The sequence below is a fragment of the Sceloporus occidentalis genome, unplaced genomic scaffold (assembly GCF_023333645.1).
Source record: "Sceloporus occidentalis isolate IW3139 unplaced genomic scaffold, rSceOcc1.0.p SCAF_2, whole genome shotgun sequence".
Classification (NCBI taxonomy): domain Eukaryota; kingdom Metazoa; phylum Chordata; class Lepidosauria; order Squamata; family Phrynosomatidae; genus Sceloporus; species Sceloporus occidentalis.
In genome coordinates this window covers 195,006,984-195,063,918 of record NW_028316982.1, presented here as the reverse complement: position 1 = coordinate 195,063,918, position 56,935 = coordinate 195,006,984, and the positions used below count along the sequence as shown (strand labels likewise).

Genomic DNA, 56,935 nt, shown 5'->3' with positions numbered 1-56,935 from the left:
CTGTTCTCAGAGAATACTGGAAACTGACTGGCAGAAGCTCTGAGGAGATGATGACATGATCTGCAGCATCTTTCATTGCTGCTGGGCAGACCAAACATGGCGCCCAGAGCAAGGGCTGAAGCGCAGAGTCCTCCAATGAGGAGCAGACCATAGAGTCGGCGGGAAAGAGAGCCTCCACGCAGACCCCGGAAGAGGTTTCTTTCCGGTCCGCCGCGCTCCTCGGTTCGCTTCCGGTGCGGTTTCCGCCCCCAGTAATGGCGGCTGCAGCTGCCTTAGCAGTGATGGCGGCTGCAGAGGGAAGGAGAAGCGCGTGCTGAGCGCAGACTCCGCTGCCACTCCCGCTGCGTCTTCCTCTCCTCCCTTCCCTCCGGAGTTCCTCCGCCAGAGAACGGGCTTCGGAGGCTCCTTGCAACTCCCCGGCTGCCTGTGACCCTCCTCGGCCATGGCGCCGGTGCAGCTGGAGACCCACCAGCTGTTGCCTACGGGGGGCGGCCCCGCCTCAGCCCCGGCTCCTCCGCCCCCCGGAGCGGCGCCCCCCGCAGCCAGCCCCGGCTACAGGCTCAGCACCCTCATCGACTTCCTCCTGCACCGGACCTACGCCGAGCTCACCGTCCTCGCAGACCTGTGAGCGGCCCATTGGGAAGCCTTGCCCAGGGGGAGATATTGGGAATGGTTGCCCATAGGGAGACATTTAGAATACATGCCCATGGGGAGACATTGGGGAATGCTTGCCCATAGGGAGACATTGGGGAATGCTTGCCCATAGGGAGACCTTGGGAATGCTTGCTCATAGGGAGACATTGGGAATGGTTGCCCATGGGGAGACATTGGGGAATGCTTGCCCATAGGGAGATATTGGGGAATGCTTGCCCATGGGGAGACATTGGGAATGCTTGCCCATAGGGAGACATTGGGGAATGCTTGCCCATAGGGAGACCTTGGGAATGCTTGCTCATAGGGAGACATTGGGAATGGTTGCCCATGGGGAGATATTGGGGAATGCTTGCCCATGGGGAGACATTGGGAATGCTTGCCCATAGGGAGACATTGGGGAATGCTTGCCCATAGGGACATATTGGGAATGGTTGCCTATAGGGAGACATTGGAGAACCCTTGCCCATAGGAAATCATTGGGGAATGCTTGCCCATAGGGAGACATTGCGAGTACATGCCCATAGGGAGACATTGGGGAATGCTTGCCCATAGGGAGACATTGGGAATGCTTGCCTATAGGGAGACATTAGGAATGCTTGCCCATAGGGAGACATTGGGAATGCTTGCCCATAGGGAGATATTGGGAATGCTTGCCCATGGGGAGACATTGGGAATGCTTGCCCATGGGGAGACATTGGGAATGGTTGCCCATAGGGAGACATTGGGAATGCTTGCCCATAGGGAGACATTGGGAATGGTTGCCCATAGGGAGACATTGGGGAATGCTTGCCCATATGGACATATTGGGAATGGTTGCCTATAGGGAGACATTGGAGAACCCTTGCCTATAGGGAGACATTGGGGAATGCTTGCCCATAGGGAGACATTGCGAGTACATGCCCATAGGGAGACATTGGGGAATGCTTGCCCATAGGGAGACATTGGGAATGCTTGCCTATAGGGAGACATTAGGAATGCTTGCCCATAGGGAGACATTGGGGAATGCTTGCCCATAGGGAGACATTAGGAATGCTTGCCCATAGGGAGACATTGGGAATGCTCGCCCATAGGGAGACCTTGGGAATGCTTGCTCATAGGGAGACATTGGGGAATGCTTGCCCATAGGGAGACATTGCGAGTACATGCCCATAGGGAGACATTGGGGAATGCTTGCCCATAGGGAGACATTGGGAATGGTTGCCTATAGGGAGACATTAGGAATGCTTGCCCATAGGGAGATATTGGGAATGGTTGCCCATAGTGAGACATTGGGAATGGTTGGCCATAGGGAGATATTGGGAATGGTTGCCCATAGGGAGACATTGGGAATGGTTGTCTATAGAGAGACATTAGGAATGCTTGCCCATAGGGAGACATTGGGGAATACAGGGGGGAAGAGAGGCCAGGCCTGGAAGACAAAGAGCCCTCCTCCAACCACCATCTTGAGGGGGAGAGAGGCCTGGCCTGGAAGACAAAGAGCCCTCCTCCAACCACCATCTTGAGGGGGAGAGAGGCCTTGCAATTTTTTTTTGTATTGTATTGCAATTTTACTGTACACCGCTATGATCATTGCGGAATAGTGGTCTATAAATAAAAATTATTATTATTATTATTATTAATTATTATTACTTGCCCATAGGGAGACATTGGGGAATGCTTGCCCATAGGGAGACATTGGGAATGGTTGCCCATAGGGAGATATTGGGGAATGCTTGCCCATGGGGAGACATTGGGAATGGTTGCCTATAGGGAGACATTTAGAATACATGCCCATGGGGAGACATTGGGGAATGCTTGCCCAGAGGGAGACCTTGGGAATGCTTGCCCAGAGGGAGACCTTGGGAATGCTTGCCTATAGGGAGACATTGGGGAATGCTTGCCTATAGGGAGACATTGGGGAATGCTTACCCATAGGTAGACCTGGGGAATGCTTGCTCATAGGGAGACCTTGGGGCATGCTTGCCCATGGGGAGACATTGGGGAATGGTTACTCAGAGGGAGACATTGGGGATTGCTTGCCCATAAGGAGACATTGGGGAATGCTTGCCCATAGGGAGACATTGAGGAATGCTTGCCCTTAGGGAAACATTGGGGAATGTATGCCCATAGGGGAACATTGAGGAATGCTTGCCCATAGGGAGACATTGGGGAATGCTTGCCCATAAAGAATCATTGCGGAATACATGCCCATAGGGAGACAGTTGAGAATGCTAACCCAAAGGGCTACATTGGAGAACGCTTCCCCATAGGGAAACATTGGGGAATACTTGCCCATAGAGAATCAGTAGGGAATACTTACCCTTAGGAATCCATTGGGAAATACGTGCCCTTAGGGAATCATTGCGGAATACATGACCATAGGGAAATATTGCAGAATGCTTTCCCATAGGGAATTACTGGGGAATGCATGCCTATAGAGAATCATAGAATCATGGGCAAGTACTGTCCTGCGTTTCCTTATGGGCAAGTATGGTTTCTCCACTGGCATGTATGGTTTCCCTATGGGCAAGTAGTGTCATTTGTTTTAGTATGTCCCTTCAGCATGACCAGATGTCCTAACCACAGAGGAGGACCAGGCATTTCAGAAAGTAGGACATTCATGATAAATGCAGGGCATGGCAAAGGAAAGCTAAAGACACATCTGTAAAAAGAAATGCATTCCCAAAATGGAGGAAGTTTTGAAATTCCTCTTGGACAGTCAGTTGAAATGTAGCGCAGGTCCTGGAAAAGGACGACCTACATATCCAGGAGTAGCGTGTTGGGCATGTTTGTTGTTGTGTGCCTTCAAGTCAATTCTGACTTATGGTGTTTCATGGCTCAGCAGGGAACTGAATCTGGTCTCCGGAGTCATAGTCCAGCACTCATACCACTACACCACATTTTCCCTTGTAGCAAAGTGCAAGTACATCTAAAATCCCTCAAACAATGGCCTGTTACAGACAGCCAAAATAAAGCTGCTTCGAGTCACAGTGGAGGTATGGTGTTTCACTGATACATGCGTCCTAAGAGTCCAGAAGCCACGCCAAAGCCATGCTCCAGTCCTTAGAAAGTTTACTTTCTAGTTTCAGCAGTAGTTGCCAAACAATGCCTCTAGTGCCATCATAATGTTTAAAATGAGACATGTGCAGTGTAGCTGCATTCCTTCCAAGCTCTGTAGCATTCCCAGAAGCATTATTAGCCTTGTGATTATGGTGTACATCTATCATGTGCCTGGATTCTAGTGAAAACGTTTTGAGGGGCAATTTCAAATGTTTGTAGTTTCACAAGTATATACATGCTATGTACATCTTATTTTAAAGTGTAATGGAGGGGCAAGGTTAGTTCTTGCTGCTGCCATAACAACTAATTTGATTATGGTGGCCAGGTGTAGCTTCAGGTGGATTTCATGCCTGCAATTTTGTTTCTAGATGTGAAGTTGCCCATCCCTACTTTAAAGTGTAAAATAGTATGCTCACAATAAAAATTGTGCTCCAGTGTGTTGTGGGTTTAGTTCACTGTATAGAACTGAAGCGTAGAAGAGTAGGGCGTCTTGTAGTTTTATTTTTCCAGTACTTCCCAAGATAACACTTTGTTTTGTTTTTCTCCTTTTAAAAATAGATTACCAAGGAAAACTGACATGGAAAGGTGAGTAAAGAAAAGTGAGATGAATTTACATTTGATTTCAATTAAATGTAAATATGGAATCGAATAGTATGCCAAATCAAATGTTTCTTCACTTGGGTTTACTTGTATTAAAGAAGATGAAATTATGAAATTATTATAAAATAATATTGCTTCACTTTTACTGAATGTATAGTATGAAACTCAATATATGCTGGGTTGTTTCACATTTAATCCTGAAAGACAGTTTGTGCTGTGAGAATGCATCTTGTGCCTAATAGGAGCATACTGTTCACTGTGTCCACATGCAGCCTATTCAGTTTCTTTGCTATGTAGTGGACATCATAGATTATTGTTACATACAAACCAGAAAATGACGGTGTGTTCCTATCTTGCATATCAGGATTATTAATCACAAAATACAAATGAAAACTGGCAATGCTGTAAGGGGGAGAGAGAATAATAAGGTCTAATTGCTGAAGATCTTCATAATAAAGCATCTTTCCTGTCAGGAAATTAGGAACCAGGTTTTCAAATCCAAAAATCCGTTCTCAAATTTCTACACTTCAGCTTCAGATAGTAAGTGATACAAAGCAGACATGGCTGAATATTTTGGTTAATATAACTCTCTGCTGACTTAGTTAAAAAATAATTTCAGAATACAGTGTGCCTGCACCATACACGGGCGTACTATATGTGGCTTTCAGCTTATGCTGAAAGCTGCATGACAGAACTGGCAATGGCACGCCTGCCCGCTGTGCCTCATGCACGAGTCCCATTATTTACAGTGGGGCTCAAGCATACACGTTATTTGCCTTATGCGGTGGTGGTGGGGGGTCCAGAATGGATCCCCCATGTAAGGCAAGGGAGCACTGTACTAAACCATGATAAAGCATTGGCTGCAGTGTGGGACAATGTTTTAACTGGATTTGTAAATGTGCTTGTCCTTTGATATGCACATCTGCTAGGGTAGAACTAATCTTGGGAAGCTAAGCAGTGGTCTCAAACACGCTGCAGAAATCATCCTATTTGAGACCACTTTAACTGGCCTGGCTCAGTGTGAGGGGATCCTGGGAATTGTAGTTTATTGTGGCACCATAAACTGTCTGACGGAGAAGGCTAAATGTCTCACAAAACTACAGTTCCCAGAATTTCGTATCATTTAACCAGGGCAGTTAAAGCGATCTCAAACTGGATGATTTCTGCAGTATGTTTTGGACCAATGTTTCACTTGTACTTCTGCGGTATTAGCTATATTAAGTCTCAGATAAGCATTGGCTTATAGTTCATTGTATCCATCTTCAGTTGTATTCTTTTGCTATTTGCTCAGAAATGGTGAGCTCCATAGTTAATATTATTAAAATCTTATGGCTTGGAGCATTTTTGAGGTTATAATTCTGTGTACATTTATTTGAATGCAAGTTCTATTAAAATCACATGGGTAATTGTGATGGTGAACCTTTTATGGGCAGAGTGCCCAAACTGCAACCCAAAACCCACTTATTTATTGCAAAGTGCCATGTCCCTCTGGCTTTTTAGTAACAAATTCTTGCAAACTCTGTGCTGGGGCAACAGCACATGTGACCACAGAGAGGGCTTTGAGTGCCACCTCTGGCACATGTGCCATAGGTTCGCCATCACTGATCTATAGGATTTTGTAATTTAATGTGAAATCTTTGTTCAACAAATCTAATCATTTATTTTGTACACATGGTGTATGTCAATGTTATTTTTCACGCTTTAAATGTTAATTTTTTTTAACAGAGAAGTAGACAACTTTGTGGGTACATGGGCAGCTTTAGCTTCCCTGTTGGGACCACTGTTGCTCCACTGCTAAAATATTTAATGGGGTTTTCTTGACTTATTGCCTCATTTTCAGCATTCAGTTTATGCTGGATTTGGGTAACATCTTTTCTGAGGGAACATATGACTGCAAAAACAGTTTTGGGAGAGGTATGCACCCTGTGGTCCACATGTTGTCCATCCCTGTCATAACAAATCAAATTATCTATGTTGTCCTAATATTGTAATGGAGTCATCTTGTTGACATCTAGTAAGTTGAAGCTGGTGATATGTCACAGTGAATTGTCATTAATTGTAATTGCCATTAACTAATTCAGTTTTGAAGTGGGTTTACTGCTTTAGGGGATGTTTTAATTAACTGGCATAGCTGCCCTCCATTCAGAATTTAAAGCTGTAGAAAAAATGACTAGCAGTTGGTTTTTCTGATAACCTAAAAGAAATCCATTGCTGTGTTCTAATGACATTTTATTTTCTGTCATTTAATTGTACTTTTGTGACACAAAAAATGAAAGTATCTATATTGCAGGATAACGTTAAAAATCTAAAATGTAAATAAAGTTAGCTGCTATATAGTGACTAAGTATTGTGAGATACTTTGAAAACTAGTTTACTAATCCATTTGTATTACATGGTCTTCAACAAACATGTACATGCAAGAGAAGGGCACTTTTAAGAGTTCCCCATATTCTTATGCTTACAAGTAGGAAGAGATTATCTGGCTACTCTTGTTTATATCAGTAAAAAGAATATTAACAGTTAGAGAATATTAAAATGTTTTTTAATTAATAGTTTACAATAAAGTCCTCAGACTAAATAAATCCAGCAGTACCTGTATTTCAGACAGCTTACCTTCACTGTTATTACCTCGCACTGATATATCTGATTGCAGCTTTGTTATTATATCACTTTTGGAGGTTGGAATTACTTTTGACAGGTTATTCTCATTCTCCTTGTGTGCATCTTCTTTCAAAATACTTGAACTATATTTGTTTCAAAATCTAACTCTTTTCTTTACAGAAAAATAGAAATAGTGCAATTTGCAAGTCGCACACGACAGTTGTTTGTTCGACTGTTAGCCTTGGTGAAATGGGCAAATAATGCTGGAAAGGTTGAAAAATGTGCGGTAGGTTCATGACTTCCAAACTAAAATTAATAAAAACAGGATGGTTGTTATTTTCCACACATAATTGAGAATCTGGCTATTGTCATTCAATTTGTTCATAAATCATGGCTATACATTGCAAAAGCATTTTAATAGGCATGCACATTTCTCCTCTTTGGTGTACAGTGAATAAAGTACAGTTGGCCCTCAGTATCAGCAGACTTTCTATCCGTGGATCTGAGCATCCGTGGACAGAAAACCTGCATTGTCTCCAATGGCAACACATGCCCATTGCCGTGGGGCCATTAGGGACAGCTGTTGTCCCATGGCAGCACATGCATGCAGCCATGCTGCCATTAGAGGCAGCTGCTGTTGTCCCGTGGCAGCACATACACGCACACTCCATTAAGTTCCAATGTCCACAGTGGCGGCGCAGCCACATGCACACACTGCCATTGGGAACAATGTGGACTTGAACATCCACAGATTTTGGTACTAATGGTGGGGAGGGGTCCAGAACAGATCCCTCATGGATTCCAAGGGCTGACTGTATCTTTTGAAAACTGGTCTGCTACAGCTAGGAGATTTTTTTAAAAGAAGTATCCAGGTCATGATTTTGTTCTTCAGTTTGCACACATTTTAGTTTGTAGACTGTGTAGTCCTGTAGTTAGTTACAAATTAACTATCATTTTCTATTTTACATACATGAAATGCAGTGTGCAACCATTTTTAAAATTTATGATTTAAGCTTGTATTAAATGACACGACTTGTATTTCTGGAGAATATTGACGTAGATAATAATAATGGTGTTGTTTCCAGACAGTTCTCTTAGTATCCAAGACTATTATGTATCTTAACACAAACCATGGAATGTATAGGCTAACTTGACTGTTTTTTGAAATTCTGGGAGAGATGTCATTTTTATGAACATGCATTAAGTAGCATGTGGGTCTCATGCAATAATTCTTATGCTGTTTTCTTTTTTTAGATTAATAATGTATTTCTTGTAAGAAATATTTTTTTAAAAAAATCTAAATTTCAGGTCAAAAAAGCAGATTCCAGAGCAATGTACAATGATTTTAAAAATGTGATCTTAAACTATGATTGTCCATAATGGCAATTTATTGTCATGTACCAGCTGAAATATGTATTTTAATCAAATACTTAGTTTTGAAATAGTGAGCATAATTGGGTATTTCAGAGGAGTTTCGAGATGATTTAGGGAATTAATTTATGCAAGAACTGGTTTATGTAGTCTGCATATAAATATGTATTTTACAGATGATATCAAGTTTTCTAGATCAACAGGCTATCCTGTTTGTTGACACTGCTGATCGCTTAGCATCATTAGCTAGAGATGCCTTGGTTCATGCTCGTCTACCTAGCTTTGCTATTCCTTATGCGATTGATGTATTGACAACTGGATCGTACCCACGGCTGCCAACATGTATACGGGTAAACCATTTCATAATGAGTTTTTTAAAATCATTATTTTATTATTTTGCGTATTTATACCCCATTCTTTAAGATGCCAGTTCTGAAGATCAGAGGATCAGAAAGCTGGCAGTTCGAGGCCTGAGTGCTGTATGATGGGGTGAGCTCCTGCCACTAGTCCCAGTTTTTGCCAATCTGGCAGTTTGAAAGCATGTAAATGCAAGTAGATAAATAGGTATCACTTCGGTGGGAAGGTAATAGCATTCAGTACAGTCATGCTGGCCACATGACCACCAGTGCAGTCCTTGGACAGAGCACTGGCTGTTTGGCTTAGCAACGGACATGAGCACTGCCCCCTACAATCAATTATAATGATATTCATGTCAAGGGACTACTTTTACCTTTAGCCACAAAGGCTCACAGAGCAGCTTACAATTGTAAACCTGAGGGCAAGTAACTGTGAAATTGACAGGCTAAAAAGACAGCACTCAAATCTATTCCTGCCAGCAGCTGCTTGGGACTGCACTGGTGGCATACTTTTGAAGTGGTCCCAGCACAATTGGGGATGGAGGGGCCTGGGGCTGCTCATTCTGGGTTGTGTGCTTCAGCCCCTTGACCCCATTGTTTACTCTTTGAAGACAACAACAAAAAAATCAGATTGGTTAGTACGGATGGTAGGTCCATTTAAAACACTAAATTAAATATGCAGTTGTTTATATTTGTATGGCTTACCTTTCTTACCAGGTTTGGGTGACAAATAAAGCAGTTACTGGCCACCAGTCTTCCAAAAACCAGTCTATTTCCTTTCTACCTTACTCATTTTGGATATGCTATATTAGTTTCTCTGTGATCAGTAGATGACTTCTGTTGTATCCAGTCCCTTCCTGTTAATGGATCAGCAAATTACCAGTCAATCATATATTCTAGCAACTATACAGTCAAGACTTAATGTCTTTGCATGTTCTGCCATCAAAATGTGACTTGGGCATCTAATACAGTTCCCACAAACTCTTAAGTGATTTGTGCAGGGTATGGGTCTTTTCCATTGAAATGTCTTCATTTCTAAAAGTTGTTGAAGGTACATCTAAACTGTAGAAATAATGCAGTTCGACACTACTTTAGTGCTTCAGCTCCATTCTATGGAATCGTGGAATTTGTAGTTTTTCAAGGTCTTTAGCCTTCTCTGCAAAAAGTACTGGTGCTTCACAAAACTACAACTCCTAGGATTCAGCAGGATGGAGCCATGGCAGTTAAACTGGTGTCAGACTTCATTATTTATACAGTGTAGATCACCCAGAAATGCCACAGGAATCCACTTTTCAAATAAAAAAAAATTAAAATGCACTTTTGTCTATTATATGAACCCAAGCAGCTTTTTGAATCCTGGGCAGTGTGGACCTGTTAGATTGACATTGAAACTGAATCTCTTGCTGCTGATGCCTGTTTACGGAGTTCTTAAATGCAGAATAACTTAAATTGAGTAAATGCATCTCATCTTTGTGTTAATAGGATAAAATAATTCCTCCTGATCCAATAACTAAAATTGAAAAGCAAACAACACTGCATCAGTTAAATCAGATTCTTCGCCACCGACTTGTGACAACAGATCTTCCACCACAGCTAGCAAATCTTACAGTTGGTAAGCATTTGAACCACTTTACTCCTTATGAATTAAAAAGCTGAATACAAGTTTAAAATAGTTTCCGAAGTGTTTATATTTAAATTCAAGGAAACAGAAAAATGGATTGATTCTCATTGCTACTGAGGCTAGACAGGAATCATGTAACCTTGAAGTTTCTTTCTTCTCTCCATCTCTAGAATCTGCTCCATTTCTTCAGTTTGCCTTAGCCCAGGTCAGATGTGCCTGACTCCTTCTCTGTGGTCTCTTCTAGTCATTAATGTTTGTTTTTTCTTTCTTATTAAACTTATTAGCCTTTTTGATATTTTTATATTTCATTCCCTCCGTTGCTTATTGTGCTTTCCCTTTCTGTCTTTAGTTGCAATCATCAGGAAACTTTATTTACTCTTTCACATTAAAAAAGGTGAACAATAGAGAAGGGAAAATCTGTATCGTTAGCAAACAATTGCATTCATTCTGGAAGTTTGGATTTTTTTCAGAATTGTGGTAAATGCATCTAGATAAATGAGTTTTGGCTTTATCCCTGTAATCTTGTCTAGGGACTAGGTTGTTGGGTTGTTTTTTTTTTAACAGTTTCCAGTCCTTGTTTAATTCTTTGATTTGTGGTGTGTTTGTTCTTATGGTTTCTTTTCTTAGCCAATGGTCGTGTAAAGTTTCGTGTTGAGGGTGAATTTGAGGCTACTTTAACAGTGATGGGAGATGATCCTGATGTCCCATGGCGTCTTCTGAAACTGGAAATTCTGGTTGAAGACAAAGAGACTGGAGGTAATGCCAGAAGATATTGTGATAGATCGAATGATCCTGATTCTGAGTGCTCCTTGAATTGTTACACTCCTTTAACTTTTCTGTTAAAATAAACTGTGTTTCTTCCGGCTATATTGTGGTGCAGTGGTTAAATGCAGGTACTGTAGCCAAAATGTTGTGAGTTCGATCCTGTAGGGCTCCATCCTTACATCCAAGTCAGTAAAAATGAGTACTCCTCTTGCTGGGGGCAACTGACTAACACATTGTAAACCACTTAGAGAGTGCTTAGCACTATAAAGTGGTATAGAAATGTACGTGCTATTACTATTGCTATATCAGATGATGATGATGATAGTATTGTTACCATTATTTCTTACCTGCCTCTCCCAATGTATCAAAGCGGGGACCAACAGCAGACCAATAAATACATAATATCTGTTAAAAACACAATATCAGTTAAAACATATCAATTAAAAGAACAGACCATCCACATTTAAAATTAATTTAAAATTTAAGATCATCTGGATAAGCCTGCCAGAAGACACTGGTCTTTAATATTGTCTTAAATTCAGACTGTGTCTTCAGCTGTCAAATCCCTTCCAGTAGGTTGTTCCATAGTCTGTTGGTGATGTGTTTCTCAGCTTTATTTATTTATTTATTTATTTATTTATTTTTATCCTGCCATTCTCCCAAGTTGGGACCCATAGAGAGGATTTACTCTATATTCCCAGGTCTGCGTTCTCAAAGTGTATGTTTCATCAATAGTGACTCTTCAAGCATTAATAAACCTTTGCTGCTTTCTGCTAATGTATGAAGCTTCAAACCAAAACCTTTTAAGTAGTGTTATGTAATCTTTTGAGATGCATTAAAACATAGATACCTCTTATTTTGTTTTAATGGAAGATGGTCGAGCCTTAGTTCATAGCATGCAGATCAACTTCATCCACCAGTTGGTCCAGTCTCGGCTGTTCGCAGATGAGAAGCCTCTGCAGGACATGTACAACTGTTTACGTATCCTTTTAAAAACTTGTTCTGAAGATTCAAGAGGAGGAAGAGAACAAGACTATGGGACTAGAAGGGCTTCTTTTCCATTTACTTCCAATTGCCATTTACTGATGCATCCATCCTCACCCATCAGCCACTTACACTGTAAGGTAAACAAAGAATTGATGAAGATAATTTTCCTGACACTTTCAACATGAGTGGAATTCTGTTAGCTTCAACTCTATATTCAACCCATTATGAATAGATGCTAGGTAATGTAGTTGCGTGTATACCTGGTGAGTATTCTCTGAAGCTGCAGGTATTCTTTAGTTGTGATCACTTGTTTCTGTATTAGCATACAGGTATAAGTCAGGCGGGGTACAGACCACTCAAAAAGGGTGGTCTGCCTGCACCTTGTTTTGCTGCATGAGGAAGCTGCAGTGGATAAACTGCACGGCTTCCTCGCGCAGCAAAAAGAACCAGCAAAAAGCGGGTTCTTTTTGCGGCGACATTGTGACGCCACAGTGCGCCAATGGCAACATCACAATTTTGCCACCATTTTGATGCCCTTGTCACGTGTGAGGGGCAAGGGGCATCTGGAAGTGCCACCCATTGCGCCCGTCTCTCCTGGGCCGACGTTAACAAAGTAGATATGTTCTTGGGCATTATTTCTTTAACAGAAAACTGGGTACCAGAGTCAGAAATAACAAAAGAACAGGGATAGTTCCTGTACTACAAAAAAGAAGAGCACTTTAACATATTTTGAAAAAAATTATCTCCAGAACTAACATATACATGTGGGGAAAAAAACCCAGATCAGGTGAGCCTTTTAAGCACAAATATACATAAATTTATACACAAATATTATGAAGCTTCTAGAGACCATTTTGAAACCTCCATTCAAAATGTATCCAGGGCCAAACTTCTAAATCTGTGCTTAATAATTTGGGAGATGGCTGGTGAGGCAGGTGTATCTGCTTTCCCCCTTTCTCTCTGCTTTGCTATTCACTACTGCTCAGTAAATAATTTTGAGGACATCAATTGTTTACCTTGCTTGCTTGATGTAGGCATACACAGATACAGCAGGATTGGTTGGAGTAGAATCCCATTCTTTCATAGCTCAAACTTTATTGGATTGTTTGCTGCAGATATTCTGCTGCAACCTGTCTTTGAAAGTCTGTTTCTCCAGCTCTCCTTCACCATTCTCCCAATGCAAATGCTACTAAAAATCATCCAGCAAGTCAGAGGAAAGGGGGACCTGGAAAGCATAAAAATACTTTGCAAATAGTTTATCAGAGGTTTTGTTAACTGAGGTATGCCTATATTCTCTCTTTTTGTCATACAGATCCGGAATTACATGTTCTAGATCAAAGACAAAAAACAGTTATGACAGGGTTTTGTTGGCAAGATTTGTTCAGAGGGGGTTTACCATTATCTTCATCTGAGGCTGAGAGAGTGTAACTTGCCCAAAATCACCCAGTGTGCTTCCATGTCTGAATGGGGATTCGAACCCTAATCTCCAGGGTCATAAGCCAGTTCTCAAAGCACTTTAACATGCTGGTTGTCAAAAACCAATTACAAAACACAAAGGCAGGGGACAAGTTGGTATAATTTTGATCACATCTCAAATAATTCTTTATTTTTCTTCAAGGAATATTTTCTCTGTGAATAAAGAGCAGCTTGAAATGTTTTGAAAGTCATACCAGTCTAGTCATCTATCTTAATGTTATGGATTTTTTCCCCTTTGCAATTGAGTTCATGTAAATTTACTTTTTCAGTCTAATCTATTAAAACCATTTTTCCCTTCCTGGATATTATGAAGGATAGCTCACATTCACACCCAGCCAATGTTGGAAACAGCTAGAACATTTTAAAATGTTTTACTAACAAAGAGCAAGTGGAAAATGACACAGATTACTGTATATACACATATATAAGTCTAGAAATTTTGGACAAAAATTGACCCAAAAAACCTGAGTCGACTTATCCACAGGTCAGTGTAAGTACTGTACTTTAACTCTTATAAAAAGGGAACCATCCCTTGGTGAAAAGCAAAAGTTTAATCTGTCCTGAATGACTACCACTCCCCCGACCCCGCTCTCTCATCCATCCAGCCTTCAGTGGGAGCCCAAACAGTTATGCCTGCTGGAATTTTGTTAAGTTATTTTATATCATTTTCCTTTGTTTCATCCTATAGATCCTTTGTTACATGCTCCTTGATATATCAAAATCCATAGTTTTAGCCTCAAAACCTGCCCTTGACTTATACATGAGGTCAACTTATAGTCGAATATACACGTTATGTCCTTTCCTTAGTTTTAATGAGAACCAATGTTCTGAGGTAAAATAGAAGCCACTTTCCTCTTTTCCTGCTTGCTTTCTTAACTCTTCTATTGTATTATGTTCTAAATCTAGAACATTTTACAGGTTACATTGTTCTGCATTTAGCACATTGCCCTGGTAGCTGCTAAGAGTTACAAATCAGATGGCACTGGCTACATTGCTGTTTCGGTAGTATACAATTGTGGTTTTGCTTTAGCACAACGTGCCTCCACTTGCTTAAAAAAGGACAGCTTTCATTGATTCCTCCTCCTCACACCTCTGTATTGAAACTTGTTCCAGAGAATCCTCCAATCCTCAAACACCTTTAGGGATGTAGGGGATATATGTGTGTTGGGGGTGGTCACTTCTGGTAATCATTTTGGATGTTTATGGCTTGGTTATTTATTTATTTTTTGTGTTTTTCTGGTTTTTGGTAGCCCCGGAGTAGGGGAAGCAAACCCTTGCATTTGTGGCTGATTTGGGGTTGATTTCTCTAGTTTTCAAGTGACAAATCATCTGAAAATGGCACAGACAATTTTTAATAATAATAATTTTTATTTCTATCTTCCCGCCTCTCCCAATGGATTGAGGCGGGATCACAGCAGAGTTAAAATTACACTTACAATATTGCAGCATTAGTTACTGCACAATTAAAATCACAGCTAAAAATATAAAAACATAAGAACATAAAAGCATAGGAACATAAAAACATAAAACATAATTAAGATTGTATGTTTTTAATTTTAAAAAGTAAACATTTTGTAGGTCTGGGGGCTTTCCTATGGTCTCAAGAGCAGCATCTGGCCCACAGTCTGCCCTTCACCCACCCCAATGTAGATTCAATTGGATCTTTTACAAATTCCTGGAGTGTTTATCAAGAATGGCTTTGAGATATTTGTTCAATAGAAGCAGTGTACAAAGGTCACCAAGTCTTAGATGTAATGTAAGAGTAAATGTACTTACTGTTCAAAGCTGTAACTTTATTTTACAGTATTTACTTAACTCAAATCCTTTAGATTCCTTCTGCTTGTCACTGCAGTTGGAAGTTTTACGTTCACAGACTTTAATGCTGATTCGAGAACGCTGGGGTGATCTTGTACAAGAGGAACGATACCAACCAGGCAAATGTCTATCTCTGTCTGTTTGGAAGTAAGTGAAATAATGATTGAGATCTACAAATGTTTATCCAGATGATCCAAGCATAGGTTCTTGGATGATACCATAAAGCTTCAATAAGGAAAGTCTAGGAATACATGTAATAGTCTATATTGAAGTATTCAGGACTTGCCAGTCATTTGGATTTTGTGCGATTTACTGTTGCTTTCTCCCTCTTAAATGAGCCATGCATATTGTTTCTAGAATGTAAGCACAATCTGGAATGTAAGCACAATCACAATTTCTGGCCTTTTAGTAACATCAAATGTGTAGTGTTAACTACATATTCCAGTCAGTGTCACTGCAGAATCACTTCTGATAGGAAGAGAGTATTTCAAGGATATTTAGTGTAGTTTGGAATTGAGTACCTGGAGAGTGTTTCTTGCTTCCTTTGTCAAGTTCTTTTTGATACCCAGAACCTTTACAGTGTTTCAAACACTACACATGTTTCCAGTCATACTCAAAACTAATAGAAAAAGTCTTTCCTATTCCAGTCTTGGTGCTAAGGCTATCTGATGTGGGGGACAAGCTGTTGCTTCGTTTCTTTTCTCCTATGGTGCCAGGGACTGGTGCCATATTTTTGCCCGTGGGCAAGGGCCATCCAGTTCAACCCCCTGCCAAGCAGGAAATCTCAAAGCATCCCTGACAGATGGCCATCCAGCCTCTGTTTAAAGACTTCCAAGGAAGGAGACTCCACTACACTCCGAGGGAGTGTGTTCCACTGTCAAACAGCCCTTATTGTCAGGAAGTTCCTCCTAATGTTGAGGTGGAATCTCTTTTCCTGTAGCTTGCATCCATTGCTCTGGGTCCTAGTGTCTGGAGCAACAGAAAACAAGCTAGCTCTCTCCTCAATGTGACATCCCTTCAAGTATTTAAACAGGGCTATCATATCACCTCTTAACCTTCTGTTCTCCAGGCTAAACATCCCCAGCTCCATAAGTCGTTCCTCATAGGGCATGGTTTCCAGACCCTTCACCATTTTAGTCACACCCCTTTGGACACGCTTCAGTTTCTCCACATCCTGTTTAAATTGTGCTGTCCAGAACTGGACACAATACTCCAAGTGGAGCATGACCAGTGCAGAATAGAGTGGCACTATTACTTCTCTTGATCTAGACACTATACTTCTATTGATGCAGCCTAAAATTGCATTGGCCTAGTTAAGTGTATTGTAAGACACCAAGACACCATTGAAATTTATGAAAATTAACATCTGTTGGTATTGCCTCACATCAAAAGGGAAGTGCATGTAATATATATTTGTTTTAGAAGTTTATGTCACAGTCAGTATAGATATTTCTGTGGCTTACAGAATTGAAAAACAAAACTGCTGAAAACACATAAGATTAATTTAGCACTGTCTTATGTATTTCTGGCCTTGGTTTAAATTATTGGCATGAATCTGTCCTCAAACCTTCTAGATCTTTTAAAGGTCAATTGACCAACTGCTTTTGCCCATTCATCTGTGTGTATGTTAAGATTAGCCTTGGGAACCTTGCTTATTTACCTGCCAGTAAGTTCATTTGGGTTCATGGGTATACGGCAGGGTTTTCTTCATAATGAAACTCTCCTAGATGAGCTACACATGAGCGCTACAGCCTTGTTCTTAAAATAGTTCTCAAAAACTTAACTATTGCATGCTGCCGTTTCCTGATCAGTATTTTTGTCCTACTTGTTCCTTCAGAAAATTATGTGGCCTAATTGAGTCAATGTATCTGAACTGCTGTGTTACATTTTTATATTATGATTTGGTGCATTATGTAGCTGAAATCCTGTTTCGATTATGAAGGCTGTACAGTAAAGGCTATGCCCCACATTGTGAGGGCTGTGCTCTAAAACCATTGAGCAACTGCTAAGAGTTAGGTGGGCACATTTGTTCCCTGCAAGATCTAGGAAGACCACCCTGCTTGCACTCTGCACTGTGCCTTCTGGCTGTCACCCCCTGAAGTTATTTAACAATTTTTAAGTGAAAACACCCAATTGTAATTATGGGGAGTCTCCACACTACCCCACCAGTAAAAAAATAAAGACTTATCCAGAGGGGAGAAACAGCTGAGGGGATGTGGTGGTAACAGACTAGAAGTGTCCATCATACCCACTGTGGAATGTATGGGGCAATTCACCACATTCTCCCCTCCTAGCTGTGTCTCCCCCCTGGATAAGTATTCAACCAGAAAGTAAACTCAAAGTCAACTTCCAGTTTTTCTTGGTTAAATAATGGTCTATCCTGAGTCTAAAACAGTACTGGTGGGGATAATGTGGAGGGAGGCCTGGGAGGGGGGAATCAGTGTACTATACTCACCCCTTCATTAAAAGGTGGCCTTAAAGTACCATAATAAATAAATAGTAAAACATAAAAAATAGTTTGGTAAAGGTTGGGACGCCTGGGGAAATTGAAAGGTCTCAGCTTGATTCTGGAAAGACTACAAAGTGGATACCAGCTGAGTCTTTCCAATGAGAGTGAGCACTACCTCCAAGAAAATCCTTTCCCCAGTAGCATGTATATCTGAAGATAATATTCAGTATAGCCAGTCAGCAGAATTGGTAGTGGAATCTCATATCAGGCAAAGTTCTTGAGAATTTGAGATAGCAGATTGTGGTGGGATTTCAAATCTAGATTAGATGTGCACCTATGAGAGAAGTTCAATAATTATCTAAAGACTAGAATAGAAGACTAAAATTTTGGGTCGGTAGTATCAGTGTCCTGTTTTATAATAAGATTAAACTGTTTGTAATGATATTAAAGTGTTTCTGTGTTTCACAGACAAAATCATTTGTACTCCTAAGAGCCTATCTAACACACCATTTCTATTTTAAGCCAACAGGTGGTTGGGAGAAAAACAGGGACTGCATCTCTTCATAAGGTCACCATTAAAATAGATGAGAATGATGTTTCAAAACCTTTGCAAATCTCTCATGAACCTCCCCTTCCAGCTTGTGATTCCAAACTAACTGAAAGAGCTATGAAGGTAAATTTCAGCAGCTGGACCAGGCATATACTTTTAATTAACTATATTGTTTTAAGCAGTATAAGTGACTTCTGTTTCAGGCATCTACTAATTCAGAATTCTGTTGAATATTTTAAATTAATTTATTTGAGCTAGTATCGTTGGGAGCTCCATCAGATATTTTATATGTTTAGTAATTATTTCACCAGTACCACAAGAATTAGTTCAGCAGTGTATTATTGCAAAAATCAGAATTTCTTATTTCTTAACTACTGTTTACTCCCAAATAATTTTCTAATCTTCCATGAACTTTTTTTTTAAAGGTGGTAGGGCAGCCAAATTCAGTTTTAATCTCTTGATTTAAAACCCAGCAGATGGTAACTTTTTACAAGAAGTAATCAGATGGTACCTTTTATTACTGCTGTTTTATTGTATGATGCAGTCTAACAGTAAATTCAGAAGGTGCAAGTTCTCCTTTTATGGTCCCCTTATTCCCTTCACTGTGACCAGAGTCCCCAAAAGGCAGCAGGAAGAGTAATTGATACCAAGCAGTCAGCTCAGTCCAGCAAGCCTCAGTTCAGACAAAGACAGGGCACCAGGGAGGATGTTAGTAATGGGAAGTAAGGCTAACTATTCCTAGAGTTGTTGGTGAGTAAGAAACTCTGGAAGTGTTACATCAGAAACAACAGGAAGCTAAGGGCTTGAGTGTGCTGTGAATATTCCCCCAACTTGATCTGAGTGATGTTGTTCCACTAATTGTACTGTATAGAAAACAGCTGGCTGAATGTAAGAAAACCTAAGTAGGCTTAGGTTTAGGAAGCTACTTGGTGCTAGTATATTCACTGAGGTGAACCAAAGCCATTATTAAATGTCGCTCGAAGTGTTGTGGCAATTTATGACTTAAATTTTTATTTAACACTGCTTTTTAAAAAATTGTGCTCTAACTCTTTTTTTAAATTATTTTTAGATAGACCATTTGTCAGTAGAGAAGCTTCTGATAGACAGTGTACATGCAAGAGCACACCAGAAGCTCCAGGAACTAAAAGCCATTCTAAAGAGCTACAATGCCAATGACAATTGTATGTGGTGGTATTTCAATAGCATTTATTATTTGGTGGGGGGATGTGATTCTGCATGTTTCATGTGCCACCCCTTTAAACCTTACTTCCAAATCATGGGACATAAATACTGAAGAGGTAGGTGTGTGTGTGTGTCTGTCTGTCTGTCTGTCTGTGTGTCTGTCTCTCTGTAATGAAATTATCTTGCCTGTTTGCCTCTACCCAGCCTAATCAGAGTACATTAATGCACTTTAGATTAAGTGCTTTCTTTTGTTCCATTATCACCATATGTATTTCATAGAAAAATAATAAAAGATTTCAAAAAACATGGGGTAGTGGCTGTGTAAGAGACAGCATGGTGTAGTGGTTTGGGTGTTGGACTAGGTCTCTGGAGAACAGGTTTCAAATCCTCTCTCAGCCATGGGAATTCACTGGGTGATCTTGGGCAAGTCATCCTCTCCCAGTCTCCGAGGAAGGCCAGGGCAAAACCCTTCTGAACAAATTTTGCCAAGAAAACTGCATTGTACATTTACATTGGGGTTGTCTTAAGTCAGAAATTATATGAACACACAATAAAGGGATGAATGGCAAAAGCGGCTGCATTTATTTTGAAGAAAATTGAATTATTTGTCCCTAATACAACTAATAAACAGTTTAGCTGTTTTGTGTAGCAGATGTTTCTCTCTGTCCGCTCCTGCTCAGACCTATATCCCTCTGCTTTGATAGAAGCCCTCAAAATAAACCAGCCTGGTTATCTTTGCCACCGCTGCCGCCGCCGTCCTGCCTCCTCCTCTTCCTCCTCCTTCTTACTTGTTTAGAAAAACTAGCTTTGTTTTGATAACTAATGGATACTGAGTAATATCCCCAATACTTGTTTATCAACTAGTGTATATTCAGATTGGTGAATAAGTTTTACATCAAAACAAAGTTGCTTATGAAAAGGGTGAAGGTAGTAACAGTGGCTGCTTGATTCTTTACAGTTAAGTGGTCATATGTTATTGGTACATAATAAAAGCTTAATATTGGATGCATCTAAACTGTAAAAATAATGCACTTTGACATAACTTTAAGTGCTGTAGCTCCAGCCTATGTAATTCTGAGACTTGTAGTTTTACAATGTCTTTAGCCTTCACTGGCAAAGAGTGCTGGTGCTGCACAAAACTATAACTCCCAGGATTCTGCAGGATGGAGTCATGGCAATTAAAATGGTGTCAAACTGCATTATTTCTATATACAGATTTACCCACTGATTGGATGAAAAAGCTTTCATTCAGAAGCAATTCCATTGTAATTGGCACAATGCAGGCCTCAAATGTTAGTTTTGTTACTGGGAAGTTTCTGAATGCTTAATCAAGTAAAACTTGTTATCTTCTTGATTCTTTAGCTTTTATAGAAATGGCTCTCCCAACACTTGTTATCCCTATTTTGGAGCCATGTGGTCGATCTGAATGCCTACACATTTTTGTAGACCTTCATTCTGGAATGTTTCAACTTATGCTTTATGGACTTGGTAAGCAAATAAGATTGACCTTTACCTTCACTTCATTGTTTCCTTCTGGTACATGACAATATTCAGTAGGGTTTGAAAGGCACCAGATCTTGTCTGATCCTGGAAGCTAAGCAGGGGCAGCCCTGGGTAGTACTTTTATGGGAGACCACCAATGAATAACAGTTGCTCTAGGGCATATTTCAAAAGAAGGAGCTAGCAAAATCACCTCTGAGTAGTCCTTGCCTAAGAAAACTTTATGAAATTAATGAGGTCGCTATAGCTTATCAGGCAACTTGAAGACACGGTCTTACGCACAGACACACACAACACAATACAATATGATTTGACAAACTCCTTACCAAAGGAAGTAATGATAGCTAACAATTTAATGGAAGCCAGAAATAGTGTGCTGAATCTGTAAAATGTATTTTATAAATAGTCTAAGTCTTTTATAAGTACAGTGCGCCCTTGGCTTATGTGGGGGATCCGTTCCGGACCCCCCCGCGTAAGCCAAATATTGCTTATGCTCGAGCCCCATTCAAGTGAATGGGGTTTGTGCATGCGGCGGCGCATGCACGCCACGGGCATGCACCCCATTCATTCGAATGGGACGTGCCAACCCTTGCGCCCCTCTACGCGGCTTTGCGCACACTGTATACCCCTTTGCATTATGTTTCAGTAAGCCAGGAAGTTCCTATTAACCTTGGTTTCCTGATTTTGGATGAAATGGTAACAAACCTATCATAGGCCTTGGTATCTTAATTGATGATATCTTAATTTCTGAATTAGGAAGGCTGAAGTAGCCATATTCTGCACGGCATTTCAGATTGCTTTGCTGTTATAAATGATTTGGAAAGAGCTGCTATTGGACAAATAATATGGGTCTGGATAGTCTATGCATTAGTCTAAAAGAACAGACTAAATTCTGAATTGCAAACAGCTTGTATTTTTAAGCTTCATTTTTGAAAAAAAAAATCTCATAGCACCTGCACCCATGTAATACATCTGTTTGATTGGCTTGAGATTTAGGTTCCTTTAAATCAGAGGGACTTTAATGATGACTACATGAGTCTTAACAGATTCCAGTAAATGTATTCTACACATGTCTAACTGGACACAGCCCACTGGCTTAGTAGTTAGAACCTTGCGCCTTAGATCACAAAATTCAAGATTCTGACTACTAAGTCAGTGGATTGTATTCAATTAGACGTGTTTAGAATACATTTACAAAAATCTGTAACACTCATTTAGTCACTACTAAAGTCCAGCTGGAAATGTTTTTGCGATGGAGCTGTATTTTATACATTATAACAGAGCCCATGTTAGTTTTAGTGCTGAATATATCAGGACTTGCTGGCTGTTCATAAAGCCTGTGTGGTTTCCTTTTAAATAACTGAACATTCCTCGCTGTATAAGTGTTTCAATCTGTTTGTTTAAAGGTCCAGATTTTATTTATCTAAACAAATGGAAATGTCAAAGTAGTAATAAATAATCTTTCCTTATAGACCAGCAGACATTAGATGACATGGAAAAGTCTGTCAATGATGACATGAAGCGTATCATTACCTGGATTCAGCAACTCAAGTGAGTAAACTGTGCTGTTGTGAACTTCTGATGCTTCCTACGTATTCTACTTTGTGCTGCACCTTCTGCTTGTCCTCAGCATTATGCAGTTCGAGAAATTGTGTGTTTCTTAGCTCCCCTTTTATCAGATACAACATAAGATATTGCTGCTTATTAGAAAATACTTGCTTTACCACATGCAAATAAGATTTTTCTACAGAAAAGTTTTACAATATCGATACCAGTTTTCCCTTTCTCTTTATTATCCTCTGCTGTTAATAACGAAAGGCATCATGTCTTCTTTGCCATTCTTTTGAAAAATTGCCCAGGTAACTATTCAGCATAATTAAACTCTAGTTATATTCCTTTGATTCAAGGGCTGTACTGTAACTATAAAAGAGATATTGGTAGACAGTGAAAAGGGGAAATTGGAAGCCTAGGTATAGTAGCTGAAGTTGTATTTTCCTTCACCACCACTGTTGAGAATGGGTTCAATCCCCAGTGAATTTTTCTTTGGATGGGTCCCCAGCTGTTCACCAGCAGCATATCTGTGTGACTAGTAGGGGCTGCCAGTGAGTAATGGTGAACCAACTGGATGGCTTGGTAAATGCCTCTAGGAGATGGGTGCTTTAGGCCAAGAGGAAAAAAGTTGCCCAGGTGCTCATGAAGGGGAAGGATCCAAGGCAGGGGCATTTTTCTTCCCTCCTAATTTCCTGTGGTCTGGAAGGAGACTTCAGAGACCTGCTGCCCAGGGAGGTCTTTTAGTGGGGATGCCCACTGGCTTCTTCACAACAAGGAAGATAGGAGGCAGGCGGATATGGCAGGGATAAAAAACATATGAAACATAGGTGGACCCCAGACCCCAGTAATTTGTACCAGCTCCCCACTCCCTCACCTCAGCCCTGCTTTGCCCTTGCCCTGCCCCAATCATCATTCGAGCCTAGTAGCTTGGAGGCATGCCTGGGTTGAGGGGATAGCTAAAAGCACTTTGGAAGCTCTGTCTCAACCTTATGGTAACATTTAGATAAGAATAAAACATAAAGCATTAGACAAGGATTTTCATAAAGCATTTGACAAGGTTTGTCACCAAAAGTTATTGAGCAGACCTAGCATTCATGGGATAAATGACAAGTCCTCTGAGAAGTATGCCAGGGATAAAAGGACAGATCCTCTGGTTTTGAACAGGAATGGAAGAATAAACATCTAAAAACCAGAATTAGTATAGTAGCTCTAAAAGACAATTAATTTTCTGCATGATTGTTAAGTTGCAGTATTGTTTTGCATGGTTGCAAGTAGATCAAAAGGATGATATAATAATAATAATAATAATAATAATAATAATAATAATAATAATTATTATTATTATTATTATTATATAAATCTAGGAAACCTAGAAGGCAGTATTAACTGTATTATATTCTTGTACATGAATAGTGGTGGTCTTGTATGTCCTGGATTTTTTTTCTTTTTCTTTTTAATTAAGGTTTTGGCTTGGACAGCAGTGTTGCAAACAATCAATAAAACATTTGCCTACAGTCAGCAGTGAAACACTACAGCTAGCTAATTACGCTACTCACCCTGTGGGAAATCTCTCCAATTACAAGCTCTTCATCAAGCTCACCCGACTTCCACAGTACTACATTGTAAGTGAAAGAGGAATCTTCACATGAGCTTTGTCCTTGGATTGATGAAAATAAACTGGAACAATTTTTGGCAGCTGGATTGAGAGAGACTATCTCTGACTGTTGCTTGGATCTTCCACTCAGTCACTTTGAGCTGCCAGCATGTAACTAACCGTTCAATTTGAGCTTCTCTCTGTACCCAGATTTTCTCAGTTTGCCAAAGTTTTTTTTTAATTACTATTTGTTTCCTAGCAGTTAATCTAGCATGGATGAGAGGAAAGTTTTATATTGTTGACGTGAGGACTCTGTACTTTAGAACTTTGCATATGCTAAATATATAATTGAATACAGTGTATTTTACCTATCACTGAATACAGCAATGTTTTCAATTTTGTATTACTGAATACAGCAAGCTTTGTGAATTGAAAAATAAAATTTGTGGAAACTTTCACACAAAAACAGATAGGGAGACATGTAGAATAGCTCTTTTTCCTACAGTTTAACAATGGTTGAGTAGAAGCTTTTTCTTTTTCTTCAATTAAAATTGGATAGAATTATAAGTACCAGTTTACTGTACATCTAGATCTGCCCTCAGGACAATGCAGCTAGCCAGAGCAGTAGGGAACCAGGCATTTGTCAAAGAGATAGCAAGTGGATTGCAGTCTACAAAAGCTCCTGCTAAAATAAACAGTCTTAAAAGTTCAACTAGGTTCCTTTCCTCACTTCATTTTATTAAGAAGTGAAGCAATAGCAATATTCAAAGAGTTATTTAAGGTCACATCAGGGCTTGTGCTCATCAAATAGGATTTTGAAGTTATTTATTTATGAGCAGCATACCTTCCAGCCATAGCACTTCTTTCCATTTCACAAGCACTTTGCTGTGCAGCATTTGGAGAATGGGGAGCAAAGTGGAGACTGTTGTTTGAGGAAGGCAAAACATAAATTGAGCTTGGCATACAGAACAAATGGAATGTAATTTTGCAACGCATTCATTTAAAATGAGCAAGAAAATTTGGATGGGCCAGGGGCTGCCATCCATACTTCCTAATCCCAGCTGTAGAGTAGGTGGACCCTGCCTCTGATATCACTGGGTTTCCAACTGAAGTGTTGGCTAGAATTGCTCTGCCCAACATGCTGTGCTGCACCTTTCCTATATGGGGAAGGAGAGAAGCAGATTCAATTTCTGTTTTGAGCTACCAATTGAAAGCCCAGTTAATTTAGCTCTTCCTTACACGAGGAAGGCAAAAAAAGAAGGAACGAAGGAAGGAAGGAAGGAAGTGAGCATGCCTCAAGGCCATCAATCAGTTGTGCTCCCATCCATCTTCCTTCTAAGGAACTTGGTCTTTGGACTGGACCTTGCCCCATGGACTGTGTGGGTTAGCCTGGGGAGCTGGATTTGAGCCAGAGGCTGAAAAGTTTCCACTATGATTTAAAATAAATGTCTATGTTATGTTTCAATGAATGAGTTTTTTTGGGTTCTGGAACATAATTGTTGAGGTACATCAACTAAAATTTATTGTCTGACCTTTGCATGAAAACTATATCCAAATTATGTTAACTAAAACATTTAAACATCTTTGATTCTTGCAGTCATTATACTTTCAGAGTGGTCTTACGGATTTGTTTAACACTAGGGTACAATTTGAGTGGGGGAGAGGGTATGCTTCTCTTGAGTGCTATGCAAGTACTGTATCTTACTGTAACATTTTAACAATCTAGGTAGTGGAGATGTTTGATGTTCCCAACAACCCCACACAGCTGGAATACAAATACTACTTTCTTTCTGTGAGCTATCCTGAAGGAGATGATGCTCCTGCTACTGCAGTTCTGCTACAACAATTTAAACCAAATATTGAGGAGCTGGTTTTGGACACAAAAAGTGGGAAATATGCAAAAGGTGGAACAAAGCGAAAGGTAAAGATTTTATATCAGACACTAAACTTGTATTAATTTGTAATTGTATATTTGTTAGTTGGAAGTGAGCTGATAAATCTTGGAATTTGTCTTGAGCGCTGACTAAAAAATGAGTAGTGTCTAATGGCAAAGAGTCACCCTGCTTAACAGTCCTTTTGTTACTATAGGACAAAAAAAAAAAAGAACAAAAATTGAGTTTGAATAGTATTCTCATGTCCTGCTGTTGCAGTTATTTCCAGTATTTAAAACTTTTATTCATCTCAATTGTTTTTTCAGAGTAGTAAATGGAACATAAATTTTAGTACATCTTTAGTCTATCTATAAAATCTTGTCTCATGCTAATATATTTCGTAAGTGACTCAAAATCCATTGTTTTGAGATACAGCTTGGTAATGTTTCATGTATTAATATAATAAGTATTTCAGTAATGGCCACATAATTTGGACAGTCTTTGGGTAGTGAGGCAGTATTTGGCTATATGCAGTTCTTCTCAAATACGAATTTGGAGAAACAGTTCATCTGATGGTAATGCTACCTAGGAATTTGATGGTGTGCATACTTTCCCCCCATTGTATAAGCATTGAATCATAAATGCAGGTGCCCTGTCATCTCTTGATTTAGGAATATGTGCATTTAATGCTTAATTTTTAGGAGTGTGTCACCTGATTAAATAAATCTTAACCACATAGGTTTTAATCAATTATGTATGCACAGGTTTGTACTTGAATACAACATTAATTTTGAAGAAACTAAGGACAAGTTACTCTCTTATCAGCCAGTGTGGTGTAGTGCTTTGAGTGTTGGACTACAACTCTGGAGACCAGGGTCCAAATTCCTGCTCAGTCATAGAAACCAACTGAGTGAATTTGGGCAAGTTATATGCTCTCACGCTCAAAGGCAGAAGCAAACCCCCCCTGAACAAATCTTGCCAAGAATATCCCATTATAGGTTTGTGTTAGGCCTACCATAAGTGGGAAACAACTTGAAAGTACACAACAAATCAACAAAGTATAAGTTGTTTTGGGAAGAATCTTTTGCAGGCACCATCTTAGAAGAGGCATCCTCTCTTGTGATAGAAAGAGTGGGAGCTATCCCTTTTAAAATGGGACTTGCCATCTGTAATATTTCAGTTTTCAATATTACTAGTTTTCGTAATAAAAATATCTTGCAAGATTAAACTATGGTACTAGATGAGTCTGTTAAAAGTTTGTAATAAATTAATCCACTTAAATGTTACATCCTGACTAAATTAACTAGGTGTATTCCCATACCCTGAGAAGACAAGCAGCATAGATCTTACATGTTTTCTCAGAAATCCATGTGTCTCATAAGTCAGGACAATACACTGTATAAGGACATGGAAAACATGTCTCTGTTGTGGTGCTCTGGTTGTGGAAAGCCCCTCCCTCAGAGGTCTGATTGGCACCAACATTGGATTCATTTCAGTGCTGAGTTGAAACATAGCTTTTTTAAAAAAAAAAAAGTTGTGGCCTAATTATTTTATCCACTTTATACATGTACATGCTTTTAATTGACTCGTTATATAGTTTAATATGTTTTCAGACTGTAAATTATCTTCTACTTTTTTAAATTTTAAAAATTGATTTTATTGCATCTCTATGATATAGGGCTAGATATAAATATTTAGCATAAGGAGATTTGCTCCACGTAGGTCTCTGTATAGGATGGCAACCTATATACTAGTTTATATGAAGTAGGTAATTGTCATGCTGTAACCCTTAAGCTTATAATTTACTGCAGAGAAATGTGTTCCAACCTTGAGATTGTACTTTGCTAAAAAGACATTGTTCTGCTTATTTTTTAAAAAAATTTTTTTAGTTGTCTGGTGATCCATGTCCCGCAGAACCCAAGAAACCAAAACGTTCTGGAGAAATGTGTGCCTTCAATAAAGTTCTAGCTCATATTGTAGCCATGTGTGATACAAATATGCCATTTATAGGACTTCGTATGGAGGTAAGTAGAAAAACGGTTTCTTTTAAGGACAGGAAATTGGATTGATTAAGTAGAGACTTCACAAGAAGAAGTTGTTCTGAGCTCTATCAGCATGTCATCACTTCAGATATAATCTCATTCATCACTGTATAATATGGCTAATGTTGCAGGTATCATAGATATAAATGTTTACCGTCCTAAAGGCACAGTCATGTGTTGACTTACCTGTGTTCACTGAATTCAATGAAACCACTTAGTGGACATGTTTGGAATTGCTCTGGAAATGACTTGAAGGCACATCATAACCACAAAAACAAGACTGAACATAGTAGTTAATTAATGTGCAGTTCTTTTTACCTGAAAAGTTTTATCATCAGAAACAGTATTTATTGTCATTTTCCCTCCCTTAAAGTAGTGATTTGCCATTGTAAAGATAAAGGTATGATGTCCTATTTGTCTATTTCAGTTATCTGCTATGGAGATTCCACACCAAGGAGTCCAGGTTGAAGGAGATGGCTTCAGTCATGCTATTCGTTTATTAAAGTAAAGTGATTATGCCACACTTTAATCCATGTATACAATATTCTCTGCGTGATACAAGCGAGGAAAGTGTGTAATGTACAATGCATTGTAGAATTCAAGGTTTTATTTGAAGGTTGTTGGGGAATATGCATTTTTATTTTTCATTTATTCATATTTTTAAAAGATTCAATAGTGGTGATACACTTAAAATAAAAAACCATTTAAAAAAACAAAAACATTGCTTGTACTCATGAAGGAAATTAGAAAATACATGAAAGCCTAAAGGTCTGTTAATGTGTGTACTGAAAACACACAGGTCGTAAGCAGTAGAAACTGCCCAAACAGCTATTAAAGAGTCTTTATCTGACAACATCCTTTGCATACTGCATTAGCTGAGGTACAACCCTCCATGAGAATGTTACCTGAAGTTTTTCTCTAGGCTTCCCAGAGTCTAATTTGCTTTAGTGTTCTGCCCATTGAGAATTCTGGGACATCTTTGCTCTGTACACTGCCAAATAACATTATTAACATTAAGTAAATGTTTTATCCCTCTCAGAATGTTATATTGAACGAAATCACATAGCCATGCTCATACTCTTTTGTAAGGTTACAATTGCATTAGTCATACAGAAAAGAAAAGGCCCTTGAATCCAATTTTTCTTCAAAAACTGTGTGGTTCCTGTGTTGTTGAAAAGAATGACTGGTGTTGCTAAAGGCTTAGAAACTAGACTGGAAAGATTCCCAGTACAGACTGAAACCTTTCCATAACCTCTAAGCCTTTTTCATTATCTATGTCTTTGAACTGGAACAAATGATCTAAATTATAAGTAAAGGCCAAAATGCCAAGTTGGTATGATGTTGGACATGTAATTATGCATTTTTAAAAAACAAATTCACACATTCTAAATTTAACTTTAAAAATTGGAATGTGTGAATTTTTAAAACTTAGAATTCACACTTTCTAAATTTAACTAAAGAGCCAGTGTAGCATAGTGATTTGAGCATTAGCGATTCTGGAGACCAGGGTTCAATTTCCAGCTTGGCCATGAAACCTACTGGATGACTCATGGCAAGTCACATGCTTTCAGCCTCAAACTGCCAAACTGCCCCTGAACAATTTTGCCAAGAAAATCCCATGATAGGTTCACTTTAGGGTTTACCTGTGTTCAAGTTGGAAACAACTAGAAAGCACACAAAAACAACAAATTTAATTAAACTTGGATTGAAATAGGTTCTGTAAAATCTGTTTTTGAAATTGGCTTAAAAATTGATTCTGAAAGAGAGTTTGATAACTGAATTAATTTCTCCCTGCACAGACCTTTCATTTGGTTACTGGTCTTATCCGTATTTTATCTAAAAATTTCCTTGAAGATATCTTGGCCAAATTCTGCTTTTTGTTAGCTGTTGTGGTTTATTGAGAATTTCCTCTTTTTGTGTGGGTAAAGTTGGGTAAAGTATTTTGCATGGGTAAAGTTGAAAGAGTTGCACAAAGAGAGTGGCCAGGATTCAACTTTGTTGTTTCACTAGCACAAATTTATTTTGTCATAAACATCTGGTTTTGAACTGTTTGTAAGGAGAGAAGCCAACATACAACATTTCCAGTTGGTCCAGAGCTAGTGTGCCTAGGAATTATAAGATGCACTACTGCTTGTGCAAGTGGAAAAACCAATGGAGTGTTACTAGTGCACTGTTTTCCTCTGTTAATATTATATCAGATTTAGGCCAGTTTCTCTGTACAATTTTTTTTTTAGTTTCAACTTCTCTGCAATGACACTTTTTATTATCCATGTTAAAAGTTATTCTGAATATATTAAGAATAGTATTCTGATTTGTTTAGCTATGAGGCTGACATAAGTTCACTACCATTCCTCCTTCCTTTTGAACAGAATTCCTCCATGCAAGGGTACAAGTGAAGAAACCCAGAAGGCTCTGGATCGTTCTCTTCTTGATTGCACTTTCCGATTACAAGGTAGAAATAACCGCACGTGGGTGGCTGAATTGGTATTCGCAAATTGTCCACTTAGTAGCACTTCTTCCAGGGAACAAGGTTAGTTTCATAGTTATCCTTTGTTTTTCTCTACTTTCTGCTCTACTTTTTGTGTGTCAGAATAACGTGACTACTGTCTTGAATTTTGTAGGCCCAACCCGTCATGTTTACCTGACATATGAAAGCCAGTTGTCTGAACCAGTTGGTGGCCGAAAAGTAGTTGAGATGTTCCTCAATGATTGGAATAGTATTGCTCGATTATATGAATGTGTGTTAGAATTTGCCCGATCCCTACCAGGTATATGAAGACATTCTCCTTTGTTCTTTTCTTGATGTAAAAGGTCTACCATCTGGCTGTCTGACAATATTTGATGTGATGTGATTTGTTTGATATTTGATGTTTTTAATCTGTTTTTTCCTTTCTATATGGTAATTTTATCTATTCCTCTTTTAATTGTTATTATCTTAGAATGTACGCCTTGGGCAGGCTTTTATTTACTCCTAATTTTACCGACTTTGTACAGCGCTGTGTATAATTACAGCGCTATAGAAATAAAGTTTAATAATAATAATAATAATACCAAAATAATTTATGCTTTTTGGCATTTCCCTCCCTTACCTCTATCCCTTACTTTTATCCCTTGCAGAAATACCCAGCCATCTGAATGTTTTCTCAGAAGTCCGGATCTACAATTATCGGAAATTAATTCTTTGCTATGGAACTACCAAGGGAAGTTCTGTAAGCAATCATTTTTACTTTTCTTTGGAAGTCATACTGATAGCGCTCTATGATTTTGGTCTTATGCGTCCACCTCTTTTTACTGCAGCCTCAAATAGCTACTAAGTTTATACAATACTAACTTGTGTGCTAGTTCACTCTTATGATGTTTTGTATGGTACAATTAATTACTGAAGTGATTATTCCCAACTTTCTTTTGCTTTTCTACTTTAACTTTTAATTGTCCTATGAAGTTATTCCAAACTATGTAGGATGATATCTAATGCTGTGTTTGCATGTGAGAAATCTTCCTATCCTCCCAGTGATGCCCTTTTAAAAACCTCTTTTGAATGTCAGGAAAGCTTGAGGAAAGATCTGAGATTTGAGGTGTGGATGTATGTGCAGAAAAATCACAGACTTTTTTTTCATACACACCTCACATATGGTGCTTGATCAGTGGCAAGCACAGTTTACCTTTAAACCCAAACATACAAACATAAGTTTGGTGCTTCAGAAGTAATGACAAACTATAGTTTCCCAAAAAATTGGGAATAGTTAACTGATGAGACAATGAAAGTGGTGGGAGAAAGGGACTATAGGAATAAATTTATTCATATAATCTCTTTTATTTTATTTTATTGTATTCTCTATATTTTTATTGCTGTAATCCGCCTGGATTCCTTGTGATTGGGTGGGCTATATTATTATTATTATTATTATTATTATTATTATTATTATTATTATGATGTCAGGTTTGGTATTACAGGTACTTATGAAGCAGCTCAGTGCTCCAGAAACATGTGCTATGAATCTATTTGTTTCAATGTACAGCAACGTATTTTACACTGAAATAAATTATATTGGTTCTTGGTCTTCTATGTTGGATAAGTAGTGGCTAATTCAGTATTTAGAGGGCATTTCTGATAGCCAAGCAAAAACATTTTACCTGCTTCAACTTCATAAACATTTTAGCAGATCAGAAGTACATTTATGAAAAAAGAGAAAAAATAATCAGAATCTGTCATCTTGCCTTGATTGTAGCCAGATCTGAGTAAACATGTAAGCATTTCTGATATTAGATACTCTAGGCTGAGAAACTGCATTATCTTTTATGTGGTCTGTGGAAAAGGTGAAAATTCTCCCTCCTTTTCAGTATATATAGCTACTCAGTTCCACGGGTAAGAGCCAGGAATTCTTCTGTATCCGTGGTGCCACAAAGATGCAAGTTCAGTGGTGTCCAAGGTCTTCACTAACCTTTTTTAATAGACTATTGGCAGCATTTTTTTTTCAATTAAAAAAAAAAGGCCTAGGCCTTTTTATTCTCATCTCATCTTTATTATTGTTCCCTATGATGCTGTATGTTACAGAAATTTCTTTAAAAAAAAATAGTACAGTGGGCCCTTACCTAACGCGGGGGACCCATTCTGCCCCCCCCCCCGGCATAAGGCAAAAAGAGCTTATGTTCGAGCCCTGTTGGATATAATAGGGCTCGTGCTCGCGGTGTGGCCGTGCGTGGGTGCCATTCTCCCTATTGCTGCACGACTTCAGCATAAGCTGAAAGCCGCGTATAATGCGCTCGCGTATGGTGCGAGCGCACTGTAGATTGACTTGCTTTCAGATTGTTAAAAACCCTTAAATTGAGGGTTCTTAAAAGTATTCATTGTAATTTTTTCATCCCAAACTAGCCTAGTAGAAGAAAGTCAATTTCCAAGACAGTATAATAAATTGTAAGCAATTTGCCCCTTTTTCTTCTGGGGAGGGTTCCATAGCTTTTGTCAGATTCTCAGGGACTCCTTGACCCAGAAAAGGCTGAGAACCACTACTTTAGATTTTGCTTTGTGTCTGCATGTGCTCCAACACTGTGAAATAGTTGCTTCCTTAGATGTCCTTGGACAATTTTTTCTAAACAACTTTGTGTTTACAGATCAGCATTCAGTGGAACTCTGCACACCAGAAATTCCACATATCACTAGGAACAGTTGGACCAAACTCGGGTTGCAGTAACTGTCACAATACTATCCTTCATCAGCTCCAAGAAATGTTTAACAAATCACCAAATGTAGTCTATCTATTACAGGTAATTAGCTGTTTTCTCCTCTTTGGAAGAGAAGTATTGCATACACCATGCAGAAAATATAGGAAGATACATTTTGTTACTAATCAGCAAACGTGTCAACCATGTCCTCTGTGTGATTCTGGAAGGACTGTAAACTCATTTAGTTCTGTATTTAGAGGTTTGTTTGGAACCCAAATTCCTGAGTGGTGAAACTTAGAAACAGTATTTATGTTGGTTATTTCTGAATGCTAGGCATATTTAGTTAGCTGCTGCAAAACTTAACTAGTATTATTTTTACTTGCAGGTTTTGTATGATACTCAGGCTCCATTAAATGCGATCAATAAGCTCCCAACTGTGCCAATGCTGGGACTGACACAACGCACCAACACAGCCTACCAATGTTTCTCAATTCTGCCTCAGTCACCCACACACATCAGACTGGCCTTTCGCAATATGTACTGCATTGACATTTACTGCCAGAGCCGTGGGGTGGTGGCAATTCGTGATGGAGCATATAGCCTTTTTGACAATAGCAAAATTGTGGAAGGCTTTTACCCTGCCCCAGGATTAAAGGTGTCTTATTTTTGTATATTTATTCTATAGTATAACAGTGAGATAGTTGTGGCTGAGCTCATCTTGATATTTCAGAAAGATTTGCTTAAGAGGAGAAGAGCTTTGAAAAGATACCTTCCAATAATTTTAAAATTATTAGGATTCTAAGTTTACTAGTGGTAAGGAATTTTAAAACTGAGGTATCTCTTTGATATATAATATGTTTGTCCAGTAAAATCCTTCAGAATACTAGCTTTCTGTGTTTTAACAATTGTTGTCCAAAAATAAATGACTACTTAGAACAGGGGTAGGCAACCTGCGGCCTGCGGGCCGGATGCGGCCCGGCAAGGGCTTGGGACCGGCCCCAGCCTGGTCCTGCCACTGATTGCTGCTGGAGCCTTTGGCCTCTCGCGTGAGGGCGTGGGGCCTTTGGCCTATCAGGAGGAGGCGGGCAAGGGGGGCAAGCAGCGGGCAATTGTCTATAGAAGCCTCCGAAACATGCATTTATATTAACATTTTTTTTAAATCAGAAATTTTTTTTGTGTGCCCTCCATTTTTTAAAAAGTGTCCTCCATTTGAAATTTTTGTCCTACATTTGTCCCGGTTTATTTATTTAATTAATTTTTTAAAATTATTTATTTATTTTGCTTCGGTCCCCCAGTTGTCTGAGGGACAGCAATCCGGCCCCCGGCTCAAAAAGGTTGCCTACCCCTGACTTAGAACCAATACAGGAGTAGCCATAGCTTATAGGGGAAAAAATATATTTCTACATTCAGGGTTCATTCTTAGACTTCCTAGTTTTAAACATTCAGATGTCAGACTTAGACTAGATTCCTGCCACTGGTCTTGGAGAACTGGCTGCAGATGAAGTAGACAGTATTGGGTTGGATGTGTTATTCTGTGCCTACAGTGTACTGACAGTCATTTTATTAAAACTCTTCTCTCCCTTGCAAGTGCAACTGACATTAACTTTTTTGGTTGCTTCTGGGGCTGATACCATTTTTAGCAGAAACAGAGTGGCTTATTTTGGTAGTGCTTTGAATTTAAAATATCTTCTGTGAAATAGAATGCAGCAGCTTTTAAAGAAATCTAAACAGATTTATCAGAACACCACTATAAATATTTGAAATGCTGATAGAATATTTGATTGTTATTCAAAAAGCTAAATATTGGCGGGATACAGACCGCCCAAAAAGGGCGGTCTGCCGGCGTCTCCTTTTCCCCCGGCGGGAAACCGCAGTGTATAAACTGCGCAGTTTCCCGCCGGCAAAAAACGAACCCGCAAATAGCGGATTCTTTTTGTGGAATACATACTATGGTTAGGGAGCATCTGCATGGTACCAGGCCATTGTTACTTAAGATTGGTTTGCTTTTATGATGAACATAATGGGAAAGCATCCTGCCTTTTACATCTATATATTATATCCACAGACATTCCTGAACATGTTCGTTGACAGCAATCAAGATGCACGAAGACGATCTGTCAATGAAGATGATAATCCACCATCTCCTATTGGAGGAGATATGATGGATTCATTAATATCACAACTTCAACCTCAGCAGCAGGTGATGTGTGTGTGTGTGTGTGTATCCTTATATATGCATGTGTGTTTCGATTTCAAAACTGAGAACATCAAATATAGACTAAATATGTAGATTTTATGTATAGATTGATCATCTTTTTAGGCAAATGTTATTGTTCGGCTTGAGGAGATTATGGCTGTGGTAGCTCAGTGGCAAGAGACAACTTTGTGTCGTAGGAAGCTTATTCCTAACACCTCTGGAGCTTTCTGTGTAACCAAGAAGCTGTTCCAGCCCACCAGAATTAGTTTGTGGAGGCATATCCAGGTTCCACTGTAGTCTACTGTTCTACCAGTGACATCCACCATGGGTTCCTACTCATGTTTTACATGTAGAAGATCACATGTTTGATCCCAGGCACATTCGTGTAGTGATCAGAACCCTGCCTCCTGTCTGAAATTCTGAACAATTATTGCTGGTTGGTTTAAACAGTACTAAACTTGGTAGACCATCTGTTCCAAGTTGGTACAAGACAGCTGCCTTGTATATGAACAGGCCTGTATTAATTATATTCTCAGGATGGCAGCATAAGTAATCCACTGAAGTAATCCTTCTTTTTTTTTTTTTAAAGACTCCTAACCGTCTTCTCTGACAGTTTTTTTAACTGCCTGCCTGCTGTCTGGGCGAAGTCAACCTTTTCTCTGAGGTTTTATTCAATTTAAAACAGATTAAAAATACAAAAGGAAGCAGGGAAGCAGCCGACTGCAGCAGTAACAGAAACAATGAATTTACAAACTTTTTTTTTTTAAAAAAAAAAGGAAAGCAGCCCTCTCAGATGACCAATGGGTCTCTGGAGATATTTCATTTCACCAGATGAGCAAAAATAAAATCTCTTTGTAACGAGGGTTTAAAATAAATATTTGTGTCCTCCAGTGAAAGGAAAATGAAGAAATTGGCTATGGCTGTTGTGGAGGAGATGAGTCCAAGCAAAGTGCAGAAAGAAATAATTTAATCATTAATAAATTTAATAAGAAGCATGCCAGGATGAGCATGGAACAACTGGATTCTGCATATAATCAGCCAGAGAAATTTGATATTAACATGGCTTATGCAGAACCTGGCACTTCTGAAGTAAATCCATTACTAATAGTTCAGAAATATTAAATATTATAAAAAATACTAGCACATCTGAATTAAATAGTGTTAGACAAGGTAAGGACAATGGTAAGGAAAAACATATACTAACAATAAATAATAAATCTGTAGAGCCACACATAACAGGTGATGTGAATAATATTCAAAATAAGAAAAGACAAATAGGTGACACTCATGATGATAGGATGGAAGAACATATTCTAGCAAAATGCGCAGAAAAGACAAAGCGTATTGAAGACACTATAAATGATTCAAAAGATGATAAAACTGAAGATGAAGAACATCAAGATAACATAGATGATTATGATTCATCAGATTTAGAACAAGAAGACATAATGATGATTGACAGATTATTTCAAACAGACAAATTTAAAATTTTGTTAAAGAGAGTATTAATAACATTAGGATTATATGAAGACCATATCAAACAAACTAAAGATAATCAATCAAAATTAGCATCAGTAATTAAAAAGCAGACTGTACAAATTGAAATTATACCAATGCCAGAAATATTCAAAGATTTAATTGAATTGGAATGGAGATCATCAGTACACACCAAAAAACTTGTGGGTCTTGCTCATAAGCTAGTATATACATTTGATGGAGACACAATGGAAAGGTTTAAGATACCCTTAGTTGATGCACCTATTGCTGCCCTTGTCTCAAGAGCCATAGCGCCACGGGAAGGGGATACCACACTGAAAGAAATAGATGAAAAAAGGGTGGATGCAGCCTTGAGACGTGCATATGATAGTGTAGTGGTGACAATGAGAGCATAATTTGCTGCTTCAGTGTTCCCAGAGCAGCTGTGGTCTAGCTGCAAGAAATTCAGTGTGCTGAAAAATTGGATGTAAATTCATTGCTTAAAGTATTACAAAGGATAGATAACCACTGTTCTTCAATATATAGCAGATGTGGAACAAGTTTCTGGGACATTTTCAATAAGAATAATAAATGCATTAATAGTAGCAAGGCAGCCCTATGGCTTAAACCCTGGGATGCGGACCAAAAATCTAGAAATACCTTAGCATATGTCCCATTCACAGGTTCACAATTATTTGGGGATAAGGCACTAGTGTTAGTCAAGACTACAGACAAAAAACGGGTTATGCCTACATGGCAAAGAAAGCATACAGAGGAAAAACAATACAAAAGTTACGGAACATAATTCCTTTTGAGGAAACAAAGGTTGGGGCTGACAAAATGACTTTAGAAAATGTAGACAACAATGGTTCAGATTTCGATAGCCACACGAAAGACAAAATTACCAAAATAAACAAAATCAAAGAGGATCAAATACTTCTGCAAAGTGAGGAAGACAACAATACTGACATGAAAAGTACGGCAGTAGGAGGAAGGTTAATACATTATGGACATATTTGGCCACAAGTAACAGTGAACTTATGGATCTTACAAACATTGACATTGGGTTACAAAATAATATTTCAAAAAAATGCCAAAGTACAGATACCTTCCTTCACCAGAGCCAAAAAAAAAAAAAAAAAAACCCCACAAAGAAAAACACAAAGAAAAATCACGAACAACTCAAATGGAAATAAATAATCTGTTGAGTATTCAGGCAATAGAAAAAGTACCACACCATCAAAGATACAAGTTCAAAATGGAACTCTACGACAATAAAAAAAAGAATTTAAGAAAACAAAATGTGATGGTTTCTTTTGTTCTCAAAGAAGCATATTTGCATATGCCAATGGGCAAAATCAGCATAAATTATCTAACATTTTCATACCCAAACGAATATTATCAACTCAGGACACTACCTTTCGGACTAGCTTGAGCTCTTCGAGTGTTCACAAAAGTCTTGATACTAATAATTACATACCTGAGGGCAAAACGAGTGCAGGTATTTCCATATTTGGACGATATACAGTGGACCCTTGCCTTACGTGGGGGATCTGTTCCGGATCTCCCTTCCCCCCGCGTAAGGCAAATTCCGCCTATACTTGAGCCCCCCCACGGGTGTGTACCCCATTCATCTGAATGGGATGTACCGCCCTGCGCAGCTTTAGCACATAAGCTTAAAGTCACATATAGTGTGCCCATGTATAACGCGGGTGCACTGTACTAATCATAGCAGAAACAGCAAAAAAGATTCAAAAGGACACTTCACTTACCATTCAGATATTGGAAAAATATGGATTCCTGTTAAATTACAAGAAAAGCAACTTATCACCAGCAAAACAAATAACACACTTAGGTGCAGAGATAAACACAGAAATAGAGCACATACGAGTAAATTTGTCACAAGAAAGGCAAAACTAAAACAGGTGATGTCACTATTGAGAAAATAACAACAACAGATTGGATGTGACTAGTAAAAGCCATGGGATTACTAGTACCAGCAATACATCTGGTGCCATGGGGACGGTTTCATACAAGATTGCTTCAAAGATTTATACGTCCTTATCAAAAACAAATAGGTATGAAGATTCATTGATTATTGACAATTTCACAATACATAAAACTTAAAATAGTAGATAATACAAAACAACGTAAGCATGGGGGTTCCAATCAGATTAGAGAATCAGATAAAAGTAACAACAGATGCCAGTTACAGAGGTTGGGGAGCACATTGTGCTCTTCGCCACACTCAAGGAATTTGGTCAAAAGTGGACAGACATCAGCATGTAAACTATTTGGAGATGGAGGCAGTAAGGCTATCACTATTGAAATTCAAGAGAGAAATAATAAACAAGAACGTTTTGGTAATAACAGACAGCATGACAGTACGATCATATATAAACAAGCAAGGAAGTCTACATTCCTGGAAGCTGATGGCAGAAGCAAGCAAAATATTGATTTGGGTAGAGAAGAATTTGAAATCAGTGCAAGCCATATATTTGAAAGGAACACTAAACACGAAAGTAGATTATCTGAGTTGACATCAAATTCATCCTGGGGAATGGATGTTACATCCAGAGGAATTCAACAGGTTAACGAAAGTGTTCGGTCTGTTCAAAACAGATTTATTTGCCTCCAGGAAAAATCACAGGGTTCAGAAGTATTTTTGATAGAGAAAGACCACAATGTGAAGGGAATAGATGCATTGAACAGTCATTGGCCAAGAGGTCTATTGTATGTTTCCCTCCAGTGAAGATAATACAAAAAGTACTCCACAAAATACAAATGGAGAAAGCTCGTGTACTTCTCATAGCACCAAATTGGCCAAGAAGACCATGGTATCCATTACTAAAAAGATTGTTAATAAATCGACCAGTGAAACTAACAGAGAGGCCAGATTTACTGACACAAAGTCCAATATGGCACTCGAACCCAGTATGGTTAAATCTGACTGCATGGGAATTGAGAAGATGAAGTTACAGAGATGTGGGCATACAACTCAAGTAACTGATATCTTTTTGGCTTCGAGAAGGATAACTCAGAGGATATACAGTATAACCGTACATGGAAAGTGTTTATTAACTGGTGCAGTAGTGAAGAAGTGGATTTCACAAATATACAATTGCAACATGTTTTACGGTTCCTTCAAGAAAGTATAAATATGGGTCTAAGACCAAGCAACTGAAAAGACAAATTACAGCATTATGAGTGGTCTTGAAATTTGGAAATGGTACTTCAGCATCAAACGAGCATATTCAAAGATTCATAAAAGGTGCAACTATAATGACGTTCCCAATCATTAATAGATTTCCATCTTGGGACTTGAATATAATATTAAACAGATTAGCGAAAGTTCCTTTTGAACCGATGCAGACTTCTTCTTTAAAACATTTATCGTTTAAAGTATGTTTCTGGGTGGCAATTGCATCAGCCAGAAGAGTATCAGAATTGGCAGCCTTGTCAGTACAACCTAATTTTTGCAGTTTTGAAGAGGACAGGCTAGTACTACTATCATTGGATGTTTCCTTTTTTATTAGAAAGCACAGTTATAATGAGAATATTTACATACCTACTTTTTGTCCTAATCCTACACATCAAAAAGAAGAGCAGAGGCACACATTAGTTCTCAAAGGAGCCGTGGCAATCTATAAGAAAAGAGCAGAATCAATCAGAAAAAATGAATCATTATTTATATAATTTAATCCACATATGTTGGGTCATAAAGCATCTGAGACAACATTGGGAAGGTGGTTAAAGCATGTATCTTAATGTGCTATGATTTGGAGAGAAAACCAAGGCCACAGAATGTATGCCCACATTATGCTAGATCTATGGCATATTCAGTATCTACTTGACTACTTATGCTGCCATCCTGAGAATGAGAAGTTATACAGTACTTACTGTGAAGAGTCATTCTGGGATGGTAGCATAAGTAGCACACCCTCCCTAGCCTAGAATACTATTTTGTTGCAAGAAGGGGATGGAAATATCACTTAGAATAGGGAAATCATATATCAAACTGATATACAAGATACAACATTAGGTAAATAAGAACTCGATAGACAGCAGGAGAAGGTGGCTGGTTAAAAAAACTGTCTGAGAAGATGGTTAGGAGTTAAAAAAAAAAAAAGGAATGTTGACTCCTGCCTCACGGATGGCATGTGGGTAAAACCCAAGATCTCAGTGGATTACTTATCCTGCCACCCCAGAATGACTCTACATGGTAAGTATAACTTCTCATTTAATTAATTATATTTAAAAGGCTTTGGGGTTTTTTTTTAGTGTAGACTAAATAGCAGAAGCCTTAGATTTACTGCTGACTAGAAGCAATAACTTAGAGACCACACAATAGGCATGAAAATAATAAGAGAGGAAAGAATCAAAAGTTTAATTTGAAAATAGTGGACAACAGGGATTGTGTGATAAATTGTCCATTGTTTCATATTATGAGGGACAATGCAGTTTTATAGAAATGAAAATACATGTTAAATGCTTGTTATAAATGTGATCTGCCCAGTTGACCAGCTTATAACTAACAGCTTTCTTATTTCAGCAGTCTTCAAAACAGACGGGAGCACCTGGGGCTTATCCTTTGACATCACCCCCCACATCTTACCCCAACACTGTTACCCCATCACCTTCCATGATGCTCTCACAGTCCCCAGGTATACATTGACTATGTTCTGATGATCATATTGCTGCTTAATAATTTACAGCATACATGAGCCTTGCACTTCCATAAGTAGCCACTTTGTGCCACCTCTTGCACAACTGAACAAACAGGCTAAAATCTTCCGTTAATTATCATTTCCCATTACATCCAAACCAGAAAATTTGAGTTGATGGCTTCCAAATAAACTAGAATATAAAACAATTGTTTAAAATTGGCTTTCTTACCTGGCTTGTTCAGGAGTCATTAACTGCAATTTCCCAGTTTGGATAAAATGATAATGAAACTAATTAATTTTCTAACTTATTTGTTTACTCATATGAAGTGGGACAAGACTTATTGAACCACATGGAGTTCAGATGTCATCATAGTGTGGCCATTGACAATAGTGGTTAATGGCATTTAGCTTTCTTATGATCCTTGATAATCTCTCATTTATGCAGGCTGTGTTTTTATTAATGACTGCCCCTTGGCATAATCATGACTGTTTACCAAACAGAGTTCTCTTGAAGTTTTGGAGGGAATAATTAGAAAACATAACTAATTCCTTTTCTGAATGGCATTTTTAGGAAATTTGCATCCTGCAGGATCTCCAAGTGGGGCATTAAGAGCACCTTCACCAGCGTCATTTGGCCCAACTCCTTCTCCTTCATCTCTTGGAATCACAATAGGTCCAGGTGGAAACTTTGCCAGCCCACATGGTAAGCTCACAAAATGTACAGTAATAATAATAAACACTTTGATTAGAAACTTGTCCCTCCACATTCGCTGGAGTTAGGGGCACAGGACTCCTGTGAATGTGGAAAAACTGCAGATAACAAAAACACTATGTTTTTACCTGAAAGAACACCTCTCTAGTAATCTCTAGGCCCCCCAGTGCAACTCTGTGGTCAAAGTCTGCCAGACATTGATTACAGAATTGTGCTGGAGGAACTATAAATGTCTAGTGGAGTGTTCTCTCTCTCTTGGTTGAAGTTGATTATAGAGTTGCACTGCAGAACCTAGATATTCCTAGAGAGAACATATTAATAAAATCCGTGAATAATAAGATCTGCAAAAGTCAGAGTTGCAAATGTGGGTGGACGTGTGTATAGCAAAATGAACTGACATTTTCATCTGTGTCTGGGAAAGGATACCACTTTATTTTTGTTTGGGATGCAGATTCTGAAATAACAGCAACCAGTTCTTCAGCATACATGGCTTGGGCGCCTTCATCTGGAGGTCCTGAGGTGAACAGCTCTTAACACAGATGGTTTCCAAAATCCCTTAGTTCAGCAGATGCTGTTCTCATTGCTAAAAATCAAATTCCATCAGCAGTTTTGATCCTTTCCAGGATAAAAAGAGTAGTTAGTTTCCATGCAGGGAGGAATGGAAGAGCAGTATTGGTCTCCCACAGATGTATATACTGTATATACTTGACTATAAGTTGAGAAATGTATGCCCCAAAATTGACCCTAAAATCCTGGGTCAACTTATGTATGGGTCCGTAAACTAATACTGATTAGAAACAAGCACCCTCGTGATGCCCCACTCTTCATACCCTGAGCCAGGAGTTTGTGTGTGTGGGAAAGTGTTTCCCAGTCTGATTTGAAAGGCTTCTCTTCCCATCAAAGAAACACCCCTCAGCTCCAGTTCCTTTCCCTTCCCAATCCAATTTGAAAGCCTTCTCTTCCAATCAAAGAAATACTCCTTTTAACTCCCTTTCCTCCACCATATGATGTTAAAACCTCTTCTCCAGCCCCAGGGAAGTTGTATTTCATGGTCCAGAGAAGGAGGAGGAATGGAAACGGTGTTTTCCCCTTTCCATCCTTTGTTATAGCCCCTTAAATTTTATCATCTACTAATCCACAGGTCATATCAAAATCCATGATTTTTACCCTGAAACCTTCCCTCAATTTATACATGAGGTCGACTTGTACACATGTATATACAGTAGTCTTTAATGCTATTGTAACAAGAGCTTTCTTTGGCTTGGGTAGCTTTTTCAGCATCAACTTTGAGTTTCATCTCAGCAGCTTCAGTAATTGCAGTTATCTGTGAGGTTCAAAATTTCTTTGCAACAATGGTGTGTTCTTGAAGGAATATGAATAGTCAATTGCAGCATTATTTTAATTTATTGATCATATTTCAGTCCACCTAATAGCAGAGTTTCTCTTATGTAAATTTGAAATATGAGCTTGAACAGTATGAAATTCTCTGTAGGAAAAAATTGCTTTTAGCTATCCCTTAAGGTTCTCCTAACTGAATGAGCCAAAAATGCATTCACATCACCATTCTCAATTGTTTTTAAATTATTGGGACCATTTTTTTGTATTCAGTTTTCAGTTTTCAATGTCCAGTTAGGACTATTGAAGATTATATGCCATTGTTGTGTATTTGTAGTTTCTTAGAACTTACATGTTTGTGCCAAGGAAAGCCACCTTCCAGTTTTTGTCACTTCCATAGGTACGATAGATCCTAGTTCACCATACACAATGATGTCTCCCGGCCAACGGACAGGGAATTGGCCAGGCTCTCCTCAGGTCTCTGGCCCCTCTCCAGCAGCACGTATGCCGGGCATGTCACCAGCCAACCCTTCCTTACATTCTCCAATACCTGATGCTTCTCATTCCCCACGAGCTGGAACAAGTAAGTAGTATTAATAGTGGGGTATACAAAAAGGCAAGATACCTTGCCATTCAAAGAAGTGGGTATTCAGTCTTATTCAGTATTTCACTGCAAAATCTTCGTTGACATGGCATATTGAATCTATTACTCAAGGCAAGCAGGGGTTTGTTGGTTATTAGTTACTTACTTTAGTGTTACAAAACAACTAACCCAAGTATCTTAATCAGTCATTTTATTCTAATTATCATTGAAATTTGAGAGCTCCAAGATGAGCATATACAATTACCTAAAATCCTAGAATAGTAGTTTGAATAACTTGGTTTGAATATGTTGCTAAAACAGGTGCAACATGGAATTTACTGCAGTCAGTAAGGGCTATAATGTGATGTAAATATTTTCTAAAGATTAAGTGTATATTTTTACTTTTCAGCTTTTCAATATCCACCACATGTACACATCTGTCATACAAAGTTCATATTTCTTGATTTTTGTCCAGGATTTTGAAAGATTTAGGCCAGACACAGGGAACCTTTGTTTTGGGTCAGCTCCTGTAATCCCTTACCATTTTCCTTACTGGCTGGGCCTTCTGGGAATTTAAGTTAAAGACATCTAGAGGACCAGTGTTTCTCCACTCTTTCTTTATGATAATTTTATCTACGTTGCCATTTGCCTGGCAACTCTTGGTGGGAGAGTTGGGTGTTTTGTCATGGCATTAATTCCCACCTTATTCTGAATTCTTGCCTAGGTAAGGACGTGTGTTACTTGCACTTATGTCAAGTTAAAGCAAAATGGGTTCTACTTGTGACAATGACACAAAACACATCCTATCATATTATACTACTTCTTCTACATAGTGTATTGCCTTGCTGCTTGGAAGGATTCTTTATGAACCTAGACATTAGGTTTAACTTGAGATGATAGCACCTATAAATAGGGAAGACTAATAATAATCATTCTTCCATTTATTGCTGTGTACACACTACATATTTGGATAAACAATCATTTATAAAACTGTTGGACCTGTTCTTGCATTAGCCCTCAGATTTGTAGAAGGGAGAAAGATGTTCAGGCAGTAAATACCAGCATGAAGGATTCCAGCATTTATCTATACATTTTTGCCTTGATTGTAGCTGTAAAAATTGAAAATGTACCTATAACAATTGCCTAACCTGCTAAGCATGGTATTTACACTAAAGTTGTTGTAAGGATTTCTGCTGTGGCTTTCATATTAACATTTTTGTAGGTCTGTGCTATCCTCCCAAATCTTGTCTTGTTTGGCATCTTTGTATGTTTTAGCATAGAATTTTAGCATAGGCCACTCCTTGCAGCTTGAGTTGAGGAGAATGCTATTTCTAAATACTACGTCTTTTTGGAATTTTCCTGGCATTGAAACATTGCTTGCAATTATTGTGCATCCCTTGACAGGAGGAGTAAGGTATTCTTTTTTGCTGCTTCTTATTAGGTTCCCAAGCAATGCCAACCAATATGCCACCTCCTCGTAAACTACCTCACCGTTCTTGGGCTGCATCAATACCCACAATTCTCACCCACAGTGCCTTGAACATTCTGCTACTGCCCTCTCCAACCCCTGGGCTTATGCCAGGGTTGGCTGGAAGCTATCTCTGCTCTCCACTTGAACGTTTCCTTGGATCAGTTATTATGAGAAGACATCTCCAAAGGATTATCCAGCAAGAGACGGTACTTGCGGGAGCAGAATGCTTAGCTCCTTAGGCAGTGGCTGAATTGCAGAACTTTAAATGTATTCTTCTAGTTTGTGTTCCATGGGTTCAATTGCATTAGAAGTCTTGCTTTTTAAGAAGCTATTTATTTGTTTAGGTGTTGAAAAGTATGTAAAGCGTGATTGGTGTTGATCATTCTGCCTTTTAAGATAAGTGCGAAATGGGGTGTGGTTGTTGGTACTCACAGTTGACTTGCCACACTGTTGAAGTTTTGGAGCAGTGGTTTTCAAGTTGGTACCTGCAGGAATTTCATTCTGCAATATGTTATCTGCCAAGAAATCTTTGTGCATTGTGGATTTCTGCATGCAAGCATTATAAAGAGTTCTGTGGCATGCATCTTGAGGGTTGAACATTCCCTTTCAGTGTTCAGTGTTTTGAGGTTGGTGTTACCTTAAGCAAACTAAGATTGGACTTGGATGTGTCTTAATCTGCAGTGATGGAAGGTGCAACTTGTTCACTATTCTGAATCTTCTCTGAGTAAATGCTGGGTTGATAAGGAAAAAACTCAAATGCCCCTTTTTAGAGCTTGTATTTGGGAAAAAACTAGTTCAGTTCATGCATCAACTTCAATTTGCCCTAAAGTCCACAAATTTCCCATAAATAAAATAAGAATTGGAATTAGGAAATGGGGTGGGGTGGGGCTTGGCTTCATACTGTTGAACTGCAATTCTTACTGTGCCCCACTATTAGCCAGATTTGCTCAACCTGATGAGAATTGCAGTCCAACCACCTCTGGCTTGACAGAGATTTTCCATTTTGAGTGTAAAAGTTATTATAATAGAGAGTTAAGATATAACATACTATTTTGTGAGGGGTTATTTGTAACATTTTAAATCACTTGGTCTAACTCAAACCCAGACTTTCTTTTGGTTTCTAGGCTACTCAGCTTCCCATTGGGGAAAGGGGAATACTACTAATTCCCCTTGCTTCCCGTTCCCATAAAGGGGGGGGGGGGTGCATATAATTGCAACTTATCTTATTATAGTTGTAGGTATAGAAAGTGTGTTAAGGGTCTACTGGAGTAGTAATCATGTTTGTGCCAAAAGATCAAATGAGATTATTGAAGAATGGGAAGGCAATAAGAGAGCTGCCAAGAAGATATAACACAAAGCCTCTTTCCTGTCCTTACTTGCCCTTTCTGGTTAGAGTGAAGCAGTTCTGTCTGTCAGTCACTTCATCTTTTCCTGTGTTTCCGTAAAAGACAGTGGTAGAAAAGGTACCACAAGAGATCATTGTGAATTTTCTGCGTACAGCAGCCAGGTACCAAGGAAACACTCACTTTCATCTCCAAGCCAAACCTTTGCTAGTGAGACTAAAAGTTAGATATAAAAAGATGTTTTCTATTAGTGATGTAAGACTATTATTAAAGGATGATTTCACTAAGCATCTGGAACAGACTTTGATAGGCAGTAAACAGTGATGTAAATAATCAATTTAGTTACTTATTCAAACTGCTTTGCAGAATATGCTAAGGGGGAGACAAAAAAGCACTTCACAGAAGCACAGGATTTATAGCAGACAGTACAGTCTGCTGAGTGAGGATGAAATCTATTGTTCACTGTGAAGTTGGAGGATAGTGTGTGTTGCTTTAAAGTAGTTTAAAATTTCTACTTCTTCAAACCCAAGAATTGCTCTGAGCTTCAGACAGTTTAATTCTATTTGAGATGCAGCAAGTGTTAAGATGTCTTCAGTTTACTTTTAAACAAATTGTACTGTCCAGAATCAAGTGTGGCAAAGAGCTTTTGTCTTTCATTCCATTCACTTATCTTGGCTTTTTAAAAACAGCTGCAGCTAATCAACTCCAATGAACCAGGTGTGATCATGTTCAAGACCGATGCCCTGAAGTGTAGAGTTGCCCTCAACCCAAAAACTAACCAGACCTTGCAGCTAAAAGTAGCACCTGAAACTGCAGGGCAGTGGAAACAAGAAGAACTACAAGTTTTGGAGAAGTTCTTTGAAACCAGAGTATGTACTTCATCTTATTTTATTAGTAATTGTTAATATTTTTTTGCCTTCTAATGTTATACATGGTAACACATGGAAACCTATGTAGAGTGCAACTAATTCAACAAATCAGTAAGGTTTAGTCACATGGACATTCCTATAAACATTCCACAATTATCCTTTCAACATTTAAGAGGGAGCTTATAGAATTTCATCTTTCATGATTCCTTGTTCCTCACCATGGAGCACTGGCATCTAGCTTTGTCTGTGAAAATCAGTCCAAATCCTTTGCATCTGTCCATCCTACTGCTTCACTCTCCTAGTTCTCCAAAAAGAAATGGAAGTTCCTAAAAAAGAATGCAAAGGATCTGGACTGGTATTCATAGACAAAGTGAACAAGCAGTGATCTATGGTGCGAAACAAACATAAATGAAAGGTGAAATAATTCTAACAGAAATTGCATCTTGCCTCTGGTGGTCTTAGCTCATTTCCATGAGATTTACATGAGATTATCAAATCATGCAGAGCACATTTCTGTAGCAGGGGTGGGCTGCTGTGGAAGAGTAGGGGGGGTGCATTAACCTCCAAGGAAATCTTGGTGGGCCACACCTCCCTACAAAAATATTTTCATTTGCTTCTGAATGCCTCCTGGGAGCATTTACATCATGTTTTTAGGCTTTTTTGGGCCTTGGAAGGGCCTTTTTTTAACAATAGGAAATGAGCATAAGTAATTTCCTTCCCCCCCCCCCCTTTAAGCCTCTTCTAGGCCTAAATTGGTCCCGGGGGGGGGGGGAATTGATGGAAATACCACACACACATTCCCAAGGGGGTGTTTGGGGACCAAAAAAATTGGGAAGAAGCAAATAATTTCTGATGGTGCCTAGGGACCTCCCAACATGGTGGAAATGCTACCACCACCACCACCCCGTGGCATAAAGAAATACATAATTTCCTCCCCCCCCCGGGGGGGGGCCCACAGGCTTATTTTCCCCATCCCTTTTTTATAGGTTCTCAGGGCTTGCATTGATGTTCTATGTTACATCCCTTTTGTATGTTCTTGAACCAGGGTGGGACAGACCCATGCTGCTTGGCTTCCTTGTGAACTGGGGGAGTGCATGTTTTCAGTGACTTCACCTCATTTTCTAGTGTTTGTGTTGCAGAAGAAGTTGAGATACCTAAGATTTTGAGTACTGGCAGCATAGGAATTATATTCTTGCCTTTGGTAGTCTTGGTTTCGGTAGGACTTTGTGCTGTGTTTTGAGAATGGGCTGAATAAAGCAGTACTGGAGAAATATAGCTAACAGGCTGCATTTTTCTATAGGTTGCAGGACCACCCTTCAAAGCTAACACTTTAATAGCCTTTACAAAGCTACTAGGAGCACCTACACATATTCTCCGGGACTGTGTACACATTATGAAACTAGAGCTGGTAAGCTGGTTTTACCCTTACTGCAAAATTCTATATATTTATTTTCAAAACTCAGACTGGATAATTCATATGTCTTATTTCTGTGGCATGTTTTACTAAAACAGTTTCCTGATCAGGCAAGCCAGCTGAAATGGAATGTACAGTTTTGTTTGACAATTCCTCCAAGTGCTCCACCAATTGCACCTCCAGGAACACCTGCAGTTGTGCTGAAATCCAAAATGTTGTTCTTTGTAAGTAAAGCAGTAGAGTCAGATTCTAGTATTTTATGTTGTTGTGATCTTTGGTACTGGGATAAGTCATCTGTAAGATATAATCTAACTGTGATTTCCACCCAATCTCAGCCAGTGCTTAAGCATTTATTATGCACTTGTTATGCACATCCTATTAAAATGGCGAATTGAGTTTAGATTAAGCCCTCTGCTTGAATTGCATGTAAACACACCTAACTGCTTTTTCAGTGCCTGCTTTTCTGTTGCAAGAGCTTGTGATTAACACATTGAGTTTTTATGACTATTTCAAGAGTTATCTGGAAGCAAAATCCTATATTTTATTTACAGAAGTTTTTCTTACGATCTTTAAAATGTGTATTTCTGTAAAATATGTACCATCGAAAGGTGGCTGCCACTATGAAAGCTGTTCTGTAGGTGAGCTTCAGGTGGTTTTCATTTGTTTATTGTGCTGTTATTGCACTTAAAATTTCCACCTAATGGTAATACAACTGATGTTATCTCATTTTGAACTTTTGCCTGTGAAAACCTGGCAATGGTGAACATGACCTTAACATATGTTTAGTTCACAAGACTTACACTGTTAAAAGCAACACTGTTAAAAGCAAGTGCTTGTTTCTAAATTTCTTGAGTTTCCTATTGAACTGTTTAGGCTCCATCTGCACTGCAGAAATAATGCAGTTTGACACTGCTTTAATTGCCATGGCTCAGTGCTATGGCATCTGGGATTTGAAGTTTGTTGTAGTGCCAGAACTCTCTGGCAGAGAAGGTTAAATATCTCACAAAACTACAGTATCCAGGATTCCACACATTGAGCATGGCAATTAAAGCAGTGTCAAGCTGCATTATTTCGCCATTGCCGATTCAGCCTCAGTTTGCATAGGTTGAAAACACATCTGCTCATATATTACCCCAGAAGAACAGAAAGGGAAATTAGGAAATGTAAAGAGGTGCAATAGAACCAAATTTCTAGCATACATTAGTTTGGCATTTTCTATCTCGATGAAGGCGTATGTAGATGAATTATCTTCTAGCATACTTCAGTTTGCAATTTTGAAGTGGTTTTTAATATTACATTCAGATGACTACCCTATCTTGACAGCCTTTGTTATTTGCTTTAAATTTCCTTTTGGGCTAAGAAAGGAGGAATGAATACAACTCATTGTAGTAATAAAGAAGTGACCCTGATCTTGTATGATATGGCAAGATATCCATAGTTGTTATTAAAGGTATGTTCCAAATTGCTGCAGTTACCATTGTGTTCTGTTCACAGCTTCAGCTAACACAGAAGACTACAGTTTCACAGGAGGCCATGAGCATAATAGTCCCAATCATTTATGACATGGCTTCAGGTACAACACAACAGGCAGACATCCCCAGACAGCAAAACTCTTCAGTTGCTGCTCCCATGATGGTTAGCAATATTCTAAAGAGGTTTGCAGAACTGAATTCACCACGGCCAGGTACTGTACATGTCCAGTAGGTCACATTTTCTGCATGCTTGAATGGGCAGAATCCAACTCTCAAAATTTTCAAATTGCACTTTACCATTAGTATTGTTATGTTTTTATTGGTTTCGTTTAAATGATCTCTTAAAATCTTGGTTTCAGATTAACGCATGTTAATGATAAATTGTTGAATATACCTCTCTGTGGCACCAGAAGGGTTGGATTATTGACACAACATGGACTTTATGACATTGAGCAAGAAAGTTTAATGCACTTAATAATTTGGCTCCCACTATTGTAGTCATAGCTACACTATTTTAAGTGTTGTCATGTGAGCCCTGTGTATATATTGCTGTGAAAACTAGTGCGTGTTAGTTATTTTGCACTGTAGGAATGTTTTCCCAATTCTTGTAATTTACTGTTACAAGGTTTCCTACCTGTCTTATTCTCAACTGCACTTCTCTGAGGAAAGCCTGGGGGCCAGGAAGATGGAACTACTAATAAATTACCATAAAGTAACAACTTAACAGCACTGGCTTATACTTTCTGTATCCCATGACTAACATTTCACCTTGACTGTATCTTTTATCTTGTGCTGCCTGCTTTGTTTCTGTGAGAAACATTTTGTAATCAGTTTCACTTTTCCTTTAATAAAAGTGTTAGAAACTTTTGAAAAGTGATTCTTTTTTTAACAATTCTATTCTTGGGTATGAAAATTTTACCCAAGACACTAACCTTCTTCACAGAACTTTTCCTCCTCTTCAAGGATATCCTTGTTAACTGTATATTTGTTTAGTAATTAAAATGCTTATGGTGGCTTTAATATTTTAAAAAGAATTGCCAGCATGTTCCTAGTGTAGCATTACAACATAGACTCAAAAACTGCACTGTGTGGATACACATAAAATTTAACTACACTGGAGCAGCTGATAGGATTGAAGTGGTGTGGATGATGCCTCTTCAAATGATTGCCTTTACTTTGGTAACACTTCATCCTGAACCCCTGATCAGCGCTAAGGTAAACTGCGAGTTGGGAGGGTTAGCCATTTGTTTCCACCTGGGTATAAATAAAGGTGAGTTAACCAACATCCATGCTGCGTGTCACTAGCAGTTGGAATATTGTGCATGCTACCATAATCCATGCATGCTCTAGAGAAACTAATTTCTGCCATGCAAACGCTGATTCAGGAGGGGACTGCATTTCTGCATCACAAATGTAACGGAACAAAACATGTTCTTTACTAGTGAGCCATTGGTTAACTAATGGTATTACCCATGTGACTACTGAAAGTGGAAAAAGGTCATAATTGGCATTTGCAGTTTTAAAACTGCAGCAACTTTTGTCTCATAACTCCATACTGTAATGGCATAGAAATAATAAATTATGCCTTTCAAACTGATCTTACAGAAGACTCCATGGCTACGTTTCACTGCTTTGTCCACTTTGAAACTGTAAAATGAAGTATAATCCTGCAGTAAATGACATACTGCCTTCTAGAAATATTCTTCTGTAAACAGATCTTTAAATCCATTCACAATCCATTCATCATTCATTCATAATAAAAACAAGTAAGATGAAAAAAACAACTCCAGATTCAGCATTCAAGTAGCTTTTTGTGATTGTTTTTACCTAAAAACAGAGTTTAAGATGTTAGTCTTGAAATCATAGTTGATACTTGTGTTAAAGTGTGTACCAACAAAGGAGCTTATTACTGATGGAAGCAGAAACTGCTTTTTTCACTAGTATGCTGCTATAGATTGCACTTCTGAGATATCACTGACATCAGGTGTTTACTTTCTTAATCTAATTTTGTACTTACACTTTAAGAAGAGAACAGAAAAATTTGACCACTTTCAGAGAAGACTGTATGAAATGCTTAGTATCAGTGCCTGTTAGTAGTAGTGTGTGAAGGCTGGCCCTTCATCACTAAGAATAAGCAGTTGAGGCAGCTTCGACTCCTGCATTACATGTGAGTCCTAATTAGCCAGTGAGTGTTAACTGACTAATTGTTTCTTCTCCTCTACAAACAGAATTTGGTTCTCTCTTCTAGAAGTGTGGCCTATAATACATTCATAGTTCCTCCTGGACCACTCAGTCTTTAGTAATGTAATTTCTTATATCCTATTGATGCACCAAACAGCACACACGGAGACTGTTGCATTCTGTCCTCTAAAAACCATGCAAGCAATGATAGGCTGATGAGCAGGGTTTTGAATCCACATATTTTTGGCAGAAAACCAACAATGTTGCGCCAAACCTGGCCTTATTTGCTGTGTCAAAGAATATCTTTGCAGCATCTGAGTAATCCTAATGGTAGTGTGTGGCATCCTGTGCTTCACAAACATGTTCACATTTTTATTTTCCATACTAGCTGGTTGCACAGTTTCTGACAGGTTAGGATAATGCAGTTTTATATGGTGTAAGTTAATGGTTTACAGTTTCACCTGAACATAATTGTATTTACTTGCAAAATTTGAGTTGTGGCACACCCTTTGGCAAATTGAAGTGTTGTTGATTACCTTTATCACTGCCACAATTCAGCTTAACTTCTCTAGCTAACTTGTGTTTCTTTCCCTTGTTCTAGGTGAATGTACAATCTTTGCAGCTGTTCGCGATTTAATGGCTAACCTTACACTGCCCCCTGGTGGGCGTCCATAGGCTATTTTTAAGCAAAGGGTAAAAAATGAAGCAGCAAAAACATTTCTCTGAAATAAAGCCTTCAGTTATATAAAATGGAAGAGACGATTTCTCGTATCACATTTTTTAAAGAGCTAATACAGTGGATTGGCCTACTTTCAGGGATGCACTTTCGTCAGATTTTTTTTTTTTTTTTGTACAGTGCTCTGTATGTTTTAAGGAGACATTTCGATCTCTTAATAGATTTATGTATCCGCTTGCCAGTAAATAGAGTTAATATTCTGTTTTATACTACAAAGATTATGAAAATGCCAAATTTGTTTATTTAAATGTTTTTTCTTATGTCTTGGTGTAATAGTCTTTTTTTTAAGGGCAGGTCTGTCATTTTTTGAATACTGTAAAACTGTGACAAACTTTATATTGACACTGTATTTTAATATGACTGCTTTGAAACATTTAAAAATTGGGCTTGTTGTAAACATGACCCCCAAAAAGCAATATTTAATAAACTAGATTTTAAAAAAAATGTGTGTTCACTTCAAAAGTGTTCTTTATAGACGAAGAACATCTTACATATTGCTAGCTATGGAGTTGTCATGTTGTTTCTTGGTAGTTCATCAGTGAATATAAGTGGGCAGCTGTGATTCTCCCAGTTTTTGAACTGTGTTACCCACAATTCCTCGGTGTTGGTTATGCTGTGTGTTGTAGGCCAAAAACACTTGGAAGAATACTGTTGCTCATCTCTAAAAGCACAACTTCTTCTGCCCACCACATTGTGCAAAGTGTTTTCAGTTCCTTCTCAACCCATTTACTGACTCCAGTACTGTTCCCCCTTTCCCAAAAAATCTCCCTGGTAGTAGCACAATGGAACGCCTGTAAGCTAGTGCAGTGTGCTTAGTAGGACTTCTAATCTTTTTTTATTTTAGTGTTCCCTGTCACACGGGAAATAACTTTGAGACTCAAAGGAATACTGGTAGTTTTGAATGAAGGAGAGAGGGAAGAGGGGAAGACAGCTGTCCTGTAAAGTGTACCAACCCAACACTAGAGTGATAAAATCAGAATCATGAGAACAAGCTAACTATGTTGTACTGACAATGCATGAAACAGCATCTGCAGTGACTGTTCTACTTAGCAGCTATACCTTCTAAAGTAGCTTACTGTGTGTAATGTCATTGTACATTCTTTTTCTTTTCTTGCCACTGTTGCCACCACCATCACCCAGAGGGACATCTGGTGCTGTTATGCTGATTCCGTATATGAGAAATCATTATCATGCTCACTTAATAAAGCATACAACATGTTTAAGAAGTTGCTATGCAGAGCCTGTTTGCCAGATTCCATACAGAAGACCCATGGTCTGAATATATCAACTTATCAAGAAGTAAAATGGCTCTCACAAGCAATACATATTAAATAAATTAATAATGCTTACTAACACTAATAATGGAAGATAATTCATTTTTTCTTGAATGTCCTACATTTTGTTGTGCCTGGACATCCTTTGAGGTTATGACATCTGGTCACCCTGCTCCAGAGAGACCTGCACAGTTCTGGGTTTTCCTAAGAAGATACTAAGAGAGCCATCATGGCAATATAGTTTGAGTGTTGGACTACAGCTCTGGAGACCGGGGTTTGATTCCCACTTTGGCCATGGGAACCCACTGGATGACTTTGGGCAAGTCACACTCTCTCAGCTGCAAGAGAAGGCCACGGCAAACCACGTCTGAACAAACCTTGCTAAGAAAAAAACATGATAGGTTAACCTTAGGGTCACCATAGGTTGGAAATGACTTCGGCACACAACAAGAAGAAGAAGACAAAAGAGGACCTTTCTCATGGAGCTTCTGGTTGAGAGCTTCAACTGGTGGGGAGGGAACAGGGGGACCAGATATCCTAACCACAAAGGAGGACCAGGCACCACAAAATGTTGGACAAAATAAAAATCTAAAAATAGTAATATAAATATAAATTTATGCTTCTTAGCCATGCTCAAAATGGAGGACAGTTTGGAAATCCTCCTGGACAGAAGGCTGAAATGTAATACAGTGGGCCCTCCAATTTCGCTAGGGTTAGGGGCACAAGACCCTGGTAAAAAAAGAAAAAACCACAGATAAAAAGACCACTGTTTCTTTTATCTGAGAAAACACCTCTCTAGGAATCTAGGTTCTCCAAGGCAACTCTGTTGCCAATATCTTCCAGAAACTGACCATAGAATTGCGCTGGAGGACCAACAAATGCCTAGAGAAGTATTCTCTCTAGGAATCTTTAGCAGTGATCTCTGGAATCTCTGGTGGAAACTGAGCATAGATTGCAATGGAGGACCTAGAGATTCCTAGAGAGAACATACTAATCAAATCCATGAATAATCAAATCCATAAAAGACACAGCCACAAATGTAACAATTATTATTATTACTACTATTATTATTTTCCTCCCAGGGCATCACCATCAATCTGGATTGAGGTAGGAAATAACAATAATTAACAGACAAATAACATCTGTTAAGATACATCATTTGAATCACACATCAGTTTAAAAAGACAAGATTTAGGTCCAAAGCACATTGCAGAAATGATCCAGTTTGGGACTGCTTTAACTGCCCTGGCTCAGTGCTGGGGGATCCTGGGAATTGTAGTTTTGTGAGACATTTAGCCTTCTCTGTCACAGCTCTGGCGCCACAACAAACTGCACTTCCCAGGATTCCCCAGCACCAACCCAGGGCAGTTAAAGCAGCCTCAAATTGGATTATTTCTGCAGTGTGTTTTGGCTCTAAATCTTGTCTTTTCAAACTGATGTGTCTTAACTGATGCTGTTGATTAAAAGATGTAGCCGTGTTAATCGATAGAATCAGTGTGAAGGGATATCTTTTAGCACCTTTCAGAATAACTGAAAAACTGAAAAAAAGAATTTATCAGCATAAGCTTTCCTGGACTTCAGTCTACTTCCTCAGATGCAGATAAATGCATCTGATTTATCATCATGATCATCACATGTAAACACACATCTGAGGAAGTCGGCTGAAGCCTATAAAAGCTCATGCTACCAGCTTCTTTCTTTCAAAGATATAGCCATGGTAGTCTGCAGAATCAGTATGCATTGTACAGAGATCTCGTAGCACCTTTGAGACAAACTGAAAACAAGACGTTGGCAGCATGAGCTTTCGTCTAGTCTGCTTCCTCAGCAGAGTTGCCAATTTCCGGGGAATTCCCTGGAATACGGGGATGTAATTGATTTCTTTCCGGGGATTTTGACTGAATAATAATAATAATAATAATAAACATTGGGAAATTCCAGGGATTTTGGTAAAACATTCTGGGGGATATCTTCGAGGCTTGTTGGCAACGCTGTTCCTCAGAGATACCACCAAATGCCTC

The 56,935-nt window shown here is 38.8% G+C and overlaps 1 protein-coding gene across 3 annotated transcripts; it reads left to right on the top strand.

Annotated features, from left to right (window-relative positions):
* The first annotated feature begins 243 nt into the window (after positions 1-243).
* On the top strand, positions 244-54,052 carry MED14 (mediator complex subunit 14). Of its 3 annotated transcripts, none has more exons than XM_089511854.1 (31): positions 244-624; positions 4,252-4,278; positions 7,075-7,180; positions 8,442-8,615; positions 10,104-10,233; positions 10,870-10,998; positions 11,881-11,988; positions 15,300-15,432; positions 18,257-18,407; positions 19,354-19,465; positions 20,829-20,954; positions 22,439-22,517; positions 23,980-24,139; positions 25,838-26,032; positions 27,872-28,006; positions 28,452-28,528; positions 30,394-30,554; positions 30,646-30,792; positions 31,142-31,233; positions 33,137-33,289; positions 33,573-33,842; positions 35,253-35,387; positions 41,416-41,524; positions 42,099-42,230; positions 43,975-44,157; positions 45,599-45,834; positions 47,661-47,840; positions 49,141-49,248; positions 49,353-49,478; positions 50,749-50,938; positions 53,509-54,052. In XM_089511854.1, exons 1-31 carry the CDS (start codon positions 443-445, stop codon positions 53,580-53,582), a joined length of 4,320 nt encoding a protein of 1,439 aa, XP_089367980.1. In that variant the 5' UTR covers positions 244-442; the 3' UTR covers positions 53,583-54,052. The 3 variants fall into 3 exon arrangements, with proteins under 3 accessions (XP_089367980.1, XP_089367979.1, XP_089367981.1); XM_089511853.1 differs by having other exon boundaries at positions 41,413-41,524; XM_089511855.1 differs by lacking the exon at positions 49,353-49,478 and having other exon boundaries at positions 41,413-41,524.
* Positions 54,053-56,935: the final 2,883 nt, after the last annotated feature.

Excerpts from the sequence above, each read along its gene's own strand:
- MED14 (XM_089511853.1), top strand. The coding sequence starts at position 443 with ATGGCGCCGGTGCAGCTGGAGACCCACCAGCTGTTGCCTACGGGGGGC. Across the intron at positions 20,955-22,438 it reads ACTTATGCTTTATGGACTTG|ACCAGCAGACATTAGATGAC; the intron begins GTAAGCAAATAA and ends CTTTCCTTATAG. Across the intron at positions 47,841-49,140 it reads AGAAGTTCTTTGAAACCAGA|GTTGCAGGACCACCCTTCAA; the intron begins GTATGTACTTCA and ends ATTTTTCTATAG.